This window comes from Mangifera indica, chromosome 13 (genome assembly GCF_011075055.1).
Source record: "Mangifera indica cultivar Alphonso chromosome 13, CATAS_Mindica_2.1, whole genome shotgun sequence".
NCBI classification, from domain to species: Eukaryota; Viridiplantae; Streptophyta; class Magnoliopsida; order Sapindales; family Anacardiaceae; genus Mangifera; species Mangifera indica.
In genome coordinates this window covers 3,987,811-4,059,899 of record NC_058149.1, presented here as the reverse complement: position 1 = coordinate 4,059,899, position 72,089 = coordinate 3,987,811, and the positions used below count along the sequence as shown (strand labels likewise).

Sequence of the window (72,089 nt, the reverse complement as noted above, 5' to 3'; positions counted from 1 at the left end):
TTAATATTTGCAAACCTAATTTAGGTGGTAGATTTTTTCATATTACATGTGCATGTCATGTATTAAATCTATATGTACAAGATGGTTTACATTGTCTTAATAATTTTATTAGTCCAATAAAAATAACAATTTCATTTTTATGGACACATCCCCAAACTATGAAAGAATGGGGTAAATTTTATAAACAACATAATAAAAGACCAAAAAGATTTCCTAAAGACGTGCCGACTCTTTGAAATTCAACATATGAATTACTCAATGAGTCTTTTGATTATAGAGATTTATTATGCTCATTTATTTCAGAACATGTGCCACAAGTTACATTATATCCCCAACATTGGGTATTTGTAAAACAATTTTAAATGTATTAAGAAATTTTAATAATGCAACATATGCTTTAAGTGAGGTTTATTATCCTACTTCTCATTTGTTTTTAAATGAAGCTGTTAATATTATTGGGGCTTTACAAGAAGCCGAATAAGATATTATTTTACAAGAATCTATTTTTTTAATGAAAACAAAATGGTTAAGTTACTATAAACAATTCCAGAACTTTTTCTTGTTATATGTTTTTTTGATCCTAGATTTAAATTAGATGATGTCACAGATTATTTAACATTATATTATGAATGTTTGCAATTAGATGAAGTTAATATTTCATTAACTATAACTAACATTATGAATTTAATTAAAGAAATTTATACTGAATATTCATTAATTTATGATAACCAAGGTGGTTCTTCTTCCTCTTTACCATCTATTGCCCCATCATCAACCCAAAATATGAATTATAGTGATCGTATTATGATGCAAAGGGGCAAAAGACCAAAAGGAACATTAGACTCCACCTCGGAGCTTGATATTTATTTAACTACTATTTTTAAGTTTGGTGACAACAATATAAGTAAAGACTTTCCAGTTCTAAAATGGTGGAGTCGACATGTGTTAACATTTCCAACATTAGCAGCTATTGCTAAACAAGTTCTGGCAACACCAATATCAACTGTCGCAGTAGAATAAGCTTTTAGTCAAGGGAGTAATATATTAGATGAGAGATGATCAAGTTTAGCTCCTGAATCTATTAAAGCCCAAGTATACGTGGACGATTAGACAATAGTCGAATTACGCCAACAAGAAATAAAAGTGGACTGAAATGAAAAATCGCTTGATTTAACTACGGATAGTTCGATGACGGAAAATAATACTCAAGATAGTGGAGGTGAATGATAAGGTAAGAGGTTACTGTCAGCTATTAGAAATGCAAAGGTAAGAGAACTACGTAGGCTTTGATTCTTCTAAACCCCAAGAAGATACATAGGAAGTTTAATTGAAAAATTAAGTCCAAACATTTCTTTTAATTTTCAATTATTATAATTAATAATTTAAAAATTAAATCAAGCTCATGTATTAGAATTGACGGTTCAATGTCGGTTTCGAACCGAAACTGTCGATTTCGAACCGGGGTCATGAACTAGAACCGTCGGCTCCGAACCGTGAATGAATTGTCTTATTACGGTTTCGGTTTATGGTCTTTAATTTTTCGAACCGTGAATCTGTGGTTTTGAACCGAAACTGTCGGTTCATGAACCGTGGCCAGGATTACGAAAATTGCTTCGCCCGTGGAACGACCATGGGATGACCATGAGAGACGCAAAAATTTTAGAATTTACGCAGTAAAGCTGTGGGAAAATAAAGGAGAAAACAAGTAAAATCCTTGGTTTATATATAGAGACAGTTTGGTCATTTCACAAAAAAAACATTTTTGCTTAAACCTGATTGTTTTAGATAATTTCGCTTAGACCCCCTTAATTTTGTCCATTTAATATAATTTTCCTATTAATAAATTCAAAATTACGATGAAAATATATAAATGTATTAATTGATGGTTACATATTATTCTATATATGAGTATTGTGATGTAGTCAAAACTTTTTCATGATTAAACTTATATATATATGAAATTCGTAAAAACAGTTAACAACTAGTAAATAGATATTACACTACATCAAGAAGAAAACTCGATTACGGCACAATCACATTGAGAAGTTACAAATAGAAAGCATTCCTAACCTACCATGACTTCCGTAATCCTTGTTGCATTAGATAACATTTTGTTTATTGTCTTGAAACCACGTCTCACAATTTTAATATTTGTAATTAAAGTGTAATCACTTTCATACCATATCAAGATCACAAGAGCATCCATCAAGTCACATAAATTCGTACTATACCAAAACAATTGCATATGCAACTTTAGACAATGGAAACCTAAGGAAGAGACATTACAAGCATGACATCCTAGTATTGTAATATGGTTTGTTCGGTCACATAATTCAAATAATAACATTATCGTGGATGTAGACTTTTAGTGTATTTGACCAAACCATATTAAAATTAATTGTCTTTCCATATTCTCGTGTCTAAACATTCTTGCATTGAATTCCCTAATGATTTAATGCATTTCTCATTAGTGTAAATCTCATTACCAAGATTTTGGCACTAGAAGTAAGACATATTGAAAGCTCTCCCATATTTTGGCAATAACATTCTCTTTCACATTACACTTGACTTTTTCACATGGCATTTTGCAAAAGAAGAACAATCCTATCTATGTCTACCACTAATCGCATTAACAATGACAACCCCAATCACAATTCCTTATCTCAACAACTTAACCTCGTTGTTGAAAAACAACCTAATCTGGTAGTTGAAGGACAACCATCTATAGCCTTAGAGGTGGCAACACAATCAGCAAGTCTAACAAGAGCGATCCAAGCATTTATCAAACAGCTTGACATCATTGCTCCAACATGTGGTAACATTTATTAGGTCACTAATCCCCCACCAGTAATTGGTGGAGAGTTGATGCCCCTATGAGTGATGTTGGGACTATGTTATCGAGTCATTAGATAAACACTTGAATTGTGCTTGTCAAGCCAATTAGTTGTGTTGCCACCTTTAGAACCACATGCAGTTGCTTCCTAACTACTAGACTTGGTTATTCTTTATCAATTGGATTGAGTGGCCTTAAAAGTGGAAGGTTATGACTAAGAGTGTCTTTATCAATACAATTAGTGGCAATTGTTAATCTAGTTCTTCTTCCACAAGTTATGGTCATAAAAAGATGATTATTGCAAAAGAAAATATGTTATCATTGGAACATAGAAAGAGCTTGTGGGGGTTGTCTTTGTAGTGTCAAATTATTGGTAATAATATTAGCATCAACTAGAAGTATATTGGACTATGATGGAATTCAGTGCAAAAAGATAAAGAGAGACAACTAGATTTAAAGACATCAAGATTCTTAACATGATTTGATAGGTGAACTATAAGCCTACGTCAACGGTAGTATTATTAGCTTAGTGTTTTAAAGACTGCTAATAGGATGCTATAAGTGTTTCTCTTTTTAGTCTTTTTACTACTTTAAATTTATACTAGTAGAGAGTGGGATTACATATGTAACTAATTAATTAAAATGTTGATCATATGCCCTGATAGATGTCATCATGGTTATGTAATTTTGATATGATAGAAGAGTGATTGCAATGATTTAAGTTGTAAGAAGTGTTTTCAAGACAATAAGAAATCATTATCAAATGTTAGAAAGATTGACGGAATGGTGAAGAATAGTGACACTTGTTTACTTATTACCTCTAGATGAAAATGTACATTATCCATGTTTTGTTTTGATCTACAAGTTAATATGATATCAGTAGTTGTTGATTGCTTTGTTGGATGTCATAAATGTGAATGTGACTGTTAATAAAGTTCACTTAATGTCACACGTATAATTATAATTGGTCCATAATTTTATTTTCTTACAAGGCCGAAAAACTTATTCCCATCCAAGGTTTAATGTATCTCTAAACTTCTATCTTCTAAGTTTTAAAAACTCAAATATTTATCCATCTATTAAATTTTGCAGTTAGTGTCAAGGGTAAAAATGTCATTTTTTGATTTTACGTAAAGAAAGAAAAACTTATCTTTTTTTCTCATTTGAAAAACTACTAATTTTCTTTAACTTAGTTTTAAAAAGTTACTTTTTCATCCTCACCATCTAGGGTTTCCATATTTCAAGGTTAACAACTACCCCCTTTAAAGTTCAAAACATCACATTTACACCTTCAAAAAATGTATTCTCTTTTTTCGGTGACTATTCTTCTTAACGATTTACTCTGATATGTTGTCAACCTTAAGCACCCTTCCTCTCCTACCCTTAACCCCCATCGTAAGCCCTAACCATAAATATTTAATCCAAAATAAAAATTAAAAGTCACCTTAATTTCATTTCAATTTTGTTTTAAAAAATTAAAAAAAAAAAAGCTAAAAAAGTTATGGCACAAGAAGATTCTCAAGTTGAAACCGTAGATTTGACATTTGCTAAATATCAGTCTCAATCATCGTCTTTGGGTCTGTCGTGATCGACATTGTTTAGTAAGATTAACGCTCAAGCTTTTGAGTTCTTTCTAGCTTGTTCTCCTATGACGACTTCAATGACATCATCACTCAATCGTAAGCGCAATTACAAGTTTTGCCTCTGTCGAGAATGATGATGCCTCCACTGATGACGTTTCATAATCATCATCTGTTGCTTGTTTATTCCACATAAGGGGATGGCATTTCATATGCTGATATAGAATCATGTGATTTTGATCCACGTCATCATCATCACTAGATTCAACATCATGTGTCGATTCAAAATTATTATACTCAAGTCCATCATCATCATTGAAATCATAGTGAGAATCATCATAATTAGAAGCATTAACAGAAACAAAACCATTATCATCTGATGATTCACAAGTTTCTAAGATGGATTGCACATATTTGTGTGACGTATTCTGACAATTTTAGCCAATGGTTTTCACGTTGAAAAACCACTGGAGAGGGAGAGAGGTTGCCAATGATAGAGTTGATAATGCGTTGGAGCAAATTGCTGGAAAGAACGATTCTTGGAAAGGGAGAATGTATTTTAAACTTTGAGGAGAAGACTATTAATCTTAAATTATGGAAACCCAAAATAGTGGGAAGAAAAAAATAATTTTTCAAAATTAAATTAGAAAAAAATTATTAGTTTTTAAAACTAAAATGAAAAAAAAAATAAATTTTTTTTTTTAAAAATAAAATCAATAAATAAAGTTTTTACCCTTAATAGTAATCATTGTTTTGAAAACCAGACTGGACCAATTGGATCAATCGAGTTAACTGAGAATTAGTGCATACTCTCGTCCGATTATTATAAATTAATGGGTCAAATTTAAAGAATTGGTCAAACCAATTGAACAAGGTTTGACTAAGTTTTACATATTTTGGTTCTTTCAACTTCCAATAGTAGGCTGAAGATAATAATTACCTCTAGCGTCAGTGATTAGCTAATAGCCAATTATGTCTCTCTTGAATCTTGCATGTGTTTTTTTTAATATTTTTCACAATTTTGTCAATTTTGTTTTGTATATATTAATACATTTGTTAATGTTGTCTATTATATTTTAAAATTATAATTATATAACAAATCCATATATAAATGATGAATTAAAATTATATATAGGAACTCATACGAAATGATAATATATCATAATATAATTAGATAATTTTAAATTAAAAATAAGGTAACATTTAATTATATAATGATATATCATCGTTTGTATATAAATTTATGTTCAATATTTATGTATAAATATCTTTGTTTATATAATCGAGTGTGAATTATTTAATTAATATATTTAAGATTGTTTTTTCTTTTTTCAAAGCTTTTTTTTTTAATTCTACTTAATAAAAATTTATGTTTCAAAGAAGCAAATACACTTGATTGTCATTGATAATTGTACAAAATTGCTTCTAATAATATTATTTATGTTTAAAAAATATGTTAAATAGCTGATATTATTTAAAAAATTCATAACAATTTGAGAATAAGTTGAATCGGTTGAACTATGATTCAATAAGACAACTGATTCAATTACTGATCCAGTTTTAAAAACCTTAATAGTAACAACAATAGATAGGGGTATGCACTCAAGCTCGGGTGGGAACAAAGATAACGTGGGTTGGGTTGGGCCAGCTTCAGCACAAACCCATCAGGCCCATAAGTTGAGTTGGGCCTTAGGTCGTATAGTGACAAGCCTTTGGGCTAGGATGACTCATGAAAATTTTAAGGCCCAAGGGCCGACCCTATATACAATAGATTGGGCTAGGTCTTAAACATGTCGACCCACAAACCCCTATATAATTAAATAATTTTTTAATTATGTTTTCTTTTATTAAAAAATATGTTAGAAAATTAAATTGCCCTTAAAAAAAGAACAAACTTATTTATAATAGATGAATTGTGTTCTCATGATTAATTTCATCAATATGGGTTCTAAAAATAAGTTTAGTTGAACTTTCTATTTTACGTAGCCTTTATTTATAACGCATAAATGAAATAAATAATTATATTATTTTAGATGTGAGATTTTTACACTTATATTTTTGCACTTTGTAAAAAGTCTCATATTTAAAAAAAATAAAATCATTTAATTCCTTCATCTACTATAAATAAATGTTAAATAATATATTCCAATAAAACTAAAATTTTGATTATCTTATATATGTGAGATTAATTTAAAGAATTCAAACTCATTTTTTTATGTCTAAAATATTTATTTCTTATAAATATTTATAATTTTTATATTATAATTATTAATTATATCATAATATAATTTTTTAAAATATTATAAATAGTAATAAACCTGATTGACTTAGTAAGTTCGACATGTTATAATATTAGATTGGACCATTTGGATATGACCCATTTCTTATGCCTTGCGCCGGGCCTCATTAAGCTCGGCCTTGCAAGTGGTTGGTTTAAATTTTAATCTTAAGAACTAGACCTGGCCACGGTTCATGAACCGCCGGTTTCGGTTCGGAACCGCCGGTTCACGGTTCGAAAATATAAGGACCCTGAACCGAAACCGTAACAGGACGGTTCGTCCACGGTTCGGAACCGCCGGTTCCGGTTCATGGCCCCGGTTCGGAACCGACGGTTTCGGTTCGGAACCGACGGTTTCGATTCGGAACCGACGGTTTCGATTCGGAACCGACGGTTTCGATTCGAAACCGATATTGAACCATCAATTCTAATACATGATCTTGATTTAATTTTTAAATTATTAATTACAATAATTGAAATTTAAAAGAAAGGCTTGGACTTAATTTTTCAATTAAGCTTCCTACGTATCTTCTTGGGGTTTAGAAAAATCAAAGCCTACGTAGTTCTCTTACCTTTGCATATCTAATAGCTGGCAGTACCCCCTTACCTTATCATTCACCTCCACTATCTTGAGTATTATTTCCCGTCGTCATCGAACTATCTGTAGTTAAATCAAGCGATTCTTCATTGAAGTCTACTTTTATTTCTTGTTGTCGTAATTCGGCTCTTGTCCAATCGTCCACGCATACTTGAGCTTCAATAGATTCGGGAGCCAAACTTGATCGTCTCTCATCCAATATATTACCCCCTTGACTAAAAGCTTGTTCTACTGCGACAGTTGATACCGGTGCTGCTAGAACTTGTTTAGCAATAGCTGTCAATATTGGAAAAGTTGATGCGTGTCGACTCCACCATTCTAAAACTGGAAAGTCTTTACCTATATTGCTGTCACCAAACTCAAAAATAGTAGTTAAATAAATATCAAGCTCCGAGGTGGAGCCTAATGTTCCTCTTGGTCTTTTGCCCCTTTGCATCATAATACGATCACCATAACTCATATTTTGGGTTGATGATGGGGCAATAGGTGGTAGAGAGGAAGAAGAACCACCATAAATTAATGCATATTCAGCATAAATTTCTTTAATTAAATTCATAATATTAGTTATAGTTAATGAAATATTAACTTCATCTAATTGCAAACATTCATAATATAATGTCAAATAATCTGTGACACCATCTAATTTAAATCTAGGATCAAAAAAACATGCAACAAGAAAAAGTTCTGGAATTATTTTATAGTAATTTAACCATTTTGTTTTCATTAAAGAAACAGCTTCTTGTAAAAGAATATCTTGTTCGGCTTCTTGTAAAGCTCCAATAATATTAACAGCTTCATTTAAAAATAAATGAGAAGTGGGATAATAAACCCCACTTAAAGTATATGTTGCATTATTAAAATTTTTTAATACATTTAAAATTTTTGAACAAATATCCCAATGTTGGGGATATAATATAATTTGTGGCACATTTTGTGAAATAAATGAGCATAATAAATCTTTATAATCAAATGACTCGTTGAGTAATTCATATGTTGAATTCCAACGAGTCGGCACATCTTTAGGAAATCTTTTTGGTCTTTTATTATGTTGTTTACAAAATTTACCCCATTCTTTCATAATTTGGGGATGTGTCCATAAATATGAAATTGCTATTTTTATTGGACTAATAAAATTATTAAGACATTCTAAACCATCTTGTACACATAAATTTAACACATGACATGCACATCTAATATGAAAAAATCTACCACCTAAATTAGGTCTGCAAATTTCAATTAATTTATTTATTGAGGCAGTATTTGAACGTGCATTATCAAATGAAATTGAAAAAATTTTATAAAGTAATTTATATTCTTCTAATATTCCTTTAATTATTCTATAAATATTATCAGCCGTATGTCGTTCATCAAACATCCTAAATGATAAAATTCTTTTTTGTAATAGAAAATCATCATCTATCCAATGACAAGTTATACCCATATAAGAGTGAACTTGCCAATGGTCACTCCAAATATCACTACATAGAGATACACGTCCATTAAAATTTGTAAAAAATTGAATTAACTCTTTTTTTTGTTTTTTATATAAACTAAATAATGTTCTTTTTAATGTATTTCTTGGAATAGTTTTATATGCAGGATTTAATGCAGTTTTACAATAATTATTAAAACCTAAATTTTCACCAAAACTAAATGCTAAATGATCTATTGCTACCATTTTTGCAAATTCTTCTTTACTTTTATTATCACTATACATAAATAAAGATTTGTGTGTAGAAGAACCATACCCGGTTATTTGTGTTTGACCTCGGCTTTGTCCCATTTTTTCCGGATGTTTTGACTCCAAGTGCCTTTTGAATGTTCCGTATCCACCTCCTTGTTTGAATTTGTAAATTCTCCTACAATAATTGCAAGCAACATCAAAATTACCATCTTCCTTTTGCATTTTCTTGAAATGAATTTTGAAAATATCGGATGTAGGAATTTTTTGAGATTGTTGTTCCATCTCCATTTGTTGTTGATGTTGTTGTTGTTGCTCCACCTCTTCATATTGGTTTTCACTTTCTTGTGAATGAAAATCATCTATAAATTGATTTTCATTCACATTTGATATATGTGAATATTGACCAAATCTTCGTGAACCGGAAGAATTTCCACTACTTGCCATTTTTTGATAATAAATAAAATTAATTATATAAATAAATTATATGATTAATTATAAAAGATAATAAAATAATAATAAATAAAATTAATTATAGAAATAAATTCTATAATTAATTATGAATTGTATAAAAAAAATTGAAATTGAAATTAATAAAAAAATAAGAAAGAATTTAATTAAATTTAAGAAAATTTAATTGAATTGAAAGATTGAGAGAATATTAAGAGTTTAAAGAATGAGAATGAGAGTTTGAAGGATTGAGTGAGAGAGTAGAGAGATTGAGATTTGAGAGAATAGAATTTAAAGGGGTATATATAGAAAAAAATTTTTTTGAAAAAAATTAGAAATAGGGGGGTAAATTGAAATTTCAAAAAATTGCCAAATTTTTTTCGGTTCAGCACAGTAAACCGCCGGTTCATAAACCGGTGTGAACCGGCGGTTCCACGGTTTCAATTTATGTGAACCGGAACCGAACCGTAGAGCCACGGTTTCGGTTCCGGTTCACTGCCGGTTCCGGGTCTGCCGGTTCCGGTTCCGGGTTTAACCGGGCCGGTTTCGGTCCGGTTCACGGGCCAAACCGGCCCGTGGCCAGGACTATTAAGAACTAACCAAGAAAGGAAAATACTCAATGAACAGGTTTAAACTTTAAACTCATTTCTATTGGCGCCAATTTTCCCAATCTATGAGACCGCAAAACTTGCTCCACCGCCCATTATCCACCCAAAAGTGCACCCTTGGCTGCCCGATCCTCGACCGCTGCATCGGCGGCGGTATTCCCTGCAACTCAATAACCGAGCTGGTGGCCGAAAGCGGCTCCGGAAAGACTCAACTCTGCCTGCAACTCTCCCTCTCCGCCCAACTTCCCACCTCCCACGGCGGCCTCTCTGCCTCCTCTCTCTACCTCCACACGGAATTTCCTTTCCCCTTCCGCCGCCTCCGCCAACTCAGCACCGCTTTTTGCAATTCGAATTCCGCCCTTTTAGCAAGTAATGATCATAATCCTTGTGATCATATTTTTGTTCGGAGTATACATTCTGTAGACCAATTGCTCGATGAAATGCCAAAGATAGAGTCTTTTATTAAAAATTCAAAATCTCGACTGCCCGTTAGGCTCATTGTGATTGATTCTATTGCGGCTTTGTTTCGCTCTGACTTTGAGAACACACTGGGTCATCTTAAAAAGAGGTCATCTTTGTTTTTTAAGATATCGGGGAAGTTAAAGGCAATGGCGGTGGGGTTTGGTTTGGCAGTCGTCGTGACTAATCAGGTGGTTGATTTGGTTGCGCCCAATGAAGGAATAAATGGGTTAAGGATTGGGAATTTGGGTTGTTTGTATTCTTCAGGAAGGCAGGTTTGTCCTGCTCTGGGGTTAGCTTGGGCTAATTGTGTGAATTCAAGGTTGTTTTTGTCGAGGAACGAGGAGTATGTTAGTGAAGAGCATCAGATAGAGAATGATAGTGGTGAAGATTTTGTGAGGAGGAGGACAATAAGGCGGCTTTGTGTTGTTTTTGCACCTCATTTGCCCGATTCATTTTGTGAGTTTGAGACCACAAGGGAAGGGGTTTTTGGAATTCAGAAACAGTGGTAAGTTTTTAAGTACAAATGCTGGCATTTGAAGGTATTGCTGTACAAGTTTTTGAATTATTCTCGACTTTCTTTTTGAATTTTATCTGAATGTTATCTATCATGGTTTTTACTTTTTCAGAGTAATGCTAAATTTCTGATAGCTCTTCTCTTCAGATATAAATTGTTTGATTGTAGGTGCTCTTTAGGCAATTGACCTTTTCTGTATAGCCTATATAATCCCATGTCCATGGAGAAGATTATCAAAGTCTGATTATTTTTTTACAAATGCTGTATAGAATCACAAAGGTAGGACAAGTAGTTTCTAGTTGAGAGTACGCTTGGCAATTTTTGTCTTTAGGTCGTGTTTGTGTTGCGTCAATTTGAGTTTCAAGTCATATGACCTTCAACCTTAATCTGATCTAAATTAGAATTGTAACAAAATATTTCAACTCTTAACACAATCTGACCTATATTTGGGTATACTTGAAATGACTTGAAGGCATGACTTCCAAAAATGACTTTTCAAAGCCATAAACACACCCTCAATCTTATCAATTGCATTGTTTTTTTAAACTCTCCCCCACCAAAGTCATTATAGCTCCTCTCATGGATCATGATCCTAATAAAAATATAATATATGTTTTCATTGTTTTGTTTTCTCCTCTTTAGATAAAGTGCCTCCAAACAAGGAAAAATCAATAAAACTATGTGTACTTAAAATGAACACTAAATTGAATGCTAATGATGATGTGTTACTATGTGATTGAGTGAATTTGAATTAAAAATATAATATTAATCGTATGATGACATATCATTATTGGTATTTAATTTGGTATTCATTATAATTGCACATAACAATGCTCAAGACAATTTAACAAAACCAATATATCTCTATTAATTGGCTATGAAGTTCATGGATGAAGGATGGGTTGGCTTTGAGCGACAAGTAGTTAGCTGGGAAAAAAGGTTGTCATAGGCTACGGATAACAATGATAGTGGTTTACAATGGGCTTATAGAGGATGACGATGATGACTTGGGGTGGGCTTCGAGGAAGTGACAAAGGTTTAATGAGGCTGGGGAGGGTTTAGTGATTTGGTGCAGAGGGGTGACCACTGCTCCTCATCTTAGTATCAAAATTCATCACACCTTCCCTTAGCATCAATTACTACTATATCCATGAAATGCAATTTGCTAAATTTTTTAAACATCTGGTCATGTTTGAGTCAATTCGAATTAGTTTGTGTCAACTCAAATACGATCTGATTCAGTTGTAGATTGACTTGAATATGAACTAAATTAGAGTTCGTATAAAACATCCATTTTTTTTTTTTTTTTTTTGGTATTTGTGTTGTGTTAATGGGAAATGTTGAAAATCACCAACTCTTGCAAGGAGACACCAACTTTCTTGTAGTATTTTGAGTGCCATTAAAGAGTGATATTCTCGGTGAAAATGTTTTCAATTTGCTTATGTATAACATCAATCATCACTTGTTCGTGTATATAGGGAAAACCCAGGGAGGATAAGGGGGCTCAACTAACCACCTTGACTTTGAAAAATTGTCAGATATGCCTTGTAAATTTTTATTTGACCTCCTTCAAGTTTTTAGGGACCTCCTTTGACTTTGAAAAAGTTTTAGAGATAATCCTTAAATTTTTATTTGACTCCCTTTTAATTTTGTTATTTTTTCATTAACTCTCATATACATGGTTTACAGACTTGGACCGGGTCGGCTAGACCGTGAATCGGTGGTTCAGACAGTTAATTCATAGGAAAAAAGTGTTTTATGCAGGTTTTTGGATTGGACCGCTGGTGGTCCGACAGTTCATAGTCGATTCCCCGTTTCTTGTGGTTCATCTACTGCCTGGTTCATATAAATTAAAATTAAAAAAAAAAAATCCCCAAAATCATCCGTTCATTCCTCTACACTACCTCAACCCTAACCCTAACAAACGCAGCAACACCTTAACCATCGTAATCTCTAGACTTTGACAAAAGTGAGTTGACGACGGTGAGTCATTGATGTTTGATTTCTTCTGCTGAAGTTTTGTTCTTTTTCTGCATTGAGTAGCTGACTTCTTCTGCTGAAAACTTCACTGCAGCTGTGACTTCTTGTGAAGAGTCCGACAACAAATCACATTGTGTAATAATTTTTTGTGTAATGATTTGCATATTGTGTGTAATGATTTTTTGTGCCAAAAACGCCCCGTGCGGCTTTTCCAGACTTTGTTTTGTATGATTTTATTTTTATGTGTAACGATTTGCATATAGTGTGTACTGTGTAATATGTAATGAACAACTTTATATGGTTTATTCCAGGAAGACATTACTGATCTTTTAAGTTTTAACATTATTGAAAAAACATAAATATTTGTACTGAAATAAAGACAAATCATAATATTTTTATTATGTGTAATATTGGTAGTTACGTTTATTGGTTTTTTCATGTTTATTTTCTATCCTATATATAATATGATTTTATTGTTCAACAACATCCATACTTTTTATGTTATATCATGCGTAATTTATATATGAAGTTCGAAAACTTGGTTGGACCACCCAGTCAAAATGGTTTGACTGGTTTGGCCAGAATTAGACCATAAAATGGTTCATGTTCAGATTTGATTTGTAAAATGTTGCTCATATATTTTACTTTTAATTCAATCTTAACACTCTAAATTTTATTTTTAGGTTTGCCACTCCATGTATATTAAAGAGAGATATATAATCATATTGATGATATTTGACCCAACTGATTAAATTTAATTAATTTCACTAAATGATTTTAATATTTATTGAAAGTAAAATAAATTGTTATGCATATTCATTTATTTGTTTCATATTACCAAATATTTAGAAATTTCTACGACTAACAATAAGTTAAAATTTCCTTTTTATACAATAAGTCTCATATTAGTTATAGAGATATCGTTATTGTTTAGAGGTTGCATCTTTGAAAACTAGTTTAGGTGTCCGTCTTATTAGCTCTACAATTTAATTTTCTCCAAAATTTTAATAATTTATATAAATTTTTATGAGATAAGGGTTTCTCTCACTTCAAATAATTTATCGGAGTGTATCCCTATGGCTCCAATGATATATTGTATAATCTTGCACAAGATATTAAAAATAAAAAGTAATTACCAATTCAACCATAAATTACATGACTGGTCTCAAGGTGAAGGCATGACATATTATCATTCACAAGATTAAGTCTCCAGAGCATATTCAATAATAAGGTGTATTATTGAATATACGAAATAAAAAAAGGCAAAAATAAATTTTATAAAAAGACCAAATGATTATTTCCTATCCAAGGATGGATGAAATGATAGACTCTCAACCTTATGTTTGACAAAACAAATATTTCACTAGACTGTTAAAGTCAATCGTTAGTTTTAACAATGAATGATATTTATGTAATTTAATCTAAATATTATAATGTGGAGTCTAAGTAGGATTGTAAGTGTCATTATTCAAAAGAAAATTAATTAAAACAGATATTTTTCTGTCTATACCTTTTTAGGCAACTCAAATTTCTTTATAACTTTTTAAGTGAATAATATCTGTATTATCAATTACACCCCTAGATATATAAACAGGGGAAATAAATAGAAGAAGACACACCAAATGCCAAACCTTTTCATGCCACACACAAAATTGACCTAACCTTGAGAACTACCAGCGACATTCGCACACCATTCTTGCAAATCTTCTAAAAACAAGAATCGATACACAACCTCATGGATGCAAGGGTAAGATTTTTCTAGTTGTTTACATTTTCTTTTCCGTTTCTTCTCGTTTCGCAATTTGTTTACCTTTTCTTTTCCGTTTCTTCTTGTTTTGCAACTCTAGGAAGTCTTGATTTTGCTTAATATTTTTGGATGATTTTGTTGTTGTTGTATTGTAAAACTATAATGGGTTGTGTTGTTAAGTAGGATGTTGTGCTATGTGATTGATTATGCTGGTTTAAGGTTCTTGCCATCAGTTTAGGGCTTTTTGTGCTTTTAAGTTAATTGGTTGATTAAGTGATTATCTGGTTAGTTTTGTGGTTGAAAGATGTTGGAAATGAGACTATGACCATTTATTTGGTTTATTTTGTCGTATAAAATGGGTAATTTGGCTAGAAATGGATGAAACAGTTGTCATTGACAGAGAGCACTATTCATGCTTAAACACAAAATGCATTATTCATGCATACACACACACACACACACACACACACACACACATGCAAATTGCATGGTGCACGCAGACATGCAAATGCATTGTGCATGCCCTCACGCAAAAATCATTGTTAATACCTACTCACAAAATGCATTGCTAACATAGCGCACACAAAACACTGTACACAGACTGCAAAAAATGAGTTTTTTTTTACATATATTTTATTAAATAACTAACAAACCAAAGTTTGTATGTGTGGAGATTTCTAGTTAATGAAGAGCTCAAGGATATGCAGTTTAGTGAGGCTTATAGTTTTAAGGCTACGATAAATGTTCGTAGCTATAAAGACATTATAAAACACATAAAGTCTAAGTTAAATCGTGCCAAAAAAAGAAAGTTCAAACAAACATGCTTTGGGCTTTTTTTGGACCTTGAGGTACATGGGTATCATGCAATCCCTTTATACTATGCTAGCAAGTGAACAAAGAGGAGCCAGGTTGAGAGTTTTGGTTTAGGCTCAATGGGGTAAACTACAAATTTAGCCTTGTTGAATTCACATTAGTGATGAGGTTGATATTACACAGGGAGAAAAATATAAATGAATATATAACGATGATGGGGACATCATGGTTTTGAGGGAGGTACTTCCCAAGCGTTGCACTTGTGACTTATAATAATCTGGGCCAAGCATTTACATCTTAGTCATAAGGTAACCAAGATGAGGATGTTATTAAATTAGTTGCACTATATCTATGAAACAATCGCTACAGGTTGGTTCTGAGTATTTATGGCCCAGGGTCTTATTAGATCCTATTAAGGGGATTGATGAGAAAAATCAGGGCTTAGTCGTTTAGGGTTATGTGGATAGAGTAAGAATCCATATTGACAATGTAAATACATTTTTAGATTTTTATTTGGTTTATCACTATGTATGTGAATCAAGTTATTACCGTTTGTGCAGGTATATATCCCCATCAATTTCGATAATCAACACTGGGTATGCAATGAGTTAGACTTGACAAAGGGCCTCTTTATGTTGTACAACTCATCAAAGAGCTTCATCACTTTAAAGTAGCGTCTAGATGAGAGGTTTGTTCCTTATTACAGATCCACTCACTATCCACCGTTATATAAATGCACCACAATAGACACCAACATTAACGGACTACGATGTTTACTCTTATGTTCATGGAGTACTTGAGTAGTGGACGATAATTAGATTTCAGTGAAGATGATTCTGCGAGATTACGTGCTAGGATAACATACAAGATATTCAGATTTTACACTTGATTTATGTTTTTACTTTTCAATGTTCTCGTGTGTTTTCTTGTTTTTCTTTTATTGGTATGTATTTGTGTTCATCATCATTCATTCAGTTTATATCTTGGTATGTACTTTAGTTTATAATTGTCATCATTCATTATTCATAGAAGAAAATGCATGCGTAATAGCTATGAGGAAACAATAATAGCTATATCTCATAAAAAGAAAATACTTGAATAAACAACATCTTAAGATAAATCATCGATTGACCAATATATTTCATTAGTAATAAACAAATAGATTAAACATAATACAAAATGTATGAAATGATATCCATGCATTAAAAGGAAATATATTATATATACATCCAAAATATTCGTCTAGAAAACTTGCACACATGACCAATCATACAATACAATAAATATAAACAAAGGAAACTTCGTTATACAAGTTATTAATTTCTATCTTGTCTTTGACCATGAGCTAAAGTCACATGACCAACATGCGATTCTCTTTACCTATTCCCTCAATGACCCCTACGTAAAGTTGTTTCGCTTGCATCATGTATTAGATTTGAACAATTTAATCTAATATGTCCAACATGATGACATCGACTAAAATAGTGTTTCCAAAATTCCTCCTGTTGTGAATGTCACCTATTGTGTTCAAAGCGTCGACCTGAACATTAACGTTACATCCAAGGTGAAAGTACCATAAGGATTTCATCAAGACAATCCCATTTAGACTAATCCCCCAAAGGATTACACTTTCCCTATAAACAATTTTTTAATATTCGATGGAGTAGTATTTGCTTACCCATTACTAACAATCTGAAAGGTTGTTCAACTTGGCATGCATACTTGGTATATGTAACAATTAAATTTTTTTTATAGGTGCATTCCTTCTCTAATAGATCGAAAATAGCTACAGGTTGCCTTGAACCATGTACTTCATATTTGTGCACGATTATTGGCTTATCAAACATATTGGCCATTTTGTATATATGACCAACCAATTTATCCTCGGCCTACAGAGTCAAGAGATTACTACAAGTCTCTGTGTAAGCATATAAAAATAAAAACATTAATAATATTTCGTAAAATTTTATTTTTTACACATGGAAAAATATTGTAATCAATTAGAAATGTACTTAACTACTTAGTTGTATCACTTATGTAACACTCACAGGTATGTTTCAAGGTTAAGATAATCTTTTTGCATGAGTTAACATGATTAGAAAGTAAAAAATATGGGTTCGGAGTGACACATGACTGTGTATAATAAGGTCATGCTCGTGTGTCATTGCCATGTCAACTGGATAAGTTGAATTTGCATAAAATTCAAATTTAAGTGACACATATCCATGTGCCTCGACACACACTTGTGTGCATTGAATGCAAAATTAGTTTTTATATAAGATATGTTACTGCGTTTTAGGTAGAAAGTTGAAGCAGACTAGAGGCTCTAGAAAAAAGGTAACTAAAGGCAAATTTTGGAAACGAAAATTGAACCAACTAAACCCAGTTGCTACAGAAGGTAAAAAAAAAAAAAAAAAAGAAATGAACCTCATGTTTGTCATGCAAAATTCTAATAAAGAAAAATTTTAGTAAGATTTGGACTTGCGTAACTTTCGTCACCAATCAATATAACTATTTGGGATGATCCTTAACTCCATTTTTTTAATCAAGATAACTCCAATTTTTTTTTTTTAATAATTTAAAGAACAATACTATTTGTATATACTTTTGATATACAATTTAAGTACATAGATAATATATTATCACTTAATTCAGTGTTAGTTATTTTTAATTCATAATTATCTAATATCATGTTGACACATTATCTATATACCTATTTTGTGTACAAAAAATGTGTACATATAGTTTTATTGTAATTTAAAACTATCTATTTTTTTTTTGGTGACATTATATATTCAATATTATTTTAAAGAGTAAATTACATTTTTCTACCCAAGTTTTTATGTCAAATACAATTTTCACCATTTGATAATATAAATAAGACTTCCTTGCCTAAAATCAAATTATATTTACAAAGATTAATCTCGTAAAGACAAAATAATAATTTTATCATCTAAAAAACATGACAGACTTATCGTAGCACTAAGAGGAAAGAATCTTGTTAAAAAAAAGATTCGAATCGTGAGTAATGGATAATGGATTCTTTGACATGATTTTGTTCTTTCATTTTCATCTGAAGTTTGATGTATTTTCATTTGTAGTGATTGTTATTCTTGTCATTGATCTGGCATAAATTGTCCCATTTATATCTATCCTTGTTGCAAGAGTAATAATGGTTATGGTTGTCCAAGGAAAGCTTGCGGTTAATCTACCAAAGTTTGCAAGAATATCCTATTGTCACATTTCATTTCTAATCTTATATGTCTATGACATATTGATTATTATAAATGATATATTGAACTTGCAATCAATAAAAACTTGGTTGTCCAAGTGCTTATTTATAAAAGACTTAGGAGAAGCAATATACATCCTTAGTATTACGATTTATCCTTACAGATTATGTAGATTGTTTGACTTAAGTCAAAACATATACATAAATAAGGTATTGACAAGGTTTAATATGAAAAAGTCAAAGAAAGGATTCTTGCTTGTGTCCCATGTCATATGTCTATTGAAAGAGATGTGTCCTCAGACACAATTTGAGAGAGACAAGATAAGAAAGATCTCATATGCATCCATTGTAGGATCGACCATGTACATCATGTTATATACAAGGATTGATGTCTCATATTCCTCAAACATTTGTAATAGATATTAATCTGATCCAAATGAAAATCATTAGAAAACTATTAAGAATATCCTTAAGTACCTGAGAAAGACTAAAGATAATTTCTTGATTTTTGGAAGAGAGACTGAGCTCACTATATGAAGATGCAATGATGCTAGTTTTCAAACTAAATAAGATGATTTTAAATCTTAATTAAGATTTATGTTTTGTTTGAATGGTAATGTAGTTTGTTAGAAAAACTTCAAGCAAATTATAGTTGCTGATTCTTCAATAAAGTCCAAGTATATTACCTTTTTCAAAGTGATAAAGGAAGCTATATGAAGAAAAAAGTTCATCATTGAATTTGGAGTGGTTCTTAATATTGTTAAGCCAATTGAGCTCTATTATGACAACAGTTGAGCCATTGCTCTGGAAAAAGAGCCATTTCATCAATAGTCTAAACACATACTTAAATAATATCACCTGATTTGAGAAATCATTTAGTATAAAAGCATATAAATCATGAGGGTTGAAACAAATGAAAATTTAGTTGGCCCACTAACCAAGCCTTTGTCATAGTAGAAACATAATAGACATGTAAATGCATATGACATTAGACATATAAGTGATTGACTATAGTGCAAGTAAGAGATTATTAGGGTAGTGCTCTAGAGCCAATCGTTTTAGATCTTTGTGATTATGTAATTTACTTATTTATTAATAAAAGGTTCTTTATTAATTCACGCCTGTTAATGTTAAACATAATATGTTTGTAAGAATTATGTGTCTTTAGAATGGTAGAGTCGTGATAAGAGGATCAAATGATTAATTATGAGAACCCTATAACACGTTAGATGACCATTCTAGAAATGTTTATAATCCTGATATTATTAAGACTAAGGGCACGAGTAAAAATGATGTGATTATCATAGATTGTGCAACCCCACCAAAAGGTAATGATAGTTCTCATGTGTAAAAAATGTTAATTGATAGTTTAGTGCAACATATAGGTGCATATTGTAAAAATGTTCATAAAACAAACATAACAAGAGAATTTTTAGATGGATGGTTGCTCTTGTGCCTATGAGAATAAATCCTTGAACTTACAAGTATGTGTGGTTCTTAGACTTGAGGTTGATAGATCATCTCGTACAAGAATTGATATGGTTCAACACTACCCAATGTGCCACCATAAAAAGAGGTATCATAAAAATAGTGATCGACCATATCAAGATTTGTACAGAGCTTATAATAGATCAATAGAGGATTTGTCACTTACCGAGTATAAGAGATGATATCTTGCATGAGAACACTAAAAGATATTATAACCACTTGAATTTGTGGCCATAGTGGGATTATGTCATAACTCTATCCAAGTCGTTCAACTATTAATGTGTATTAGTTCATATCGAGGATCACTAAAATAGGCATACAATCGTGTCTCAATCTTGAGAAATATTGATTAATGAATGGATCAAATTGTGTGCATTTATGTAGTTGACTAGGTCGAGAGTAGTTTGGTGACACTTTGTTAGCTAGGTGGCTATCATGCCTTGCTAGAGGCCAATCTTGATTTGCATTTAAATTCAACCTAAATCCAGAGATTGATGATTTGATAAAGAGCTTATAGGTCACATATACATAAGAATTGATTTAGACTTTAAGGCATTGGGTTATTTGCTGATAATTTTGGTGTATATGGGATATTATGAATTATGGATCATATTGAACTTATCCGATATGATTGAATTAGCTTATTTTGACTTTTACTGAACCAAGAATGAGCGGTTGTATGACACTAATGACTGTTATTGTTAAGTAAGGACATATGATCGTGCTTGCCTTGCTGCACGATTATGTGTAATGTTCTCTATATATATGAACACAATTTCAGAATTCAAAAGTGTTTGTTGCAAACCCTAGCCATCATGCACAACTCCCAATATATACATACACTATCCACAAAGCCTTAACAACCTCTTGTGCATAGTTAAGCCTTTCCAAACCTGTGATTTGTGTGGATACCAAAGGGCTGCGTCGTTTTGTGGGTTGGATAATGATCTCAAGATCCATGTAAAGTTTTGGAGGAGCCATCAAATATAGATATTGATCTTAAAATACCCTATGATTGTTTTTGCATGTTCATGATGTTAGAATATACCCTAAAAACCAATCGCTTTGTTAGTTTCAAGGGTTGTATATCTTGCATATACATTATTAATAAAAGAAGAGTTTTGTCATACTTCACATGTTTTCTCCGTCACTTTTATATCTATGTTGTAGTTATATATTACATCCATATTAGCTACATGCATAAGATATGTGAAAGGTCCCGATAAGTTTTAATAAACGTTATCAAATTGTTCCCTGCATAGGCAATCTGCTTGGGCAATAGTATTGCATAGTAGGTGTGTGATATATCACTATAGTATATCAGTGGATGATATTAGACATGGTAGATATACGCATAGGTAAACGATTGAATCGTTTGATGATTAGAGAATTGATCAAAGGTTGTTATATTATATTGTTTATCGAACGTGACCGTTGAACGATGATCACATGGGCATTAATATGTAGTCAATGATACATCGTAAATCATACTAGTGTATAGATCCTTTGACTTGAGATATCACAGTTATACTTCATTCCGGAACGTATGGTTCATACGATGTATACCACAAGGCTAATCATGTCACGTTCAAAAGTCACTTTGATCATATGTTGCTTGAGCGAAAGGACAAGTGATGATCATACAGGGATTTGTCAGCTTGACTGCTCTCGAGTTCTTATACAAAGATTAAGAAACATAAAAATCTAAGACATTGGCCAGTGTAGATAAAAGACCATATAAAGAGAGTTTCGATGTGACATGTTATGATGTATTACTTGATATTCAAAAAGATTAAATATTGGATTTTGACATTTCATGAATCCAAGTTTAATTGGGATGTAACGACGGAGGGATTAAACTACATGGTAAGTGTGAGTAAGAAAAGTTCATTTGACATTATGTGAAGCTTGTACTTCATTGTGATGTAGGGGTCATGGGACATTGCTAGATGACACCACATGATCAGTGGGAGCTTCGTTTTATAGCAAAAAATGAAGTATATTGGTTAACGACAGTTTTGAGTTATATAGTAATATAATGAAACGTATCGTCTGATATAGGATCCATGACTATGTCACTATGAACCTTGAAGGTCACACCCATATTTCAAGAAAGAAAATGGTGTTATGAAGCTGAAAATATTTATCCAAGGTTGGCTAGCACTTTCCGAGGATAAAAATTGTGCTTTTCGAATAAGATTTGGAAAAGGGGCGAAATTATCGTTTTTGCACCTTTTAAATTGTTTAGAAAGTTGCATGAATAATTTTAGGAACAAATTATTCAACATATGTCAAATTATGAGTTACTCTTTATCAACCAATGAGAATTAGACACATGATTTAACTTGATAAATATCAAGTTTTAGTTTAATAAATGAGAGAAAGATGTAGAAAATAATATACATTTTTCTTCTTGTTTTTCTTTTGCCAGGAAAGCTTCCATTTTTCTTCCTTGAAGGGTGCAAGTCAAGAAATCACTTATTTTAGTGATTCAAGCTTCCTAACTTCAAATCAAATTACAAGGTACAAGGTAGTTGACATGTTTCTATGTTTTATTTCTTGAAATAATATATAAATTTTATATTACCATTGTTACATATGATGTGAACATGATCTAAACATTTTAATTTTCTTGCCAAAATCCTACTCATGAGTCTATTTATTGTAATGTGATCTTGGTGTAGTCCTTAGGATATTTTGTTTTATTTTTTTTGTAATATATTTCGTTGCCCTACTAGTATTTGGTGATTTGAAAACCCAATAGTGTGTTTCCTCCAAACTTATCCATTTTCACACAATCCATGTGAAATGACCTTTTTGCCCTTCTAAGGGATGAACAGGTGTCTATCCTATGATGCACGGCTGTATCTACTACAAAAATCAATAATTCTTAACTCAAATCATAAAAATACAAATGAAAGACTAAAATACTCTTGTGCTTACTTATGAGTGTTACAGTTTTATTGCTCTCTTAACATTTTTACTTGAGGGAATTAATAGACTACGAATAAATTAACATAAAATTTGATTTTAAGATTATATCTGTTTTTTTCAAGGCCAAAGGATTATTTCTCACCCAAGGTATGCTGATTTCCCAAAGTTCCCCCTATTAACTATGAAAATCCTATTTACCCATCTATGGGCATTTAAAATTAATGGAACCGTAACCCTTAAAAATTTATCTCATTTTCACCCCTAAAAGTTTAAAAACTAACATTTTCTTCCCCAAGCCAAGATTGAAAAAATCACATTTCCCCCCTAGGGTTTAGTTTCAAAATCCGGTCACCTTCTCTAGTGCCATCATCGGTCGTCTCTCCCTTCCGATGGTTTTCCTTCCTTCAACAATCTACCTCACCTCCACCCTAACCCCTTCGACGTCTAGAAATATTGTCTAGAAAGAGGAATCGTCTTCTCAGATGAGATTGATCGATCTCGTTTTCGTCATCTGGGAAGATGATCGTCTTCCCAGATGACAAAGACGAGATCGATCAATCTCATATTTGTCGTCTGGGATAATGATTCCTCTTTCTAGGCGACGTTTTTGGATGTTGGAGTGGTCGGGTGGAGGTGAGGTAGGTTGTCAGAGGGAGAAGAACTGTCAGGAGGGAGAGATGACCGATGATGACGGGGGGAAGGTGATCGAATTTTGAAACTAAACCCTAGGGGGGAAATATGATTTTTTCAAACTTGGTTTGGGGGAAAAAGTTAGTTTTTTAAATTTACAGGGGAAAATAAAATCATATTTAAGTTTATTTTTAATATTAAATATAAAATGATGATTTTGCCCTTAAAATTAACAGATTTAAACAGCCATGAGTGGGTAAATAAGATTTTCAAACAGGGGGAACTTAGGGAAATCAGCATACCTTGGGTGGGAAATAGTCCTTTGGCTTTTTTTCAAATAAAAAATCTTCATAGGTTTATAAATGCAAGAAATTATAATATCAAATTTTATACATTAATTAAGAAGTATGGCTGGATTTGATCTAAACCGACTCGGTCTTAAAAGCTGACTCAACTCAGTTTATCTTGATTTGAATTTGTTTTATTCAAATTAGAGTAGAATCTATGTTACAAGATTTATCTTGTTTTTTAAACCGAATCAAACTCGAGATAGGAGGTGTTTGACTCAAATTCATAACATGAATTAGTAATTCAAATTTGTGGCTCGGCTTGATTCAAATTCATTGCTTGTCTTAGTTCGAATTTGTGATTCAGTTCAACTTGACTTTATAGCTTGAATTGGTGATTTTGAATATTATTTGGGTAAACTAACATTATTGTATCAATGAACCACAACTTGAGTTATGAATACGAATCATAAATTTAAATAATCGGTTTGAATAATAAATTCGACTCAAACTAAGTCCGGTTATTCGGGCTCAGTCTGGTAACATATTCAAAAGTTCTCCTTTCGAAAAGAAAATTAGAATGTGTATTGTGTACCTTTGAGATACTGACTGCACGTTAAGGCTTTCTATGATTTCATTTACAGTAACCTGGTAAATATTTTATCATGTTTAGACCCATTTCGAAGAGGAAGACTGTTTGATGTGTGACAATTTATTTAATTCATCTCCTTGACGGGTTTAACTGAATATAGAAAATGAAAAAAAAAAAATATAATATATTTAATGTTCAAGTTAGATTAACTCAAATTATTTTAACTTAATAAAATATCATCTTTTGTATTCAAAATTATATTAATTATCTATATATATAATTTTATGTTAATGTGAAAACTTTATATCATGTTTTATATATTTTATTTACGAATAAAAGTAATAATAACTTAAACAGGAACCCAATGAAAAAAGAATTAATTTTTTAATTAGAGAAAAAAGAATTCGAGAGTTAATGGAAGAGTAGAAAATTTTACGAGGCAGATTTATGAACGATTTCATTCAAAGGACTTAAAGTTAAGATCAATAGTCAGCAGCCCTAGTACATCGAATAAGATGGGTACTTAATTTTACAAGACTTTTCTACTTGGGTTTATGACCAAGTATTAATTAAGTAATCTATAATACTTTAGTTTAATATTTTTAAACCCAAACTGGGTCTTAACTAAGTCAAGAGACTATTCATGGGATTGACGGTTAGATTGAGACAACATGATTGATTTTAAGCAATCTAGAATTTTTTGATACTTTATTTGAACCTAAATATGAATTAGTAAACTTAATGAGTCAATCACCCCCTAATTTAAATTTGGTTTAAGAGATGATTCAAGCTCTGTTTGATTTTAATTGAGCCAAACACGACAAATTTGTAACCCTATTATTTGTACATATATGTTTCAGCAAAATTAAAATTAGATAATATTATAAATTTAAATAGAAATAATAGAATTATTAATACAAATAAATTGATGTATCATTATATAATTAAAGATTTAATTATTTATTATTTTTATTTTATAATTATTTGATTAAATAATGATTTGTTAATTGTTAGTATATATTAGTGCCTATTTTATTAGGCATAAAGTATTAATATTGAAGAAATGATGAAAAATAGTTTCATACATGTAATGTCAATAAAAGTGTCCTAATCTTTTTAATATACAAACTTCAGTCATTCGGCAATTTCATTTTGAATTTTTAACGCGTTAATACGTAATAATTTTGAATTTTTCTAGTTTTTAAACGTAATAACTTTGACTAATTTTATTTTCTTCTTAGTAATGTGATAATATAATTTCATGTGCGTATGTTATTAGTATATATTTAATTAGAGGTGTCAAAGAATTGGACCGATTTGAGGTATGGCCTAGGCCCTTTTATTTTAGCTTGGCCCGAGCAAGCATGGTTGTGCTAGGCCTGACCCAAGAGTTGACCCAAGCTAGCATTGTACTATGCAAAAATATTTAAATAATAAAAAATATAAATAAATAAAATAATGATTATAATAAAGAAATTGTAAATTTTTTATAAAAAATGAAAATTTTATATTTGAAAAAATAAGTAGGGTTTTTTGAATCAATCTCACATATGTAAAACAATTAAAATTTAAGTTTGGTTAGAATATGATATTAAACATTTATTTATAGTGGATGAAGTGAACATTTTTTTGGCCAAAAGACTTATTCCCACCTAAGGTTTGTTGTATTTCCAAACTCTTACGCAAGGTTTCAAAAACATAAATACCTCCCTTTCTATTAAAAGTTTTTGTTAGAGTTAAAGGTAAAACAGTTATTTAATAAAAATTATTAAAAAACTAAAGCTTGATTTCATTTCTTTCTTATAGTTTAAAAAACTAACAATTTTCCTCCATTCAAAGTTTGAAAAGTTACCTATTTTCCCATAAGTTTTTTGTTTTCTTTTTCTGACGACAATTTTGTTCCGACTGACAACCAACCTCCATTTGCCTTCTTCTTCTCTGGTCGATAATTGACGATTTGAGAATAATTAAATTAGCCAGAGAAGTGTGGCGATGATAAAGATCAGGAGACACCAGATGAAGCACCAACTAGATGAAGACACTAATCCCAAAAAGATGAAGCACGTCGAAGATTCGAGAAGATGATTCGTGGCTATTTGTTGTCGAGCTTCGTGGGTCTCTAGTCACTTTGATTTATCTCAAATCATTGGTTGTTAGCCTGAGAAGAAGAAGAAGGTAGGTGGAAGGTTAGCTATCGACCAAAACAAAATTGTTGTTAGAGAAGGAGAACAGAAACCCTAAAGAGAAAAGGGTAACTTTTCAAATTTTAGGTGTAGAGAAATTGCTAGTCTTTTATACTAAAAGAGTGGGGATGAGATAAAATTTTAGTTTTTAAAATTTTTTTGTTAAATGATAATTTTACCCTTAACCCTAATAAAGACTTTTAACAAGAGGGTGGATATTTGAGTTTTTAAAACTTTATGGGTAGAAGTTTGAAATACACTAAACCTTGGGTGGAAATTAGTCTTTTGGCCTATTCTTTTAGATGTGAGAAACTTATACAAGAGTGTAATGTGCAAAAGTGCAAGTGCAAAAGAGTCTCACATACAAAAGAATAGAATCACCCATTTCTTTCACCTATTATAAATAAAAGTTAAACAAAATGTAAGTTTCAACCAAACTCAAATTTTGGAGCCCACATTAGTGAGATTGATCTTGAGAACTCAACTAATCAATTATAAATAAATTTGTCTTCTTTTTAATCACAATTCAATTTTCTAACATATTTTCTTTTATTAAAAAACATAATTTAAAAAAAATTACTTTTAAAATTAATAGGCTGGCTCTTTAAAGGCTTAACATGGCACAACTTTATATATATAAGGTTGTGTTACGGGCCTAGTAAATTTTGTTGGCCAACTTGACATGAAGGCTTGCTACAATATAGGCCTTAGGCCCGACAGAACCCACAGGCCTAGTGGGTCGTACTAGAACCGGCCTGACATGACCCACTGGCGTCTTTATATTCAACTATCATGATTGGCCAAATGACTATTTTCCATTTTAGGTTTGTTGAAATGATAAATTCTTACACTTTCAGTTTTATAAAGCAAAAGTCTTACTCGTCATTCACTTTATTAGTGAATTTGTTAAATTTTCTTTGAAATAACTATTTTGCCCTTTTATTAAAATTACAAAACTATCATTAACACTAAATATAAAAGGTTTTTATATTAATAGCCCTAAACATTAGGGGCTTAAACAAAATTGCCCCATTCTATTTAACTTAAGCAAAAATGCACCGTTAATATGAAATGACCAAAATACCCTCATATATAAATAAAACAAATTCATATTCACACCCATATTTTCCCCAAATCAATGTTCCAAAATTTGAAGAAAACCCGATGCTTCTACTGGGCTCCAATGATAGCTCAAACTTCAACTTTTCTCTAGCATTTTTATAGTTTTTCGATGATGAAAATGGGAAAGAAGGTGAATACATCTTCCCTTATATTGTTCGAATCATTTTGGTGTTTAGATTTTATTAATTAGATAAAGATTTTGGACGTTATTATTTTAGAGTTTTTGGTTTCAAATAATTGATTTTTTGGATTGATTTTTGCTTATTTTGGATGAATTAGTTTAGGGTTATTGTGTTTTAGTAGGTGTAGAATCATTTGTTGTTGAAATGGTAGTCGAAAAATGAGATTTTAGTCAGAAAATATGACATTTTCAAATTAGTGCATCACCTCGGAGGATAAATTTTCAACCTAAGGAATCTTGGGTTTGATAAATATCCCCCAAGTTGGATAAACACTATGGGCGAGGGAGGGTAATGCGATTTTTTAAATAGTAACCACGTCGAGGGCTCCACGAGGAATCCTAGGGGAGGGGGAAATTATAACCTCTCCTAACCATTGGGTGTGTTACAGAAAAACGGCATGAGTTCCCCTATTTTAGAGGGCCCAGGGAATTTTTTTCTCTATTTAATTATGCCCTGTAACACTCCCAATTAACAATTCACATAAACCAGTCCTACCAATCGACTGAATTTTTTATCACATAATCATAATCAATAAAATAAAATAAGTACATAATAATAACTATCATAAAAATTATCACCCACAGAAACTTTATAACCAATTTTCAAAACTAGTTTTTTATATATATATATTACATATACATCATAACATTTAAGTCAACAAAATTATGGTGCCTTCCTCCCTTAGCCTCATGTCTCACTAGCGCTCCCCGGGAACCTTTGCTGCATTTCTTTACCTGTAAAATATTAAATTAAACGGAGTGAGCGACTATGGCTCAGTAAGAAAATCATACTCAACACTTAAAACATTTTATACCAGTATTAATCTTTTCTAATCTTTTTCATACTCAGCGTGTCTGAACTATTTACAACAAAATAATTGACACAAAACACGCATTTAACACATATCATAATTCTTTTCTTTCACACATTTATTCATTTCCTTACTATACAGATATGATTCACTCGTTATGATTTATGCATGTATGAGTGCCATGACATTTCTATTTTCTGATCGTACATCTTTCTCAACTCTTTATCAGCCACACAGACTTGTATGCATAATTCTAATGCAAATGACTTTTATAAAATATTTACTAATTTGTTTCTCTCTCTTTCTCATTGACCGGTCTCGACTACATATGACAGTACTTGCAGTCACCATACAAAGTATAATTCTCTCTTACACGCATATTTTTTTTTTCTTTGCTGTCCACACAGTACAGCTAATATTTTTCTTTGGCTGTCTACACAGTACAGCTAATATTTTTCTTTTGCTGTCCACACAGTACATCTAATATTTTTTTTTTCTTTTGCTGTCCACACAGTACAGCTAATATTTTTCTTTGCTGTCCACACAGTACAGCTGGTTGTCCACACAGTACAACCGATTATTTTCTTTGCTGTCCACACAGTACAGCTCGCGTGTAAGGATTGTAAGTATGTTTTCTGCTTTCCTGTATCATATGAGTCATTATAAAACCAAAAATACTTGTTTTCCATTTTCTAAAAGCATGCATGACTTAGAAAATATTTTTCCTCTTTCTTTATTTTTTTCTAAATCATGCATATGTTATGATTCCTCATGTATGCATATATAACCATAATATGAAATATGCACATTTGTTATTTTCCCTTATTCTTTTTATTCCTTCTCAAACATCATATTATTTTCTCATGCATATATATATATATATATATATATATATATATATATATATATATATATATATCATGCCTCAAATTAATTTCAATTATACAATATAGGCTTAATATAAGGGTTATTTCACACATTTTATGCACATAATTAAGCAAAATTAACCTATATCACATAAAATGACATTTTTGCCCTTATGGCCAAAATTACCTTTTTACCCTTATGGCCAAAAATTACATCATGAATCCTAATGAATTTCTTTATCCTTTTGAACATAAATCACCTTAATTATAATACCTTACACACTTATATAAGTAAAAGTTATTTAAATAACCTAACTCAAATTTACTTCAAGTATGTAAAGTATGAAATTCTTACATTTTCTTTGCTAATTTGGTGATTTAAGCTTATTCACCTTCTTTTCTTCTTTCTGGCAACTTTAATCAATCAAAAACATGATCATCCATCAAAACCCTAAACTTGACATATCTTAAAAATTAAATTTCTTACCTTAGAACTGATCAGAATTGACAGATCTACACTTTTTATAACTGGAGACACTGAAAATTAGGTGGTTTAGCTAGGTTTTTTGGTGAATTTTGGTTAAGGGAAAAAGCTTAGCTATAAAGAATGGAGGTCTCGGCTAAAATGAAGAAGGAAGTGAATAGAAATAAGTTTATAAGCCTATTGGACCATTTTGCCCTTAATCTTTTCCATAAATTACTATTTTATCCTTAGCCAATTACCAAAAACCCTTAGCACCACCATATAATTTCAAGTGTGCCCTTCAATTTTAATTCCCACTTTGTCCCTTGAATCTTTATAAAATGACCATTTTACCCCCTTTGAAAAATATTGCTCATTTAGTAGTTTTCTATAATTCTTTTGTAATTTCTTTACACAACAAGTTATAAAATCAACTCTAGGGGTAATTTTGAAAGTGGAGTTTACTGACACACCTGAATTCGGATGTTACAGAAATTGCACGTTTTTGAACGGTATTGCACGAGGAAGGGGGGAAATTTTTATTTTTTAAACAGTGATACTCGTGGAATCTCGATGGGGGGCGGATTGCAAGTTTTTAAACATTTTAGACCTGTGGGAGAGAGAGAAATTGTTAAGGGGGCAAATTAATAGTTTTTCTAATTCTAGAGTTTATGCTGTTTTTTTAAATTTTAGGGTTTTGATATTTAGTTTTCAAATTTAAGGTCTGTTTTTTATATTTGTCATTCTTGGGTTTTTCAACGTGTAGTTTTCAAATTTCATATTTGTTTTTTGGTTTTTGTCATTTTTGGTTTTTTCTGATGTGTAGTTTTCAAATTCAAGGTTAGTTTTTTGGTTTTTATCATTTTAAATTTTTTCAATATATAGTTTTTGAATTTCAAGTAGGTTTTTTAATTTTGTCATTCAAGGTTTTTTGACTTATAATTTTTGAATTTCAGGTCAATTTTTTGGTTTTTATCATTATAAGGTGTTTAGATGTATAGTTTTGAAATTTTAGATAGATTTTTTTATTTTTATCATTCAAAGGTTTTTTGATGTATAGTTTTTGAATTTCATATTTGTTTTTTTACTTTTATCATTCTTAGATTTTTTGATGTGTAGTTTTCAAATTTTAGGTTCATTTTTCGATTTTTATCATTCTTGAGTTTTTCGATGTATAGTTTTCAAATTTAAATTTAGTTTTTTATTTTTGTCATTCCAAGATTTTTTGATCTGTAGTTTTCAAATTTTATGTTTGTTTTTCGATTTTTGTTATCTTTAGGTTTTTTATACGTAGTTTTTGAATTTTAGATCTGTTTTTAATTTTTATCATTTTAGGATTTTTTGACATATAGTTTCTTAATTTTAGGTTTGTTTTTTTCATTCTAGGATTCTTTTATCTATAGTTTTCAAATTTTAAGTTGGTTTTTTTATTTTTGTCATTCATGGGTGTTTTAACATATAGTTTTCAAATTTCAAGTCTTTTTTTTGAATATTGTCATTTTAGGGTTTTTTTTTTTTTTTTTTTTTTTTACGTATAGGTTTCAAATGATAGGTTCATTTTTTGATTTTGATATGTATTTGATATTAGTTTCATATTTTATATGTATTTTTCCTAAAATTATTATCAACTTTGTCATGATAATAATTTCCTTTTCATAGGAAGTTTACCAAAAAAGAAAACGTGAAGACTAAAGCAGTGAATTAAGAATCTCGGACGAGAGATGACACTTTCAGGCAGAGGTAACTTCTTGTGTACAACAAAATGCAATGTCCCAAATTAAATCTACATTGACACAAACACAATTGCAGTTGTTTGAGAGGACATATTTTGAATATTTGCTTCGATTATTAGATACGAGATTTAGCGGAGTGTTAGTGCATTCATTCATCTTGCAATAATTGTATTGGGGTTTAGGGAGAAATGAGTTTTGGTTTAAAATTAATGGGGCTAATGTGAGGTTCAGGCTATTTGATTTTGTACTTATGACTAGGCTACCATTCAATCAGATCACCACTATTGCATCATATATTCTATGAGGTTTCAAAGATAAGATTTATGAGGCCTATTTTTGTGGATATCAACAGGTGTAATATCATAATTTGGAGTGGGTTTTCTACGTAAGGCTATGGGGGGATAACGATATCAACACTTTCAAAATAACCCTGTTGTATTGTCTTCATATGATGTTATTAAAGGTATCTGTAGAGTATCTCCAGTTGATCAATCACTTGGATGGTTTCAACTCCTACCTATAGGGTGTTCTAGAGTGGGATATGACATACGAGTTGATGTCCCAAATAAGTGAGAGGATCTACTTCGATCAGATAATAGATATGTATAAATATGATATCTATGATTCCTATAAATTATATGGATTGATTGCCAAGGGAAAAAATTATTAATGGAATTTAAACATTGATGTTTACATTACAGTCTTGGATCTACGAGATGATCGACACACTGTATAATTGGGTAAAGTTGGTTGCTACTGATGTGTCTCTATGAATGTTGAGGTGACATATGAGAGATATTCCTAGATAGAGTTATATGAGAATTTTATTCACTGGTGATAAGGTATGTAATTGTTAATTGATTAGTCGATTAATTTATTAATTAATTCAAATATGTTTAATTATATATTTGAATAAGTAAGATGATGTTACTTTCCTATTCTGACTGTCATCAATTACATGATGGTATGTTGACATTGTTGCCTACACAAGTATGTTGGATCTTCAGTCATTCTCATCCTCCTCAATAAAAGATGAAGTTTCTCCTGCTATGCCATCTGTGGATATTCAGGCCTTTAGTCTTAAGACACTTGTTAATGTTTAGGCCTTGGTTATCAAGTAAACTATATGTCCAACCATTAATACCCTAACCACCGAGCCTATTACTCTTCATGGTATTTAGACCTCTACTATCGAGCACCCTACGTACGAGTGCCATCAACAGTGTAACCCATTATGTCCCCCGTAGATTCTGTATTAGCCTGCTAGGACAATATGGTATTGGATAAGATTTCTAGTTTATGGGACCAGATGTCTATCTTACGGAAGTAGATGTCTTGTTTAGAGGATTAGATGAGTTGTTTAAAGGACATTGTGACATGTAAATGACCAAATATAGTTGATCAGGTGAAAAAAACTGTATCTTATTTATTTGTTCTATAATTTTATTTACCTATTTGTTTAACATGTATATTTACTTCGTATAGAGTACTTGCGACGGTGTTGGGAGACCCTCACCTATTGGCCTTACGATTCTATCACCTTTCTCACCCGAGGTTTGTAATTATTTGTTGTTAGTATATTTTATATAAAATGTCATTGAATAATTTATTATTGATATTTGTACAGGATACTAACTATGAAGGAGTTTTGATTGAGAGTTCTCTGTGTATACCTTACCTGATCGTGGAGGTAAGTAGATTGTTGTTATTCAATCAGTTGAATGCAATTAAATCTAACAGGGTGTTAAATTACTTTTTTCATCTTTTTAGGATGAACGATTATGGTTAGTTACTAACCTCCCCAGCTCAAGTAAAGAGGTCATTGATATTAGCTCACAGGAGGATGAGTTGCTTGATGTTGTACATCTAGAAATACCTCAATCATTGTAGAGTATATAATATGATGTCAATTTGAGATTATTGTCAACTCTGGTAATTCATCGATGTAATCTTTAAGCTTTGCCAAAAACCAACACCATATTGAATGATCTTCATTTTTTTTCCATGTCAAAAGATATTGGATAGACCTGGTTATTACCATCCAAGGCTATGACAAGAAATAAATATCCAAGATATTGACCCTTTAAGAAAGCAGTGTCAATGCAAAAAATCAGTCGAAGATATCACTAAAATGTATTGATGGAATAACCCAATGTCATGAAGAAGTATTGAAAAGTGATGCTCCTCGTCTACCTGGATTAGAAAGCTCTAAATTGTAACAATAATCTAGTAAGAATATAAATAACTCTTCTGGTGAGCCTTTCAATAACTGTATTGCCTAATATTTTGCCTACTAAGCCTGTGAATATAATATTTCAATTTTATACCTATCGGGATTGTTGATAATGATCTCCTTAGACCGATAAATATGATCAATCAACACGAACTTAGACTTCATTAATTGGTTTAAAGTTTGAGCCTCAACTTATCTATGATGTAACTTTATCTGATCTCTTGAGCATGTGCACATGAGATTCATAGAATGGATTTGAAATATAACATTGTGTTTTTATTCTTCTTCCTGATAGATACCATTCGCATTACTCATCAATGCATTTAATCTTTCATTTATATGTGTTTGACTTGACCATTGTTAGAGTATGCCCTAAAAACCAATTACTTTGTCGGTTTCAAGGTTTTTATATCTTGCATATACGTTATTAATAAAGGAAGAGTTCTGTTATACTTCACATGTTTTTTGCGTCACTTTTATATCTATGTTGTAGTTGTATATTACATCCATATTAGCTATATGCATATGACATGTGAGAAGTTTTGATAAGTTTTAATAAATGTTATCAAATTGTTTCCTACATAAGCAATCTGTTTGGGTAATAGTATTGCATAGTAAGTGTGTGCTATATCACCATAGAATATTATTGGATGATATTAGACATGATGGATGTACACATGGGTAAACAATAGAACCGTTTAATAGTTAGAGAACTGATCAAAGGTTATTATATTATATTGTTTATCGAATATGACCGCTAAACAATGATCACATGGGCATTGATATGCAGTCAATGATACATCGTAAATCATACTAGTGTATAGATTATTTGAACTGAGATATCACGGTTGTACTTCGTTCTAGGGTATATGGTTCATATGGTGTATACCATAGGCCTAATCATGTCTCATTCAAAAGCCAAGTTGATCATATGTTGCTTAAGCGAGAGGATAAGTAATAATCATATAGGGATTCGTAGGTTCAACTACTCCCGAGTTTTCATGCAAATATCGAAAAACATAAAAATCTGAGACACTGGCCAATATAGATAAAAGACCACATGAAAAGAGTTTTGATATAGCATGTTCTGATGTATTACTTGATATTCGAAGAGATTAAATAATATATTTTAATATTCCATGAATCCAAGTTTAATCGAGATATAATGATGGAGGGATTAAACTATATGGTAAGTATGAGTAAGAAAGGTTCATTTGATATTATGTAAAGCTTGTTCTTCATTGTGATACAAGGGTCATGAGACATTGCTAGATGACACCATAGGATCAGTGGGAACTTCATTTTGTAGCAAAAAACGAAGTATATCTATTAACAATAGTTTTAGGTTATACAGTAATATAATAAAACGTATCATTTGATATAGAGCCCACGACTACGCCACTATGAACCTTGAAGGTCAGACCCATATTTCAAGGAAGAAAATGGTGTCATGAAAATGAAAATATTTATCCACGGTTGGGTAACACTTTTCGAGAATAAAAATAGTGTTTTTCGAATAAGATTCAAAAAAGGGGCAAAATTATCATTTTACACTTTTGGAATTGTTTAGAAAGTTGAACACATAATTTTGGGTATATATTAATCAACATGTGTCAAAATATTAGTTATTCTTAATTATAAGCCAATAGAAAATGGACACATAATTAATTTGATAAATATCAAGTTTAAGCTTAATAAATGGGAGGGAAGAATAAAAAAATATAGAATTTTCTTCTTCTTCTTCCTTAACCTGAAAATGCCTCTATTTTTCTTCCTTGAAAGGTGTAAGTCAAGAGATTATTTATTTTAGTGATTCAAGCTTCCTAACTTCAAATTAAATTACAAGGTATTTATTTTTTGAATCAACATGTAAATTCATATTACCATTCTTACATATAATGTGAACATGATTTAATTTTGTTACCAAATTCTAACAACCACTTTGTACTATAATCCTTTCTCCAATGCAAATTGAGCCATTGCATCTTTTAAGTGTTTTTTATCCCTATAAATGTCACAAATTTTTACAACATTTCCCTATTGCATTGATACTGCACCACTTGATTTTGTTGAAGGTTGTAGAGGAAAATTGGATAGCCATTTAAATGGATTAGGGGAGACATTATCAAAACATGGACTAACATAATTCCCCCCCACGAAGAGGATTGTCCAGTTGGAGACTACTTATATCATAGTTACCAGATGATGTATCCTCTAGGTCTAACTTATCAAGAGGAATATCATCCATCTCGTTCTCATCAAAGTACCCCAATGTGAAATATTCTCTTTGTCTCAATAAACTCATTCTACAGTAATATAGAATGTATCATTACGAAAATCTGTCAACTTTTTTTTATTGGATTCCTTTTTCAATTTACCATAATCGTTGTCATTTATTTTTTGTTTTCTTTGTGTTTCGATGGGGATACATGTAACAAAAACTAAAATATATTTCTGAAAGTATTTTGACATGTCAATAAGACCCTTAACATCTTCATTAATTTCAATTTTTACAAAGGAATCTAACTCCATACGTTTTGGTTTCATGTATAGTTGAATATTATTTCAGATCGAATTGATACCACACCTTTTATTCAACAACTGGATAAGTCTCTTAAGTGTTGTTTCGGATCGAATTTTAACCACTACTTTAAAACCTCCAATGTATTTCATTATACTATGATCATGTTGAATCCATTCTCCTTCGAAATGAGCAATAGGATAACCCGCTATTTCAATTATTAATCCTATAATAAACAATATTGATTGAAAAAAATATATGTTTATCAAAAAAATCAACATTAAACTTTACCAACATAACAAAATGTATTTTATATTTTTCTTACATTTCATTTAACCCTCTTATATACTATCAAAAATTAAAATACTAGCTATATTTTCTAACATATACGAACTTGATATTCTTAAAATATATAAATGTTCCCCAATTTTGGTGTATTTCACTAGCACCCTCATGTTTTATCTAATTTAAAAATATTTCCTAACATATACGAACTTGATATTCTTATAATATCTATATGCTCGCCCCCACCCCCCCCCCCCCCCCCCATAACAATTTTGGTTTATTTCATTTACCATCCTCATATTTTATCAAAGAATAAAATACCCTTATATTTTCCTAACATATACAAATTTGATATCTTATAATATTTAAATGCACCCCCCCCCTCCCCCCCAAATTTGATATTCTTATAATATTTTATTTACTTTTAAAAATCTCCTATATTTTTCTAATATTCCATTTAACCTCTTCATATATTAACATAAATCAAAATGCCCCTTATATTTTTCTAACATATACAAACTTGATATTCTTATAATATCGAAATGCCCCCTCAATTTTGACATATTTTTTACCACCCTCATATTTTGTTTAATTTCAAAATACCTTCTATATTTTTTTGACATTTTTTTACCACCCTTATACATTGTCAGATCTCTAAATGCCCCTATATTTTTCTAACATTTTTCATTTAACACCTTTCATACATTGTCTAATATCAAAATACCTCATATATTTTTCTAACATTTCATTTAACCCCCATATTTTGTCAAATATTCAAATGTCCCCTATGTCATTACATTAATAAAATATACGGACTTGATTTAATGAATAAATTAAATGTTGAATTAAGATTCGTATAAATACTTTTCTATCATTGATTGATTTCTTTCAATTCAAACTCAAAAATATGAATTTTCTTTCTTTCAAACGAACCCACAATGTCAGATATTTGGTGACAAATAAAAATTTGAATGATGTAAGGAAGGTATCAAGGTGAGTGTTTATATAGAAATGGTGAAAGGTATTATTGGCATTTTAAAAAAAAATTTAGGGCATTTTTGCTTAAACTTTTGAAAATAGGTCATTTTTGCTTCGGATTTAAGACATTGGACATTTTTGCTTAACATTATGTTTGGGAGAGCATTTACTTTAATAACTCTAATATAAATATCAAATAACCAACCTTTAAACTCCTTAAAAAGTATTAAAACTCTAACCAATTTTAAAATATTATATTTTTAGGGTATAGCTATCATTTTTTAAATTATTATGGGGTCTATTAAAATTTTAAAAAATTCAAAAAACCCTTGAACTTTTTTAATTTCAAAAATCCCTTCAAAAAATTTCAATAATGCCCCTAATATTTTTAAAAATTATGTTTACCCCCCAAAGTAGTTGAAAGGGAAACAAGAAAAAAGAGAGGGAAAAGAAAAATAAAATGAATTAGGGGAAAATAACAAATTGAAAAATCGATGTAAAATGACTTTTCTATCATTTCATCAAATGAAATTCACTAATTGAAGTAGCTGAGGAGAGGGAATTTGGCTTTTTGAAACTTAAAAGGTGAGAACTTTTCATTCCAAGAAACCTTGGGGGGAAATAGTGTTTTAGGCAAGTAATATTGAAATATATCCAAATTACTTCTAAGATGTAATAACACTATATATGAATTTTTACCGAATTCGCTTAGATTTGAATTTAAGTTTAATTTGAACAAATTAAATTCGAACTAAAACAGTTTTGACTTGTTGAACTAAAATTGTTAGTTTGAGTTGACATTGATGCCAAAGTGTACCTTATTGACCCTTTTCTCTTTATTTTTTATGATGATTCATCTTCTTTTTTGTTTTTCTACTACAATTCTTTTATGTCTTCAATAGTATTTTTTCTTCTTTGGTATAATTGTTCACCTTCTCCGGTGTTATCATTCATCTTACTTGAGCTTCTTGTTTTGAATATGACTGAGTTTAAATGAACCCTTATTCAAGTTCAGTTTAGTTTCAATCTACCCTAATATAGTATTAGAAAAGAGAATCGAATAAGTTTCCATACTAACGAAATATCTAGAAGGATCAAACTCCTAATGGACTTACCACTTCATAATTTCTCTTTGTTTCATTTATTTCGTTCGAGTAACAGAACTCCAACAGATGTTCACTCAAATAAGTTGTTCTATTGAACAACTTTATGAAACAAGAACATTATTTCGCTGCAAAGCATATAAAATAACAGTACAAATTCTGAAATTGAATCATCTAGCAGGACAAATTCTGGCCGGGATCAACACCAAATTTCTGGCAATAATCAGTGTAATAACCAATACGAGCATTAACTTTATCAGGTTGCTTTCCACCGCATTCAAGAGCGCCATTAATTTTCTGAATGGTAGCCCCAAAGCCTTGGTTCATGACTGAGTGAACATTGGTCATCCAGAACCACAAGGCAGCCTTAAAGGAGACAGCAGGGTCATTAGACACTGTTTCGGGAGCGTTGAGTCCATCGAACCCGACGGCTGTTCCACAGGCACCGTAGTTGTAGTTCCAGGTGAGCTGCATCGGTCCACGCCCGTAATACTTCTTTCCGGGGACACATGGGTACTGTGTGTTTGATTGGTCACAGTAGGCATTTGACTTGTCAATCTCTTCGGTGTAGCATAAATCTGTAAAATTAATCAAGTAACAGGTCAATAAATGGATGAGTTTAGTTTTTTACCGGCTTGGTGGTCACACTCCGTGACAAAGACAAGAATTTTAATCATGGGGTCCAATTAGAAAAGGATATATAAATTTTTTGTCTGGGTCCAATATATCACCCTTTAATAAAAGTAAAATTATAATTATATATATTAACAATGAGTATTATTATATATATTAACGATAATATTATACAATTACATACCAAATGAACCATCACTTGTACAATGGGATTATCGAATCACACACCAGTTGAGCTATCACCCATTAAACAAAGCAAAAACTGTTTGTAGAAATACTGTTTTAATTTTTCATTATTATTGTGGGTTAAATCTAACACCACATTCATCAATTTAGAGCATCTATATCATCACATTAAGTTTATTTTTATATTAAATTAATTCAAATTATTATTTAATGACTTATTATATGAATTATTTTGAATATTTATTTAATTAATTTATCAGTTGCCACTCTCTACCGGTTGACAACCCGTCCAATCTTAAAAACATTGATGCCTATAGTTTTATTGAAAAACAAAATGCAAATATGTGATAGTGTGTTTGCATGCAAAGAAGAAAATAGCAATCAAGTAAAAGAGAAACAAAACTTACGTCCAGTTTCATGAGTAACGTGGGCAAAAAATGCAGCAATCTCACGCTTGGATTCGTCGGCAGAGCCTGATCCAAACTGAGGAAACGAATTGGCTGCATTAAGAAATCCATCTCTTGTGTAGAAGCTCTTTCCAGCACAGCTTGCAGCAGCTTGATTCTTTATCCCATCAAAGAAATCAGCCGTAACAATACTGGCAACTGAACCACCACCGGTTGGTGTAGGTGACGGTGTCGATGGCGTCGAGGTGCAAGGACCCCCCTTACACCCCAATCCACAGTAGGCTTCGCCGGTGCCACAGTAACCAAACTGACTGCAACACAAGTTGGGAGCACAGTCACAGTTTTGGGACATGACATTTTTAGGAACAATAGCCAAGGAAAAAAGTCCCAGAAGAGCAAACGTAAGTAGATTTTTTCTCATGTTGAAAGCCATTGAATTTGAGAGGCGTTTCAGTGATTAATAATGAGAAGATGAGAAAGGGTTTTGTCGTGTGAAAATTTAGTGGAGAGAGCTTGCTATTTATATAGTGCTTGGGGAGTTTGCGGGTCAGAAATGGCGATGGACTTGTCAGAGAAAACATTAAAAATTAGGGATGCGCTGTCGTAGATGTCGAAGTATGATATCATCAACTTGAAAAGTCTTGGTGATTTTTCACAATTCGGCCTCAATTTGTGGCGTAAAATTGTTGCAGGGCCATCAAATATCTTATTATCCAAGACGGGGGAGAACCATAGTAGGAAAATGGAGAAATTTTTTATTAAGAATTAAATTAGGTGCACAAATAAATTATATATATATATATATATAAAAATTAATATAGTAATATATGATTAAATGATATGATTATTTATTTATTTTTTATTTTAAAATTATCTAATCAAATATTGTTATATCAAAAGATATAAATAAGTTTATAAGAATTAAAATGTTATCATATAATTAAATAATTTTAAATTTAAAAATAAAATAATTTTTAATTATTTAATAATATATTAATATTTATATCTATATTTGTATAAAATAATACAGTACCGTATTAACCCATACCCATCAAACATAGAATCTTATTGATAGGATAAAGATTTCACAGTTACAGGAAGAGTAGAAAACAATTCAGCAGGAAGACTGATGAACGTTTTATTCAAGGATTCGCCGCTTAAATAGTCAACACTTCCACATGCATTGGATATGTTAAAGATATTGAGCACTTTTGCAAGATTTCTATCTTGGCACGTAATTAAAGACACCGAACATTAATTAAGTAATTAGTATTGCGGGTTGGGATGGTTTTGATCTAAATTAAGCTTAAATAATACCAACTTAAGAATGTTCCAAATAAAAAAGAGCTAACATAAAATGGCTTAAAATTAATGAGTTGATATTTGAACTTGGCCAAAAAACAATTAACATTTGGATTCAATCCAAATTGATTTGAAATCGATAAACAAGCTTAATGCATAAACTTGAGCTTGACTCATTCATTTGAATTCGAATTCAAACTCGAATAACTTGGAATTTTATCTAACAAATGAACCTGTCAAGATATGCCAAATAAATTATTCCATTAATATATCTCATGAATCACATAATTACTCCAACTATATATATATATATATATATATATATATATATATATATATATATATATATATATATATATATATATATATATATATGTTAAGAATACAAGTATTAAACTTATAATATACAGTATTATTCGAATACTTGTAATAATCCATTTCAAACCATAAGTATTTAAAAATGACCATGATATTAAAAAAATACATTATTGTTTCTCTAAAAGAGTTTATTAATCTACATGAATAAAATTATCTATACGAACGTACAATATGATATACTCACCATAATATATTGAGTTTCATTACATCCTAAAATATGTTTTATTTTTCAACCCGTAATACTAAACAGACGATGATCAAACTATGAATGAATTACTTTTTCTAGTGAAGTAAATTATGAGCCTCAAGATTTCTTCAAATAACAAGATAAATATTCTATAATTGTATGAACTTGAGGGTATATACTAAGATATAATCTATTAGAACACTTAGTTCAATGCATCTTTGGTATAAACACCTGAATTTCCTCTTTCAAAGATGACATTAAAATTGTATTTAAAACTCTAACCTTATCCATATACAACTTTGAAAATGCGTCAAAAATTTTGCTATGACCTTGAAATAAACACGTGGATTTTTTTCTTTCTTAGACAGCCATTCGATCAAAACGTTTAAGAGGTGAGATCAGAGTCGAGAATTGTCTCTTAGCTCTCCAACAAAGACGTGGCTCAAATATGACACCATTGTTGCATGAATTTTGAGTCAAGTCTTCGTCGGCTAATACTAGCTAGTTTTATTTTCTTCTGTCTTTTGGCAGATAGTTTGGATGCTATCTAAATGTTTAAACGGTGAGGTGATTCAGGGATTGTCTCTTAGCTATAATAAACCATATACGTATACAAGTTTGATTCTTTGAAAAAGATGGCTCAAGTATGACACTGTTGTTGTATGAAACTTAGTCAAGCCTCCTTCGGTTGACTTGACGGGTAGAACATTTGGTCAAGGCACGAAATCTCAAGTGTGGATCAAAGGATGTAGTTTCAACTCTGCATTCCTTAAAGTACCTTAGTGCACATGCTAGATCCTTCTACTAGCATTAAAGTGGGAGATTTCGGTAATGGAATGTTGAACTAATCTCCTTAGTGGATGGGCCGGTTTAGGTCAACTAATGGTCAAACTGGATGATAGTGGTCATGAATTGTTTTAGGTGATTTTATTTCTTTTGTTTTACTCAAGAGTTAAATTGATATATACCTAAGGATGATATTGTTGTTTTCATTGTCATTTTCAACTCCTCCTAGTTTCAATCTTCTCATTTTCCAATTCCGTATCTTGCACTAATCCCTTCTCCGAAAGCTCTTGTTGTATTGATCTCCTCACTTCCAATCATCCACGCACCATTCCTATCTCTCATAGCTCCATCCCATGCTGGTCCCATAATTTTCGATCACCTCTACGCATTCTCACTTCTGGTGACTCACTCCCAAAATCCTGTACAATGTTCAGGGAACCACGGTTAAACCAGTGATTCCCTCATGATCCAACGTAGCTTTCCTAATTGAAAATGACCAAGTCATTAGACTGTTACTAAGAATGTTCATTGCTTCTCATCCTAGTTAGACCAGTTAAACTGACCAATTTGATCTATGTCTTAAAACCATATCCCTAGGGTTTATCATAGGGTTGGATTCAAACCGTGTTGGCTTAACTTGGTTCAACTTAGCTCAATTTGTTTAATTCAAAATTTTGGTTCAACTCAATTTGAATTTTTCAAATAAGTTAAACTCTAGTTAGAAGATATTTGACTTAGTTTGACTCAAATAGATAGTTCAAATTTATTACTCAGTTCAATTCAAATTCTTGGTTTCGTTTAATTTGAATTTATAGTTTGATTTGATGGTTCAAATTCATAGTTCAGTTCGATTTGAATTGGTGGTTTTATTTATTATTTGGGTAAAATAATATCGTTTTGTCAATGAGCCACCAATTCGAGTCACAAATCCAAACCAGTAATTTAAACTGCAAGTTTGAGTCAAACTGAGTTATGAATTTAAATTATTAATTCGAATCGAATCAAACTTAATAATTATTTGTTTAAATTGAACTCAAATCATACTTAATGTTAGCTAAATAAATTCGAGCTAAACTCATTTAAACTGAACTCAAATAAGAGAATATTCAGGCTTAGTTCCTATCCACCCTTAGATTATCAACTTCTTGGTGGAACATTACCAAATGAGATTCCTCATTAAAACATTAAAAAAAAAAAAAGCAGTAGTTTTAATTTCTTCTGCCCTTTGGGCAGCTACTATGGACGGCTTGCGTGTAAAAAAGGTGATTTTAAAAATAATATTATTGGCAAGAATTAACAGAAAGGATTTCTTGATACATTTAACGAATATTCTTTCATAATTTTGATGAGCGAGTGAAAAAATAATTCGTTAACATTTTCTGTTGAAAAAGGATCCAAAGCAAAAATAATTTTTGCTTCAAACTGGTTGCCCTCGTTTTTAATCCTCTCTTTCAAAGAAGAAAAGCGTTATTTTTGCATTATACATTATTTTTCATTAAGCATAACTTTTCTCAACCTTGTCAAGTCTTTTAACCATAAATAAAGCTATGCCTTAATTTGTCAATCACAAATTGGTTGGATTTAATACCAACGTGTAAAACTTAGAGTTCAAATTAAACAAATTAAAATCAAGCTTAAAAATTAAACTTATTTTTATAAACAAATTAGAGTTTGAGTCAATGGAGTTTCGTTAACCATAGAATTTTGTTTACAGTTGTGATTATAATAATACTTTACAGTCTATTTGTAATTACTGTTAATAGGGTTCAACTAACTTGCTTTGACTTAGTATTTGTCCTGATTTGAGCCAAATTCGGCCTACTGCTTAACCTGAATTAGTGTTTTGTTTTGGGATATAAAAAGAACATGGCCAGAGTATTATATAAAGAGCAACTAGGTGGGTCTTGGGCTGGACTGGACTGGAAAATCAGAACCCGGGGCCCTGGGCCATGCTCTGGATCTGGTCAGAAAACCCGACAAGTTTTAATGGGTATGTAACTTAAAATTACATAAATTAACCCCTCCAAATAATTATGATCCCTAAAAAAATTTCAAAAAAAATAATAATAATCTCATGTTATTTGAATATTGTCATATCAATTTGTATGTATAAATTAATAAAATTTGTTTGTACATATAGTCTTATTTTTTTTTTCAATATGCATGATTTTACATATACAAACAAATTTTACTAGCATTATCCAATTATATATTGTTACCTCAATTTGTATAAAAAAGTTCATAAGGTTGATTTGAATACATAGTTGTATTATTCAAATATATATAAGGTAAAACGAGGTCCCAAGACTCCGAACATATAAATAAGCATTAATGTAGTCTCAGATACATGAAACCTTCAGCAGGTTATAGGGGTACTCCTTTTATTCATGAAACAACTCTTTTTATTCTCCATATATACTAGTAAATCAAGTGGTGCAAGGAGTCTAACAGTAGAGATTCTGGCCAGAATCAACACCAAATTTGCTGCAATAATCCTGGTAATACCCAACACGACTCTGAACCTGAGCAGGGTTTCCGCCATCACATTCCCCAGAATTAATCTTCCGAATTGTTTCCCCAAAACCTTGGTTTACCACTGAGTGGACATTGGTCATCCAGAACCACAAGGAACACTTGAAGCTTACACTAGGGTCCTGGGACACTGTTTCTGGCGCCTGGAGTCCATCGAATCCGACTACTTTTCCGCATTCCCCGTAGTTGTAGTTCCAGGTGAGCTGCAGCGGCCCACGCCCGTAGTACAACTTGCCAGAAACGCATGGATAGGCTGGGTAGTTAATATCATCACAGTAGCTATTTGACTTGTCATCCTCTTCTATTTTGCACATACCTGCAAAAAAAAATCCGGATTTTCATGAAGCTTGCCCCTGTATACATATATGAAATGACGCTAAAAACAACTTACTTCCAGTTTCATGAGAAACATGTGCAAAGAATGCAGCAATCTCACGCTTAGAATCATCATCCGAACCAGCTTGAGCGAAATCGTTAAATTGAGTAACAGCATTCAGAAACTCATCTCTTGTGTAAAAGCTTTGCCCTACACAATCTGGTGCGGCTTTATTCTTGATCCCATCAAAGAAGTCAGAAGTCACCACACTACCCACATCAAAACTAGTAGTGGGAAGAATTGCTGAGGAAAGGATTATTCCCACTAGAACAAAGCTTGGAAGGCATAATTTTGTAAGAGTAAGAGCCATTTTGAGCGAGCTAATATTTAATGTGTGCAAATGCAATCAGAGAGCAAGCTATTTATGGTTTATAATTCTCGGTCGCCTTGTGAGTGAAGTTTACGGGTTCAGTTATATTGACTGACTTTCCATTAATTGTAGTTGTGAACCTGAGAAGAAAGCCAAGGAAAACAAGGGATTGGGGGAATAAAATTGTGTTAAGCAATCACAAATTTCTCTAAAAGTTTTAGTCGACGTAACTTTTGGGTTACGGCACTTGTTGAAAGCTACTATATACCTCTGGCCGGCTGGAAAGAGAAGAAAAATTCTAACAAAGAAATTGATAGTTTTATTGATCAAATTTGACTGAAGTGTTGGAATTGGCATCCACTTCTTCAATAATATTAGTACGAAGGTTTGCAACTTAACATATAACATATTATTCTCTTATACTATATATAATAATGGAGAAGATATTAAAATAATATTAATTTTATTAAACGTAATTCAATTTTAATTGAACTAGAATAAAATGTCGTTTTTCTCTTTAATGTTTATGTGCATATTTGTTTTATCGATTTCACATACTTTAGTCCATTCAGAAATATCAAAACAATTATATTATAGCGATTAAGTTAACAATTTATCCACATTAGATATCAATATTCATAAATAAAACTTACTATTATCAGTGATTTTTTAAAAAAGAAATTTCATAAAGCGTGCAAGAGTTCATAGATTTTGTTATATATTCAAATAAGATAATAATATTCGGATCGACTGATTATACTGGTTCAACCAAAACCCAATGGTTAGTTCATGTTTGGTTTCAAATTTAAACTCATATTAGTAATTAAACCAAACTGACCAATAGTTGAACTAGACAAATCACTTCAAGTCAATTTGATCAGACCTGCATACGAATGTTATCCTATAGAATATTGCAATTGTTGAAATTCACACAATTGCAAATAATATGCAACATACCACCATACAACAATTTTGTTCAAGACTTTAACCGAGTCCATCTGGTAAGTAATATATATTGCATACCGCTAGACTACAATTCCGCTAATCATTGATTATGAGTCTACTTGAGAAGATTTGAAATTTGACCAACAACATCATAGTATTGCTAGTATAAGAAGTGTTGAAAGCTAAGGAAACTATAAGTTACTTTTAACTTTCTTGTAACTTTAACTAGTGAAATCACCAACTTTAGCCTATGCCTTACCACTTCTACCTACTATATTGTAGGGTTTTCAGGGCACCGACAACTATTAGAGTAGCAGAATTTAAAATTTTGAAAATAAAACAATCTTGAAAAACCCTAGCTAGGATATCCATTTTAGACATAAATTTCATGAAGCATGCAAAACATACATAGGATGTTTTAGATTTTATATCTGCGTTGATGACTCCTTTAACCTTCATGTGGCTAGAGAAAGTATGTTATCCAACCTTCATGAGACGACACCTTGCTATCCATGCAAAGAATGAACACGAAAGAGGAAATCTAGGCAAAGTAGCTGTTAGGGCTCTTGATTGGACTCATAGTGTGCACAATAAGAAAAGAAACAAGAAGAGTGGTGGCTAGGTTTTCACTCTATCTATATTGTCTCACTTTTACAAAAGCAAGCTTAAATATATATATGGGAAGAGTCTGTGCACGGTTGGAATACCACTAGTGCATGGCTTTTTAAAATCAACATGTGTTAGTTGGCTTAAAGGTCACACACGATCGACACATGCCTTTTTACATGGTGTCAATCGATACCATGCATGTAAACGGTTGGAACCTCTTACCCAAGTTACACAATCAGCATGCGTCATGCATGGCTATACACTTGGTTAAGGCGTAGTTAAATTGGCCCTTTCAACCTTCTTGAGCAATCACAGTCCATTCGTGGTCTCTTTCTCATCCTTGAATACTAGGATTGTGAACAAGCAATCCACACCTCTGAGTTTGATTTAATTTCTTTATGCTTATATAGGGTTAGATTCGAGCCAAACTCAAACTCAACTTAGTTAATGTTAAAAGGCTCGAGCTTGTTGAGGCTGTAAAATTATTGCTCGACTTAAGCTCGCTCATGAACTGAGCTGCTTGAGAGCTTGACTTGGCTAGGCTCAACAAGCCTAATCCCGAGCCAAGCTTGACGAGCTTGTACAACATCTTTTTGCTTCTAACCTTCTTTTCAATAATTTAAACTAAATTAATTCATCTAATAATATGGAACTACATAAATACCATTGTTTAAATTAAGATTCATTAAATATCTAAAAAAGAACAAAAAATTATGGAATTCATCATCATCCTAAACATGGAATATGTAAGTAATAAGCCCAAAAGGTACACATATAACACTATATAAAGAACAAAAATAAAGGAAAATGGTATATCTTAAAAGGTACACATAACACTATATAAAAAGGCAATAGCCACACATATCACAAGAGTATGTATTAATACTTCCATCAATGTTCTTTGTTAGTTCAATTTAGAACTTCACTTGTTCAACTCGCCACTTCAACTTTAGATGCAATTCATATTTGCCCTTCTTTGCAATAACCTGCATTTAACCAATTGAACTTTAGTAAATCACAAGTTACTCCATAATTAAGAATCAAACAATATTAAACATTATAAGTAAAAAAGAACAAGAAAATAACACTCTCCATAATAAGCAAGAAGATTCATTCAAAACAAAAAGCAAAAATGATACATAATCTTTAATAAATGATAAATTCATGTATGTCACTCTCCACAATAAAGTGAGCCATTAAATAAAAACAAGAACTGGTTCTCCAACTATTATGTTCCTGTAAGCTTAAATCAAACTAATTTCAAGATCACAGAAAGCATACCCGGTTTGCCTGTATCTGACAACTGATGATGATTCGGTGATTCGATGCACTCTTGGAAATGTCCACAACACAATTTGCTTATTATCTCTCTACGTTTCTGCAAGAATTCTTCCAGAGAATTGATTTGGAAGAGTATTCTAATGCTATTTCTGTTTTGCTGTAAAAATGCTTCTGTTACCCGCCCAATGGAAGTTACATTCCATTTAAATAAAAGAGGGAGTGACAGTTATTAAAAATAACTGCCAAGGGCAATATAGTAATATCGCCAATCATGGGTTAACTTATAACCCTAATGGATCTGGTCAACCCATCATGGGTGGACCAGATCCAATATCTCCCACTCACACATGATGGGTGATTCGAATCACAATACTCTTCTACAAAAATCTTACAGAACAGAGCAATTCATACTAGCAAATGTGTCGTGCGACCTTGCGAGCAACCTGCACTTGGGAGCTAATTTACTATGCATATGTTAGGAATAACATAGTCGCTTCCACCCAAAATAAAATAAAGTGTTAGTCTCGCAACACCCTAGACTTACTCGATAACACTAGCTCCCTTTAATCCCTCATTTATTATTGTGTTATATTCCTATGTATCCATGATCAAGTCCAATCTCCTGTATGATTGACATGACCGGCCGGCCAATGAACACACGTAATATATAAGTCTTCCTCATCTACTCGGAATTCTCAATTTAAACTTAACTGCTTTTCTAGTCATGTTCCATAGACTGAATCATTCATAGTCATAGGTTCCAAGCTAAGATAGCAACATTAAGAATAAACATCAAATAACAGTAAAGAGTCAAAGGGTACCATCATAAGGTAATCCTCATAAAGTCTCACACAGTGAAAGAGCAGAGATTCATCCTTCCACTACTTCAAGCGGTCGTTTTATTCATGCACACATGGTATGAATCATATGCTACAATGTGTATCTTTTCAAAATGTCATTACCAATATTGTATAGATCTTAGTTCAGTCGCTGCATTCAGCGCCTAACCTGAGTTCTTAATCATCTCTCCAATCTTGCAGGTGTCTCTATCTATTAAAAACTCACATCTAACATTCACAAGTTATTTGGACATGGGGAATCCAAATCGGTCATTTTCAAATCTATCAAGTCATGACCTCATCTTGATTAATCATCAAGGCGACATATCAAATAATTCATTTCTTAAATAATTCTCATTTTTTAAGTGCGTTCTTCAAGCCGCATCAACCTCAAGAAATATGTCTCATCTTTGCACGCTCTCTTCAGCGTCAAAGGCGATTGCTCGTGTGAGAGAGCTAATCAAACTTGTGTGATATTATTATCTTGTTGAGATTTCAAAAATAAACAATGTGTATATCCATAAACACCATGAATTCAAACACATAAAATAAATTCAAACTCTTTGATGCTCTAACGTTGTGTTACAAGTACAATATATACTCAACAAGTCATCTATCATATTCTACGCAAGCCAAGGGACTTAACATGTGCAAGATATACATCTCTTGAGATCGGTTTAGTTAGAGGATCAGCAATCATGTTATGTGTAGAAATATATTGTACGATCACTTCCTTCTTCAAAATGATATCTCTGACAAAGTTATATCTGGTGTCGATATGTTTGGTTTTGTTATGGAATTTGGGATCCTTTGTGAAAGCTATCGCAGCTTGATTATCACAATGCATAACTATAGGATCAACTGATGCATTCATTACACCAAAATTCTCAAAAAATCTTTTCAACCAAACAGCTTCTTGCACAGCAGCAGAACATGCTACAAATTCTACTTCTATTGTGGATAAGGCTATGCACGTTTGTATCTTACTGCTCTAAGATATAACGCCATTTTAGAGTAAGAAAGCATAACCTGAAGTTGATTTACGTTGGTCCAAGTCACCACCCCAGTCAGCATCCGAATAGCCAACGATACGTAAATCCTTTCCTTGGTAGCATAAACAATAATCCACAGTGCCTTTCAGATATCTCAATATCCTCTTTACAGCCTTTCAGTGTTCCCTTCCTAGATTCGATTGATATCGACTAACCAATCCAATAGCGAGGCATATATCAAGACGAGTACACATCATCGCGTATATAAGACTTCCAATCGTATTTGAATAAGGTACTAGAGACATTTCATTTCTTTCGTTTTGAGTCTTTGGACACAAGTCTTGGCTCAATGAATCACCTTTTGACACAGGATTATCTACGGGCTTGCAGTTTCCCATATTGAATCGTTTTAGAATCTTTTGGATATAACGCTCTTGTGACAGAGCCAAAAGTCTCTTTGAACGATCCCTTTTTATTTTTATACCTAAAATATAATCTGCTTCACCCATATGCTTCATGTCAAAATTTGCAGATAACCAATTTTTAATGATCATCACATATTCCAAATCACTCCCAACTATCAGCACATCATCCATATAAAGAGATAGAATTACAAATTTGTCATCAGATCTTTTCACATAAACACAATGATCTTGTTCTAACATCTTAAAATTATAAGACAATATTACCTTATAAAATTTTAAGTACCATTGTCTTGATGATTGTTTTAGGCCATATATAGATTTTTGGAGCTTGCATACTTTACGCTCTTGGCCTTTTACCACGAAACTTATAGGCTGATCCATGTAGATTTCTTCGTCAAGCTCTCCATTAAGAAAAGTTGTTTTGACATCCATCTGATACAATTCTAGATCTAAGTGTGCAACTATAGCTAGAATGACACGGATTGAAGTAAATCTCACAACGAGCGAAAAAGTTTCTTCATAATCTATACCTTCTTGTTGAGTATAGCCTTTTGCCACTAGACGAGCTTTGTATCTATCTATTGAGCCATCAACTTTTCGTTTAATTTTGAGAATCTATTTATTCCCAATGGGTTTTCAATCCGACGGTATGTCCACTAGACTCCAAACTTGGTTAAGTTCCATGGATTTCATTTCTTCCTCTGATGCTTCTTGCCACTTTTCCTTATTAAGGGATGATAGAGCTTCTTTGATATTTTTAGGCTCATCGTCTTTCGGAGGAGCAGTTATGAAAACTTTATTTTCAATTTCAAAACGTCTCTTGGGGATTTGAGAACGTTCGCTCCTTCGCAATTGAGGATCTTCTCTCCCACTATCCGAAATAGGTTAGAGCATAACCTCATTGCTCCCACTATCTAGTAGAGACATCGTCTCTTGTGACACAACTAATGGTCGCTGAGACGAACCTTCTCCATATTCCTCTTCCGTTTCATACAGATGAAGACTTTTATCGACATCACCATTTTCAGGAAATTCATTTTCTATGAACATCACATCTCGAGATTCTATTTCAGTCACTCTTCCATCAAAGTCCTCTCCTATGAACACGTACCCTTTGGAGTGCTCAGAGTATCTTATGAAGATACATTTTTTACCTCTTGGACCCAATTTTCTGAATTTATGGAATGTGTCATGGATATATGCAGCAGACCCCCAAGGGCGCATCATATTTAATTCAGGTTTCCTACCTGTCCATAACTCATAAGGTATAGAAATTACTGACTTAGTAGGCACACGGTTAAGTATATAAGTCGCAGTCATTAAAACATCTCCCCAATACGAAATTGGAAGATTTGCTTGCGCCATTATAGACTTAACCATTTCCAACAATGTTCGATTCCGTCTCTCCGCTACACCATTTTGTTGCGGAGTTCTAGGAATCGTCAATTGCCTCATAATTCCTTTTTCACTACATAATTCCTTAAATTCGGTAGATAAATATTCACGACCTCGATCAGTTCTCAAGGCTTTTATTCTTTTGTCTAACTAATTCTCAACCTCATTCATATAATGTCTAAAACAATCTATTGCTTTTGGCTTATGGGAGATCAAATAGACATAACCAAAACGTGAATAATTATCTATGAAAGTGATGAAATAGAATGCTTCTTTTCTAGCTCTAACATTCATAGGTCCACAAATATCTGAGTGTACAAGTTGTAGAGGAACTTCAACTCTAATAGCTTTGTCAAAAGGTTTTCTAGTAGTTTTTCTCGCTAGACAATGCTCACAAATAGGCAAATCTATTTTCGTGACAGGTCCTAATAAACCTTCACGGGCCAATCTGTTCATTCTCTCTTGGCCAATATGCCCTAATCTAGCATGTCATTTATTTGCATCCACATCTAGACTATTAGGAGTTGCAAATAAAGAAAAACTAACAGTATTATCATTAATACAATTTAAGGTGTCCAACACCATAAAACCTTCAGACATAAATACACATCCATAAAACATATCGTTATAAAAAAGCTTAACCAAGTTCTCAGAGAAAATAAAACAATATCCCAGTTTTAACAGAACCATTACAGAGACCAGATTTCATCGAATTTCTGGAGCATATAAAACATCATATAGGTATAAGGTTTGACCACCGCGCAAAACAAATTTGCATGTGCCCATTCCTTTCACTTCAACTTTGGTATTATTACCTATATATATCCACCGTGTTTCTCTCGATATTCGATGAAATTCTACGAAAATGCCTCTGTCACGAGCTATATGGTCTGTGGCTCCTGAGTCTACAGTCCACATAGGATGAGATTCAGTTAAAAAAACGGTACTGGAAACATAAATCTCATAATTTGAGACAAGATAAGACAATACCTTTTTCGGCTCTGTGCATTCACGGGCGAAATGACCCTTGTTACCACAGTTACAACAGGTCAGTTTAGACTTATCTCTTTTCCCATAACTCTTGCCTCTTTTGCGCTTAAACCGTTTGTTCTTGTTCATAGGTCCTTGGACGATCTCTTTTCCTTTTCCAGATTTTCACCATTTTCTCTTATAGCCAGAAAACTTCTTCGAACTGGACTCAGCAACATATGCTTAAGCATTTAGTCCAGCAGCCTCTAGGCACCCAGCTTCCAGTTCAAGATGGCGAGCAATATCATCATGTGCTCCCAACTATCAGGAAAAGATCGTATAATAGCCTGCACTTGCTATTCATCAGTGAGATCATGCCCAGCTTTCTTCAGCTCAATTATCATGTTCGACATTTCCCTCAAATGTTGCTTTATTGGCTTATTGGGAACTTTTTTATATGTGTCGAACTTGATGGTCAACTGCCGCAGTTTAGAGACGGTCGTTCCTCCAAACTTTTCTGTCAATGCTACCCACATAGCATTTGCAGTTTTAAATTGCTCATACTGATAAGCAATATCATCATTTATTGAGCTGATGAGTATTCCTTTGGCAGTCGAATCTTTTTTTTTCCAGGAATTATAAGCGTCCATATTACGCCTATGCTGGGCATTATTAGGATTTTGTCCCTCACCTAGTTGGGGCTCATCCATAACCTCACCAAGGCATCCTGTTCATCTAGGATATAGTGCATTCTCATTCTCCATATTTTATAATTGTCTCCATTCAATCTTTCTCCCTTATTCAAATCGGCAATTATGTTTTTCGAAGCCATTTCAATATATAACTATAGAGATACGCAACACAACACCAACAATAAGATATATACACATTTTATTGTCACAATTGTGCATTAAAGATTAAAATATGTCACATAAGACATAGAGTCGAAAGTTCACTATGTTCCCAATCATCGTCTATAACACAAATGTTTCACATTTTAATAATTAATCCAATCGCGTCAATGTATATTCCAGACGAGAATAATTTAATTCTACCAGTCTCAGAATTCCCACAAATAATCCATAAAACATATATATTATATCAACATTGAGAGTTTAACATAATCATAATTAAAAAATAAACAAATATGCATGAAATAAATATGGACATGAAATTCAATGACTAAGACTAATCTTGACTTGAACTAGAATCTGAACTTTCTTTGATTCGAGGTTTATAATTGTTAAAACATGACATTTTAACAATCAACCGATCTTCAACTCGATACCAATTCCGGAAATGATAAACTTCCTCTGTTTTTTCAATAATCCTCGGAGTAACTTTATCTAATATAAAGTTTTTGCACTGTTTGCGATAGGCAACATGCCTCGCACTCCGCTGATTTGGGAAAATAGAAAGAGCTGTTGTTTTCCTTATATTCATAACAATATTCCGCTCTTCTGCCTTTTGTAACTCATACACATAATCCTAGAAATTCAATACTTTCTTGTCATCTTGGATAATCTTAGTGACTACATCGGACCAATTATCAGGCAATGACATCAATAGTCCATAAATCTTTTCATTATGAGTAAGGGATATGCCCTCAGCTCTTAATTGTAATATTCTTTCAGTCATGGTCCAAATGTGAGTGTGTAAGTTATGCTCCGGATTCTTCTTATAGTTTAGATAGTAGTCCTTAGTTAACATGTTCACCCTATATATATGATCAACAAATGGACAATAATAAATTATACATGCATAACAATATAAACAACACATGTTCACATGTTTAGCAAAGTATAATTCAAAACCATGATCAAAATAACACCAATAAGTGTTTAATTCATGCATAAACAGATCACACAGAACTGAATCTAAGCTAATATAAGCTTCTGAGCATTAATAGAAGCATGCACGCGCTTCCACTAGCCAAAATAATGTCACATGCATTTCCATGCGCCGAACAACTCAATTCACGTGTCATCATGCGTTGGGATCAGGTCTCACGTGCCGCCATGCATCGGGTCCAGGTCTTCACATGCTCTCACGTGTAGTCAAAGTGTTGATCGTTGACTGGTCAATCATTTGACCGTTGACCGGTCAAAAGTTGACCCCAATTGATCAGGTTACCATGGGTCAGGATTCAGGTTGGATCGACCCGATTGACTAAACGAATTGAACCGTTGACCATCAAGTTTGACTAACTCGTTGACTATTCGGGTCAGGCAATTGGGTTTTTCCAACTCGATTGCGACCCATGATGCAATATGAACCCTAATTATTTGACGACAAAATTGGCCATCTTTCGACCATCCTCCGGTGACAATTTCATAGGGCTTTGGAAGCCTGTGACACGATGATGAAGATACATTAAAGTTTAGGTGACGAAGTCACCGGATTTTGGCGAATTAAAAGCATGAATGTCACGGTTTTTGGGTGATGCATAGTCCTCTGAATTTCATCCAATTTCATGCGATTTCATGCAATTTTTTTCTAATTAATCATGAAACTAATATCCAGGATTCATCCTAACATGATTCTAAGCATCAGTTTCACAAAATTGCAACAAATCTATCAATAAGCAAAATCATCCGTACGTATTATTTAATAAATAAATTACTGTTCACGTAATTCAATCTCTAAACATGCTTCCTAATCATGTTTATATCATCAGCATCACAATTGCACAGATATAAGTGGCTCTGATACCAATGTAAGCATAAATCAAACTAATTTCAGGATCACAAAAAGCATACTCGGTTTGCCTGTATCTGACAATTGATGATGATTCGGTGATTCGATGCACTCCTGGAAATGTCCACAACATAATTTGCTTATTATCTCTCTACGTTTCTGTAAGAATTCTTCCAGAGAATTGATTTGGAAGAGTATTCTAATGCTATTTTTGTTTTGCTGTAAAAATGCTTCTGTTACCTCCCAATGAAAGTTACATTCCATTTAAATAAAAGAGGGAGTGGCAGTTATTAAAAATAACTGCCAAGGGCAATATAGTAATATTGCCAATCATGGGTTAACTTATAACTCTAATGGATCGGGACAACCCATCATGGGTGGACCGAATCCAATAGTTCCTAAATACTCCAAAATCTAATACACCCTCTTACTGATTATAAAGTATATCAAAGGAAAACACTTGCATAAAAAAATAGAATAAAGAAAAAAAGTTTCATTATTAATTGTGTTATAACTTGAACCATAAGTCTCTTAACAACATTTCATTTTTCCATCAATTACACACTGAACAAATACAATGATATATATATATATATATATTATCTAGTGAAATTGAGATTCAACAATCATTTCATATTTGTATATATAAAAATAAATGCCTTGATCTTATGGATAAGATTTATGAGATCAAATCTCAGTAGGTTGCCACATTTTGCCCTTACTATGTAAGTTCGAAAAAGCTATAAAACTTTACAAGTAGAAAAAATAATTAAACTTTTATCAGAAATAAAACCTTGAGTTGAGCATTTTCTTTCACTCTTATTACATCCATTTTTCCTTTTTAACAATTGTATTAAACAACAAATCATGCCTACCACCATGATAGATTACCAAGCCAATAAACAAAGAGTTAAAAACCCTAATTCCAAAATTAATGTTCAATAAATTCCATTAAACAATTAAGAAATTCAACTAAACAAATAACAAATTCAACTAAACAAATAACAAACAACATACTTTGTTTCATCATTACCAAAATCGTTGTCGTCAAATGCAAATATTGGACAAATATAGCTATTCAAACGCTGAATGCAAAGATGTAGAAAGAAGAGAGCCTAAACCAAAAGAAAAAGCCTAAAAGAAGAGAAGAACTCCGAAAACTGATGCAAAAAGATTAAAAGAATAACCTAGACAGAAGAATGAAGTAGAAGTTGACTTAAAATGTTGAAGGCTAAGAGCAAAGACTAAACTGTTGAAGGCAAAAGGAATTAGGGAAAAAAGACTTTGCCTAATCCATTTATTTAAAGTTTTAAGTGAAATAGTGACGTTTCATTTAAAACTTTAAATAACATAAGTGGCTCATGAGCTGTGTGAGCCATTCGACTACCTAACTCGGGCTTGTTAATTTTGACATCCAAAATTTAGGCTTAGGCTTAGACTCATTTAAGTTTAGCTTATTTTAAGCTAAGCTTGAACAAGCTTAATTTGAATCCAACCTTACACGTGTGACTCATAAGCTCTCTATCAAATCGGTAGTGTTCAGATTTGGATCAAATTTGAGCATAGACCAAGATTGACCTCTAGCAAAGCATCATAGCCACTTGAAGGTTGTTAACAGACTTCTCTTAAGCTTTGACAACATCACTGTTACGTGTAATTCAATCCTTTTGTCAATTGATAACCTCTTGAGGTTAAGACATAGAAATATGTATATCTTAGTAGTTTCCCGATATGAACTGATACGCATCAATCACTAACATAGATTAGGCTACAACCTTATCCCATTGTGACCTTAGATTTAAGCAATCATCTTCTTTTGTGCTTTAGACTGAACGAATCATTTATTGATCAACTATAGCCTCTATGTATCTCAAGATATGGTTAATTGCTACTTTTATAGTTACCCTAATTACGACAACACATTGGATAGTATCAAACCATGTTGATTCTTACATGAAAGGATCTGGCAACTTTAAGCCAAAGGATCATATGCACCCGTGGTATTTATAGGATTTATTTCAAACACTAGAACAAATATCTATATGGATATTTTCTGGTTAGTTTAGTCTAATGAACATGTCTACAATACGCATCCATGTGTTACACCAAGCTGTCTACAATAGTTTCAACATGTGATAACTATTGCCACTTTTGGTGCGATCTTTTAACATTATGATGTATCTATAATCATTGCACTTGCCATTATTCATTGTATTATTAAGATTATGAATGTTTCTAGAATGACCATTTATGGTATATATAGGGTTCCTATGATCAGTTGTCTGATCCCTTTGTCACAATTCTATTATTCTAAGACATATTATTCGTACAATCATATAAATGAATAACATATGAATTAAATAATAGTAAATTTTTTTTATTAATGATTAATATAAAACTACATCCACAAATGCCAAATACAATTGGCTCTAGGACACTTACCTTAACAATCTCCCACTTGTACTATAACCAATCAACCATATATTTGATGTTGAATTTGGTTACATGCCTATCATGCTTCTACTGCAACAGAATTTTGTGAGAAAGTAAGCCAAATTGTCATTTGTATCAATCTTTGTTATTTGTATGTCATATCGTTGAATAGTTTCTTAGATTAGGTGATATCATTTAAGTATGTGTTTAGACTTCATATGAGACCATGACTTATTTGTTTGAGCAATCGCTTCATCATTATCGCAATAAAGCTCAATCAGCTCAACGATGCTTAAAACCACTCCAAGTTCAGTCACAAACTTCTTGATTCATACAACCTCTTTTACCACTTCTAAGAGGGTAAAATACTTAGACTCTTTTGTATAATCAACCACTGTACTTTATGTAGAGCTTTTTAGCAAACTGCACCCTATTCAAACAAACTAGAAGCCCTAATTGGGATTTGTAATTATCTCAATTAGTTTGAAAATTGATGTCACTATAGCCTCTTACAATGAGTTTAGATTCACCTTTATAAACTGAAAATGCATCCTTAGTCTTTCTTAGGAACTTAGGATGCTCTTGACAACCATCATATATTTTTCACTTGGATCAGATTGATATCTACTATAAATGCTCAAGGCGTATGAGACATCAATCTTTGTATATAGTATGACGTACATGATTGATCCTATGACTGAGGCATATGGGATGTTACTCATCTAATTTCTCTTATATTGTGTACTTGGACACATATCTTTTGAAAGATATACACTATAGGACATGGGTAAAAATCCTTTCTTGGATTATTCCATATAAAATCTAGTCAAAACCTTTTCTAAGTATATGTTTTAACTAAAGCCTAACAGTTTATGCTCTTTATCTCGGTAGATTTTAATCTTAAGAATGTAGACTATTTTCCATAAGTCTTTCATAGAAAAACACTTGGATAACCAACCTTTGTTTATTAAAATTTTGGTATGTCAATTCCAATAATCAAGATGTCATTAACATATAATACCAAAATGCAATCACATTTTCACTGACCTTTTTATACACACATAGTTTATCTTCATTTTTTTATAAATCCGAACTCATGAATAGGTTCATCAAAACGAATGTTCTAGCTTCTTGAAGCCTACTTAAGTCCATAAATGGACTTTGCAACTTGCATACTTTATCTACCTGTCCAACAAGAATGAAAGCATCGGTTTGCTCAAAATAAACATCCTTTATAAGTTTACAATTCAGGAAGGCAGTTTTGACATCCATTTAAAAGATTTCATAGTCATAGTATGCAAATATAGTAAGTATTATCCTAATAGATTTAAACATAGTAACTGGCAAAAAGTTTTCATTATAGTTAATGTTATATTTTTGAGTGAAACCTTTGGTAACCAATTCTACTTTATAAGTATACACATTACCTTTCGTCTCAGTTTTCCTTTTGAAAACCTATTTGCACCCTATAGGTTTTACCCTTTTAGGTGTATCCACTAATGTCTATACCTAATTCTAGTACATAGAGTTTATTTTGGTTTTCATGAAATCCAACCATTTGTTTAAATCTAGACTCGAAACAACCTTGTCGTAGGTCTTCAGTTTGTCATTGTGGATGACTAGTATGTGACTATGTTAGGTTAAGAGAAAACCAAATTTTTTTGGCTTGTGATGTACTTGTGTAAAACTATGTAACTCTTTTGTGCACTAAAGTTTTTCCACCTAAAGTAGAGGAACTTCCTTATCATGATCAACCATTTATGATGGCATACAATCTTGTCTAACATTTGTAGTATTTTATGGTACAGGAAGTTAATCAAGTTCCACCCTCCTGCCACTAAATAAATTTCTTCTTAAGTGATACATTGGTTCGAGCAATAAAAACTTTTACTTCTTTAAGTGGTAAAAGTAATATCCTTTGGTAATCTTTGGATACTTTATAAAGATACACTTTTTAAACTCGACACCCAACTTGTTCAAAGTCAATTTCTTGACATAGGCTTCATAGTCCCAAGTCCTAAAGTTATCTATATTGGGCTTTATCCATAGATTTAGATAGAACATAGTTCAGTGTATGACAACAGTTTCTAGGGCATGACCCTAGAAATACATGGGTAGATAAGTAAAACTCTTTATAAACTTGACCATTTCCTTTAAAGTCTTATTCCTCCACTCAGATATGCCATTGTGATGTCGTGTACTAGGATAAGTGAGTTAAGATACTATCACATTTTCTCTTAGGTATTCTCTGAATTCAAAACTCAGGTATTCACCTCTTTGATCACTTTGGAGGATTTTAATTTGTTTCCTAAGTTGCTTTTCTACTTCATTCTTGCATTCTTTAAATTTATCAAAAATTTAGACTTGTGTTTCATCAAAAGCACATAGTCATATCTATTGAAGTCACTAGTAAATATGACATAATAGATTTTCCCATACTTGCTAAGCACAGTCATAGGCTTACACACATAATTATGTTTGATCCCTAATAGTTTAGTTGTCCTTTCACTATGTTTATTGAAGGGTGTTTTGGTCATCTAACCTAATAGACATGATTTGCATTCATCATATGACTGGAAGTCAAATTATTTTTCAGTCATATGATTACAAAACTCTTTATTCAAGAAGTCTTTATATACATTTGATTTCTAAATGGCCTAGCTTGCAATGCCATAGATACTTGGTATTCAGATAATTTGATTTTAATCATTTATTATTTTGTATATTAAGAATTTCATTATCCAGTTTTAGAATATATAAACCATTATGTAATTTAGTTATTCTATAGAGAATATTATTTAAGCTGATAGTTATAACACTACCAACAATCAAACATAAATATCTTTTTTTATCCAAAACAGATATAGAAACTAAGTTTCTAGAAACAAAAGGAACATAATAACAATTTCTTAATTCTAAAACTAGTCTAGTAAATAACCTAAGATGATAAATTCCTATAGCTAATACAGCAACGCGTGCTCAATTTCCAACACATAAGTCAACCTCTTCTTTGGCAAGCAATTTACTTTGTCGCAGTCCTTGCATATTAGAATAAATATAAAAACCACATCCTATATCAACAACCTAAGATGAACAAGGAGAATATTTTATCTTAATGATAAATAAACTTGAAGTAGAGCTTTAGTTGCCTTATTCTTCTTGTTCTCTAGAAAGACCTTGCAAAATCTTCTCTAGTAACTTGTCTTGCCATAATAGAAGTAGACAACCTTTCCTTTTCTCACACCACCTATAGGTTGAGTAGCAGTATTAGGTTACTTATTCACTTTAGGCTTGAGTTTAGCCTTGACCTTGCCTTTGCCCTTGGCTTTGACTTTTAGTGTTTGGGTTTTAACCACAAACACATTAGTTGAAGGTACCTTTCTTACTTCTTGTTTAGCAGTCCTAAGCATATACAACAACTCCTTAAAGGTTTTCTCCTTTTTGTTCATGCTAAAATTCATGATGAAATTAGCCTACAATTTAAGGAAAGATTTCAACAATAGGTCAATGGCAAGCTCATTGTCCATAATAAAGCCAACTTATCTTGACCATATGAAGACCAACTTATCTTCCTTCAGAAAGTTTGCAATCAAACAACATACTTGACACCTCATATCATTCAGTTCTCGTATGAATATCATATAACTCTTGAAGGTGTGCAAGTATAGATTATGCATCCATTTTCTCATGTTATTTTTGAAGCTTAGGTGATATGGAAGTCAGCATGAGGAAATATACTTCCACAAAGTCATCAAGATACTTATTAAAGGTATCATTTTGCTTTTGGGTGGCATCAAGACAAGGCTCAAGGGGCAACAACTCCTCAAAGATATATATAACCTCTTCTCCTAACATAGAATAATCCAAAGATTTATGTACCAACAAGTGAAATTGCTTCTAATAAGCCTATTTTTCTTTTTAAGAATTGATCGATATGTTAGGTTTGACATGATGATTTTGCAATCTATAATTTACAAATAAAAGAATTAGTAATTTTATTTAATTATTAATATTCATTTTAATTATGGTTTTAATTGATTAAATGCTCTCATTCTTTTTCTCAAGCCAACAGTCCTTACCATTATGCTAAAAACATTCTAGTGAACTTTCTAATGGACTGAGATCTCATCGTATTAACTTTCTCCTTTGTTGTGGCAAACAAGTTCGAATTAATTGAATAGGTAAATTTCAAATTAATCACCAAAAACCCATGATCTCAGACCAGGTGTTAATCCAACAAATCATGCAATTTCAAATGTAACTCTTGTTATTAGTAGGGTGGATACTACATATATTCTTACATCGACAAATGCATTCCCTACTCATGCCTCTTACATACTTCACCTTCACATTAACGAACAAGCAAAGTACATTAGTTTAGTTAGACTTAATATAATTATCTCATAATTTTTCACCTGGTAGAAATGTACCATTCGTTTTGTTGAATAAGGTTCCAATGATCAGGGGTTTAATTTGACTATTATATTGGAAGATACTAATTAATCTGAGACTTAATATTTAAATTGAGGGTTTTATTGATTAATCTCATCAAATTTTAAGTCGCATGTTAAGTGATATTTGCAAAATAAAAACTACACATACATTTTACAACATAAAAATAAAACGTGCCAGTATACAACCATAATTAATGTCAAATCCCTTCAACTAAGAAAAGTTTGATTTGTTAACCTAAGTGACTTTTCATCTTTGGGTCTTCACATTTGTCCTTTCATCTTTAGCCTTCAATTATTACAAGACTTTGTTTCCTAGTTACATAAATCTAAGAAAATAATGACAACCTAATCTAAAGAAGAAAGGGACAAAGGTAGGTGCAGACCTTATTTAAAAATTATAACCTAAAAATGAAATAACAAAATAAATAAACATTCACAAAATTCGTTGGTTGTGTACTGTGCACCATACATACATACATTCATACATATACATATCAATTAAAAATCAAAATTTAATTATTATTATCCCAAGTGTCAAATTATTAATTTTCCTTTCCCTGTGTTGTAATTATAAAAACTTTCTTGGACTAGTGATCTATCAATAGACAAGTCTTTCTTATCGTCATAATTAATAGATTTATATGATAAAATATCATATCTATAGTATTTTTGAAAATTTGATTTTTGATTCTGTAATGGGTCCGCTTCAAAAAGATTTTGTTTTTCTTTTTGGTAATGAGTTAATCTGTTTTTTTCATATGAATCTTTTTTGTTTAAATCTTTATTTTGAGTCATACAGTCTTGATTCGCTCGATTTCGCCATTTTTGTGGTACTAATTTAGTCCATCTAATCCTAGGTAAATCGTATTGATAATGACTACTTAACCAGGTTTTCCATTCATTCATTCCAAACTTCCAAAAAGGTTTATGTCTTAATTCGTACTGAAATATTCCTTTTTTTTCAAAACAATCTTTTAGTTCATTCTTAAGAAAAAGAGATGTTCCGTGATATTGAAGGACAGATCTTAAATTAGAAAAGTTAATAACTTGGGTTTGTGATAATTTGTAAAATACATATGCTTGTGATTGTGAGAAAGAAGATAAATCCCAAAAAATCTTTGAATTCTTATTATTATTACTAATCTTATAAAGTGATTTTTTTAGAGTCGAAAGAAAGTGAATTGTATTTTTAGTTGGTTTATTAATTTTTTCCTGATTTGCTTCATTATTGTGGACATTTTGAATTTGAATTTTTTTTGTTGATTCAAAAAAAAATTTTGCATTCATTCTTGGAATATTAAGTATAGATAAAAAAAGGTTTATGTATACCCTTTCAATCAAAAATTTTATAAAAAAATATGATTTACGGATTAATCGAGTATTTCTTCTTTTTAATATCTGCCAAATCCGTTTTGATGATTCTAATATTTTAGCACGATAACTTATTTTGGTAGAACTAATATTTATTTCTTGAGTTAGCAATCCTTTTTTCTTCTCTTTTGTAATTTTTTCTATTTGGTTTCTGATTATGTTTGTTCTATTACTTAGATCTTTCATTTGTTTTTCTGTTAGTGAGAAATTTGTCCAATGCATAGATCGAATTTGAATAGACAATTTGTTAATTGTATGATTCCCGATTATTGTTATCGAATCTTTTTTAATTTCACCCAAATCCTCTATTTCTCTCATTTCTCCCAATATAACTAATTGAATTGGCTTTCTTTTTGAAAGTTTTTTTATTCTTCCTTTTAGAAATCGAATGCTTTTGATGACCCATTTGTTTGTTTCTTTTGCCACTTTTCGGAAAATTTTTGTTCTTTCTTTTAAAATTCTTAAAACTATAAAAGACTTGGTTTTCCATTTTCGAATTTTTTTTTTGAATTCTTGCAAAACGGGTTCAAAAAATGAACGTTGTTTTCGGGGAGAACCAAAAGGAAATTCAGTTTCCATTCCCAAAACTGTTAAAAAACAAAAATCACTTTCTTGTCCTTTTATTTTTTTCAATGAATCCTTATGAAGGGATTGTAGCTTAGATCTGCGCTGGGATTTTAGGGAAAAAGGAAATAGGATCTTTATTTGAATACTGTCTGTTAACTAGTTGTACGGAAATTCTGTTTCGGATAATTGAATACCATTATAGGTGCATTTAACATGCATTTCCTTTTTCCAATCCTTTAAATCCTGGGACCACTCGGGCCATTCAAATAATAGTATGCGAGCAAGATTTTTAGCTATTATCAATGAAGGTAATATAATATATTTTCTAAGAATCGACTGAGTTAATAATAGAAACCTTCTTATTACTTGAGAAAGGAAAAAGCTATCCCAGGCTTCTGCTATTTTCATCCGTCCTTTTTCTTTTCTTTTGTATTCTTCTTTTTTATCAATTTTATTTTTCATTTCGTTTGTATAATCAGACTGTTTTTGGTCTTTTTGTTTCCACATCCAATTTCTAAAAATTCGAAAAATTCCGTTGATCGGTCCGAAAATCTCAAAAGAAAAATAAAAGAGTTTCTTTATTCTGTCCAAAAAAAGGGGTGAATGGGTATTTGCTTGAAAAAATTCCCAAGTAACGGTTTTGCGTCTTTGTGCGCGCATGGAGCCTTTGATTAGTTCTCGACGAAAATCCGATTTGTACGAATAGCGTCTCAACTTTACTTCCTTTTTTGGCTCAAGATTCTTATTATATTTGTTATTAGTATAAGTAAAAATCAATATCCGTTTGACGTTTCTTGTACTAATTACAGGACCGTCCGCCACGTTTTCTTCGGTTTCGCTTTCCTTTTTTTTTAAATCAGACATTGATTTGTATGACCATCGAGGAACTTTTTTACTAATTTCTTTTATTCCAATAGATTTTTTTCTAATTGTTTGAGTGTTGGGAATCGTTAGAACTACATCAAATAAAACTTTTAAAATTTGGATTCGATATTCTGAATCAATTTTCTCTCATTTGGGTTCTGGAAATAAAGAACGTAAGTTTTACAAAATTATAATTTAACTCCAAAGCTCAAGAAAGTGTAAATTCAATCCCAATTCCACAAAACAAGACTAAACTGATATTTTCAACTTCGTTGTGCATGTAGGTAAAGCTTCTAGTCGTGCATTTGAAATTCAACAGAATTCCATAATGATGCACAGCTAGAAAGCATAGTAGTAAGCAGTATGCACGACTTAGAAAAATTACACATGGCATGGCTAGAAAGACCAAAGTGCACAGCTAGGACAAGGCGTGTCCAATCGTGCACATCAATAGAAATTCCATTATGCTGAGGTGAGGTGTTAAGAGGCACCATACTGACCATCCACGATGCACAACTTAGTGCTAATCGTGCATGGTGATTTCTAGATATAGAAATTTCTAGGTTTCTTCCTAAAAAAGAGACAAAAAATTTCTCAGTTTTCGATAAGCCATATGACCGAGGTAAGGGAACACAACACGTAAATCATATGCACACCGGTGACAACCTTCAAATCATATAGTCAACAGAACTCGAAGTTGATTTTGTGTAACAACATGAAACCTGTGATGTTCAACCAAATTTAACCTATATATATCAACAAAGCTCAAACAAAAATTTATGAATCATCACTTAATAACTTAGCACATTTTATGTTATCTATGATAATCAACTAATCGTGTAACAACACGATTGCAAATAATCTTTACCAATTTTATTCAATTTTGATTAATCCTAATTATATGCAATCAACACATAAAATTAACCAAAACTAATTGTAAGTATAATTTTCATGAAAATTGTACTAAATAGTGGCTCTTATATATTGTGAGGTTTTCAGGGCATTGATAACTGGCAACACATTAGAATTTAAAATTTTGAAAATAAAACAATCCTGAAAAACCTCAACTAGGATACCCATTTTAAACATAAAATTCATAAATCATACAAAACACACATAGAGTGTTTTAGATTTTATATCTACGTTGATGTCTCTTTCAACCTTCATGTGGCTAGAGAAAGTACGTTATCCTACTCTTATGAGGTGGCACCTTGGTATCTATATAGAGCACTAATATGAAAGAGGAAATCCAAGTAAAAAGGCTACTAAAGCTCTTGACTGGACTCATTATGTTCATGGGAAGGAGACAAATGAACAACATATTATTCGTACAATCATATAAATGAACAATATATAAATTGAATAATAATAAATCCTTTTATTAATGATTAATATAATATCGATAAATGTCAAATATGATTGACTTTAAGGCACCTACACTAACATATTAATGATTAATATAAAACTACATTCATAAATGTCAAACACGATTAGCGAACAACCATCACCACTTATTTCAAGGCCGTGATAAAATCAAGCTATGAAAAACTTAGTTTTGGATTTAGCTATCCCCTTGATAAACATATTGACATGTCCATCACGTAGTTGTAAAACCTTCTTTGTCACAGTTACCAAAACAAAAGCTCATTCCTTGTCTGGCTCATCATTGACGTTTTGCTTGTCTTCCACACATCCACCTCTAATGAAGGAAAACCTAACTTCTTTTACATGTTCTCTTGCTTCAACTGGTGTAGAACTAATCAAATCTGGAAATTCCATTGTATATGCTCTTGTCCATTGACTAAAAGCAATGTTGCTATTTATGCATTTGTTGAATATACATCATATGAATAATGAAAAACAAACCTGATGCTCAACCATTGTTATTCAAGTAAAATAATAAAACACAAACTTATACCTCTCCTTTGAGCGTTTTATAGCCTATACTAATGAAGTACAAAATAGTAGTACAATGATGTTATTGCCACAAGCCTTTTGTTTATATTAGTTAGGTTGGGGATCATTCATTTGTAGGTATATTAATCAACAAAACATTTTCTACCATTATGAAAACATAACTGGTGTATTTAATAACTTAAGGAGTTTTTAGAATTGTATTATTGAATCTTAATTAACTATCAGTTACAAAGAATTAATATAAAATATAATACTTAATAAGTAGGCCATTGTTAAGTCTTAAAAGAGAGACTTGTACAACATTTGTCCATTTCACCTATTTGAACAAACTGATAGTTGAAAATTATCATAACCATTAATGAAATAGTCCTCCAATAGAGCATTTAAAGTCTTACAGACATACAAATTTTCTTTTATGCACAAAATAATGTTTCCTTTATTTTAATTTTTTTTTTGCAAGATTAAATTATCTTTAAAAAACCTAGATACTTATGCATCGACTGTTAAGTTTGTTAGTTTTAAAGGTAAAATTATCATTTAACCAATAATATTGAAAAAATAAAATTTTATCTCTTTTCCCCCTTGAACCTTAAAAACTAATAATTTCTCTCTAAGCCAAGTTTTAAAATGTAACATTCTCCCCCCTAGGGTTTTCATTTTTTCAGATTTTTTTTAATGACGACTAACTTCTCTGATAATCTTCAGACAACATCTTTTTCTTTGTAGTGTGTCTATCTTTCTAACACTATCAATGAAGAAATTGTCAAAGAACAAAGACTATTCATCTTCGTTGACAATGAAGACTTTTATTGATAAAGACCTCATTTTTATCTTTGGATGAAGACTATTCATCTTTGTGATGAAGACAAATCATCTTCATTCTTAAACGGTTCATCTTCGTGATGACAACCAACCATTTTCATTCTCTAATGATTTCTTTGTCAACACATTAGGAAGACTCTTCATCGATAGTGTCAAAAGGAGAGACACACTTGAGAGGAAGAGAAGTCACCTAGAGATTGTTAGAGAAGCCAATCATTGCTAGAAAAATGTCTTTGAAAAATGAAAACCCTAAGGGGAAAATGTTACTTTTTAAAAATTGGTCTAGAAGAAAATTATTAGTTTTTAGGGCTTAGAGAGGAAAATAATATAAAATTTTAAAACTACCTGATTTGGTTAATTTTAACAGCCCATCGGTAGGTATATAAGCTTTTGAAAGATAAAAAGTGAGAACTTAGGAAAAGATTAATCTTTGGTTGGGAGTAAGTCTTTTGGCCTAAATATTTAAGGGTTTATCTATTGAATTGACAATTTTTAATCCAAAAACAAAATTTCTTAATCACAATGCTTATGACACATCCTTATAGCATGCAATGAATTTTGCTTCTATAGTGGATGAAACAACTATTGATTGTTTGACACTTCTTTAAGATATAACTCCTTCAACAAGAAGAAAAATATAACTCGAAGTGGACTTTCTTGTGTCCATACATCTACAAAAATCTGAATCTGTATACCCATCTAATTCCAAATGATCAATATACTTATAAGTAGGCATGTTTTCTTTAGTCCCTTGCAAATATCTCATGACCTTTTTAACTGCTTTCTAATGTTCCAATCCTAGATTACTTTGATATCTATCAAACATTTTTACTGCAAATGTAATATCAAACTTATACAGACTTAGGCAAACATCAAGCTTCCTACTACAAATGCATAAGGCATATATTTCATTTTCTCCTTTTCCGACTCACTTTATGGATATTGAGTGCGACTAAATTTATCCTCTTGAATAATAGGTGTTGGAGTATAGGAATGATTTTGCACCTTGAATCTTTCTAAAACTTTATTAATGTAGGCTTTTTGAGATAACCCAATATCCTTGAGGATCTATCTCTGTGAATCCTTATGTAAATAATGTAAGAGGTTTCACCTAAATCCTTCATTTCAAAGTTTTTAGAAAGAAAGTGTTTTGTCTCATATAGCATAACTATGTCATTAGTTGCTTGTAAGATATCATCAACATATAAGACTGAAAAGATGATTTTGCTCCTGCTAACCTTAAGTTATACACATTGATCAACAATATTTTTAATAAAATCAAAAAAAGTTATACTACTATGAAATTTGTATTCTATTGGTGGGGTACTGGTTTTAGCCCATATAATGATTTTCTTAACTTGCAAACTAAATGATCCTTCTTGTTGAAACCTTCAAGTTGTATCATATATACCTTTTCTTTAAGATGTTTATTCAAAAATATTGTTTTCATATCCATTTGATATAACTCTAAGTCAAAATGAGCTACTGAAGCCATGATAATTTTAAATGAATCCTTATTTGAAAGTAGAGAAAATGTTTCATGATAGTCAATGCCTTTATTTTAAGTGAAACTTTGATTACTAATCTAGCCTTATATCGTTCTACATTACCTAAGGAATCTCGTTTGTTTTTATAAACTCATTTGCAACTAATAGTTGTTGCTCTTGTTGGTAATTCAACGAGATCGTAGACTTTATTTTTAACCATTGACTCCACTTTTTTTTCATGGCATTAAACCAAAGTGCAAAATTACTAGCATTCATGGCTCGTGAAAACAATTTAGGATCATTTTTAGGTCCAACGTCAAATTGAGACCCTAATAGGTATATAACATAATCATTAGAAAATTTTGGCCTTTTTTATCTTGAGGATCTTTTTACTCCTATTGTTTCTTGCATTTCTTGTTCATTATGAATTTGTTCCCCATGGAATATTTATTCTTGAATTGGTTGTTCTTTGAAAAACAATTGCAATTCAAGATTTAATGTAAGACTTATAGTTTGGCCTTTTACGTCCTGAAATTTTATTTTTTGAGGAAAGTCACTCCAACTATGCTTAAAATCCTTAAGAAATTTCACATTTCTAGCTTCAACAATTCTAGTAGAATAATCGAGACAATAAAATCTTTATCCTATGGAGTTCACTACATAATAATAAATTATCCACTAAGTGTTCATGGATTTAGTTTCTTTAAGTTTGGGTTATACACCCTTACTTCAACTAGGCATCTCCATATATGGATATGATTCAAACCAGGCTTTAATACTTTTCATAGTTCAAAAGGTGTTTGTAACACCCCTCTCCAGAAACATACCCCTATACAGAATATGACATAAAGAGATGTGTTCAACTTGACTTTATTTAAAACAACAGAAAACAACATGATAATAATACCTTAAATCCAAAATGTGTGTAAAAAGGTGTAAACTAAATAAACACTTTAAATATAGTAAAATTCTCCATTATTACAAGCCAAATGCTTGAAAATAATTGAAATTCTCTATGGTGCATAATTTAGAAATCAATGTATGAATAACATAAAAATTCTAAAATAACAGTCTTGCCTTTTGCCTTCATGCAATAACTCGGTTGGATGGTTGGCTCCCCTGCATGCAGCGCTACTGTCCTCTACTTATAAAACCATAAAAAGGAATGTATTAGTGAAAACACTTAGTAAGCTTGTGACACTTCAGTATATTGCATAAAACGTAAAACTGCAATCTTAATGTTCCATCACTAAATATCGTTGTGGCTAAAGTGGATGTTTTTGGCTTACTACCTTGTTCATCTATCTATTCTTGGCATCCTTATGCCTAGGGGTGGATTCGAATAGAGCCAGCTCGAGCTTGAAATCAAGCTCGACTTGATTGAGCTCGAAATGAGCCAGGTATTAACGAGCCCGATCCCGAGCTCGAGCTTCAAGTTTCAAAAAAACCGATCTGGAGCCCTAATACGAGCTATAAGTTGAGCAGCTCGCTACGGCTTGTGAGCCAGTGCTCGTCAAAGGCTCGTGAGCTAGGCTCGTCAAGGCTCGAGAGTCGAATAGCTCAATTCGGCTCGCAAGCTGATTCTTATTTAACCAAAAACGATGTCGCTTTTGGTTAAATAAGAAGGGAATGAAATTAGGCTAATTTCGTTCACTTGTTTATGTTTTCCAGTCGCATAAGAAGAGTCTCCTCCAAACTCCAAGCTCTAGTTCTAGTTCCAAACCAGAGTACAACCCTC

At 31.7% G+C, this 72,089-nt stretch overlaps 4 protein-coding genes across 8 annotated transcripts; 1 reads left to right on the top strand and 3 right to left on the bottom strand.

The window, feature by feature from the left end:
• Positions 1 to 10,017: 10,017 nt before the first annotated feature.
• On the top strand, positions 10,018 to 13,311 carry LOC123194315 (DNA repair protein XRCC3 homolog). 4 transcript variants are annotated; one of them, XR_006497259.1, is made up of 3 exons: positions 10,018 to 11,029; positions 12,694 to 12,973; positions 13,079 to 13,311. XR_006497259.1 is itself a non-coding variant. In XM_044607487.1 (2 exons), exon 1 carries the CDS (start codon positions 10,094 to 10,096, stop codon positions 10,997 to 10,999), a length of 906 nt encoding a protein of 301 aa, XP_044463422.1. In that variant the 5' UTR covers positions 10,018 to 10,093; the 3' UTR covers positions 11,000 to 11,029; positions 12,694 to 13,311. The 4 variants fall into 4 exon arrangements, 2 of the variants coding, with proteins under 2 accessions (XP_044463422.1, XP_044463423.1); XR_006497258.1 differs by having other exon boundaries at positions 12,694 to 12,987; XM_044607487.1 differs by having other exon boundaries at positions 12,694 to 13,311.
• A 25,891-nt stretch (positions 13,312 to 39,202) lies between these two features.
• LOC123194460 (endochitinase At2g43590-like) lies at positions 39,203 to 40,917 on the bottom strand. The gene is made up of 2 exons (XM_044607663.1): positions 40,414 to 40,917; positions 39,203 to 39,765 (listed from the first exon to the last, which is right to left on the bottom strand). Exons 1-2 carry the CDS (start codon positions 40,844 to 40,846, stop codon positions 39,362 to 39,364), a joined length of 837 nt encoding a protein of 278 aa, XP_044463598.1. The 5' UTR covers positions 40,847 to 40,917; the 3' UTR covers positions 39,203 to 39,361.
• Positions 40,918 to 45,313: 4,396 nt separating this feature from the next.
• On the bottom strand, positions 45,314 to 46,428 carry LOC123194459 (chitinase 4-like). 2 transcript variants are annotated; one of them, XM_044607660.1, is made up of 2 exons: positions 46,035 to 46,428; positions 45,314 to 45,914 (listed from the first exon to the last, which is right to left on the bottom strand). In XM_044607660.1, exons 1-2 carry the CDS (start codon positions 46,282 to 46,284, stop codon positions 45,511 to 45,513), a joined length of 654 nt encoding a protein of 217 aa, XP_044463595.1. In that variant the 5' UTR covers positions 46,285 to 46,428; the 3' UTR covers positions 45,314 to 45,510. The 2 variants fall into 2 exon arrangements, with proteins under 2 accessions (XP_044463595.1, XP_044463594.1); XM_044607659.1 differs by having other exon boundaries at positions 45,990 to 46,355.
• A 17,290-nt stretch (positions 46,429 to 63,718) lies between these two features.
• Positions 63,719 to 66,302, bottom strand: LOC123194966 (protein TIC 214-like; the record flags this gene model as incomplete). Its single annotated transcript, XM_044608475.1, is given in 2 exon segments — positions 63,719 to 63,725; positions 63,874 to 66,302. Coding segments are annotated over 2 exon segments (2,436 nt in total), but the record flags the coding sequence as incomplete, so codon positions are not given.
• Between the last annotated feature and the right edge of the window lie 5,787 nt (positions 66,303 to 72,089).

What these genes read in the sequence shown, in the direction of transcription:
- LOC123194315 (XM_044607487.1), top strand. Translation starts at nt 10,094, where the DNA reads ATGAGACCGCAAAACTTGCTCCACCGCCCATTATCCACCCAAAAGTGC.
- LOC123194459 (XM_044607659.1), bottom strand. Translation starts at nt 46,284, where the DNA reads ATGGCTCTTACTCTTACAAAATTATGCCTTCCAAGCTTTGTTCTAGTG. An exon ending in TGTTTCTCATGAAACTGGAA is followed by an intron (nt 45,915 to 45,989) that starts GTAAGTTGTTTT and finishes TTTTTTTTGCAG; the next exon opens with GTATGTGCAAAATAGAAGAG.
- LOC123194460 (XM_044607663.1), bottom strand. Translation starts at nt 40,846, where the DNA reads ATGGCTTTCAACATGAGAAAAAATCTACTTACGTTTGCTCTTCTGGGA. An exon ending in CGTTACTCATGAAACTGGAC is followed by an intron (nt 39,766 to 40,413) that starts GTAAGTTTTGTT and finishes TTAATTTTACAG; the next exon opens with ATTTATGCTACACCGAAGAG.